The sequence below is a fragment of the Bufo bufo genome, chromosome 10 (genome assembly GCF_905171765.1).
Source record: "Bufo bufo chromosome 10, aBufBuf1.1, whole genome shotgun sequence".
Classification (NCBI taxonomy): domain Eukaryota; kingdom Metazoa; phylum Chordata; class Amphibia; order Anura; family Bufonidae; genus Bufo; species Bufo bufo.
The window spans coordinates 16,875,405-16,947,493 of NC_053398.1; the positions used below are offsets into that span (position 1 = coordinate 16,875,405).

The 72,089-nt window shown below is 44.7% G+C and overlaps 2 protein-coding genes across 2 annotated transcripts in view; one reads left to right on the forward strand and one right to left on the reverse strand.

The window, feature by feature from the left end:
- Positions 1-2,846: 2,846 nt before the first annotated feature.
- On the forward strand, positions 2,847-36,227 carry ELF5 (E74 like ETS transcription factor 5). The gene is made up of 7 exons (XM_040410693.1): positions 2,847-2,938; positions 17,717-17,834; positions 27,475-27,708; positions 28,888-28,941; positions 29,315-29,383; positions 32,500-32,695; positions 34,588-36,227. Exons 2-7 carry the CDS (start codon positions 17,720-17,722, stop codon positions 34,685-34,687), a joined length of 768 nt encoding a protein of 255 aa, XP_040266627.1. The 5' UTR covers positions 2,847-2,938; positions 17,717-17,719; the 3' UTR covers positions 34,688-36,227.
- Positions 36,228-46,666: 10,439 nt separating this feature from the next.
- The window catches only part of LOC120981171 (catalase-like), a 28,729-nt gene continuing 3,306 nt past the window's right edge, over positions 46,667-72,089 (reverse strand). Inside the window, exons 2-13 of the mRNA XM_040410692.1 lie at positions 69,746-69,917; positions 66,684-66,794; positions 65,693-65,823; positions 61,818-61,922; positions 58,964-59,089; positions 57,362-57,553; positions 54,155-54,307; positions 52,188-52,329; positions 48,785-48,915; positions 48,367-48,474; positions 47,317-47,403; positions 46,667-46,893 (exon numbers count right to left, since the gene is read on the reverse strand). Coding sequence (XP_040266626.1) covers positions 46,858-46,893; positions 47,317-47,403; positions 48,367-48,474; positions 48,785-48,915; positions 52,188-52,329; positions 54,155-54,307; positions 57,362-57,553; positions 58,964-59,089; positions 61,818-61,922; positions 65,693-65,823; positions 66,684-66,794; positions 69,746-69,917 — 1,494 coding nt within the window. The 3' untranslated portion in view covers positions 46,667-46,857. The remainder of the gene's footprint in view (positions 46,894-47,316; positions 47,404-48,366; positions 48,475-48,784; positions 48,916-52,187; positions 52,330-54,154; positions 54,308-57,361; positions 57,554-58,963; positions 59,090-61,817; positions 61,923-65,692; positions 65,824-66,683; positions 66,795-69,745; positions 69,918-72,089) is intronic.

Sequence of the window (72,089 nt, forward strand, 5' to 3'; positions counted from 1 at the left end):
AGCTGGCTGGCACTGTTATGGGGCATTGTAAATAGCACTGTTATGGGGGCACTGTAGCTGGCTGGCACTGTTATGAGGCATTGTAAATAGCACTGTTATGGAGGCATGGTAGCTGGCTGGCACTGTTGTGGGGCATTGTAAATAGCACTGTTATGGGGGCACTGTAGCTGGCTGGCACTGTTGTGGGGCATTGTAAATAGCACTGTTATGGGGGCACTGTAGCTGGCTGGCACTGTTATGGTGCATTGTAAATAGCACTGTTATGGGGGCACTGTAGCTGGCTGGCACTGTTATGGGGCATTGTAAATAGCACTGTTATAGGGGCACTGTAGCTGTCTGGCACTGTTATGGGGCATTGTAAATAGCACTGTTATGGGGCACTGTAGCTGGCTGGCACTGTTATGGGGCATTGTAAATAGCACTGTTATGGGGGGACTGTAGCTGTCTGGCACTGTTATGGGGCATTGTAAATAGCACTGTTATGGGGGCACTGTAGCTGGCTGGCACTGTTATGGGGGCACTGTAGCTGGCTGGCACTGTTATTGGGGCACTGTAGCTGACTGGCACTGTTATAGGGCATTGTAAATAGCACTGTTATGTGGCACTGTAGCTGGCTGGCACTGTTATGGGGCATTGTAAATAGCACTGTTATGGGGGCACTGTAGCTGGCTGGCACTGTTGTGGGGCATTGTAAATAGCACTGTTATGGGGGCACTGTAGCTGGCTGGCACTGTTATGGTGCATTGTAAATAGCACTGTTATGGGGGCACTGTAGCTGGCTGGCACTGTTATGGGGCATTGTAAATAGCACTGTTATGGGGGCACTGTAGCTGTCTGGCACTGTTATGGGGCATTGTAAATAGCACTGTTATGGGGCACTGTAGCTGGCTGGCACTGTTATGGGGCATTGTAAATAGCACTGTTATGGGGGCACTGTAGCTGTCTGGCACTGTTATGGGGCATTGTAAATATCACTGTTATGGGGGCACTGTAGCTGGCTGGCACTGTTATGGGGCATTGTAAATAGCACTGTTATGGGGGCACTGTAGCTGTCTGGCACTGTTATGGGGCATTGTAAATAGCACTGTTATGGGGGCACTGTAGCTGACTGGCACTGTTATGGGGCATTGTAAATAGCACTGTTATGGGGGCACTGTAGCTGTCTGGCACTGTTATGGGGCATTGTAAATAGCACTGTTATGGGGGCACTGTAGCTGTCTGGCACTGTTATGGGGCATTGTAAATAGCACTGTTATGGGGGCACTGTAGCTGGCTGGCACTGTTATGGGGCATTGTAAATAGCACTGTTATGGGGGCACTGCAGCTGGCTTGCACTGTTATGGGGCATTGTAAATAGCACTGTTATGGGGGCACTGTAGCTGGCTGGTACTGTTACGGTGCAATGTGAATAGCACTGTTATGATGTACTGAGGATCTGGAATTTTGGAAATAAATACTTATACCTGTTCTCCTTTCCCATGTCCACATTTCGGGAAGTTTGGTTTCATTGTCCGGAGGTGGGATGAGGGATGAGTTGATAATAAAATATATTGCAGTTTCCTGGTTGCGGCAGACAGATCCGCCCGCTCCACACCTCGCTGAGTTCGGATGATTGCACAATTAATAAGAGATTAGCATTTCTTGTAAGATTGCTAAAAATGCCCCTCAGGAGTGATAATTACAAAAACTGGCAGATGATCGGCGCCCTGTTCTCAGGAACTTATGCACAGATTTCGGCCTCATGCACACGGCCGTTGTGCGGTCCCCAATACAGGCAGCATCCATGCAGCGGGCCGGTCCCATTCAAATTGAATGGGTCCGTGGTCTGTCCGCACCGCAACTCTCTCCGTAGTGCTTCAGGTGTCCCGTTCCATGACTCCGTTCCGCATCTCCGGAATTGCAGACCCATTCAAGTGAATGGGTCCGCATCCGTGATGTGGGGTGCACGCGGCCGGTGCCTGTGGATTGCCGACCTGCCGTTTGCATAAATAATGAACTCCACGGGACTTCCAAAGAGTAAAGGTGCGTTTATTCACGTTTCGGTCCGCTCTATGGAACCTTTCTCAAGCGTCACTGCTTCCATAGAGCGGACCAAAACGTTGCTGTTATTTGGTGAATAAACGCACCTTTACTCTTTGGAAGTCCCGTGGAGTTCACAACCTGAGCAATCCTGAATGGCTGTCAATGAAAGGGTTTAAAAGGAGAGCTATCATGGAGGGCAGGAGGTCTCCTTTGTTATAACGGTCATAAATGATCATAATGATCCTATGTAAGATCAGGCCGGTCAGTGGGAAATGCCATTCATCGTGTGCAGCAGGGCTTTGCTGTGCCCTCTGGATAGAGTTAAAAATCTTCCAGTATGGATTCCATTGGTATAATGGCTTCCAATGCCCATGATTGAAAAGGGTTGTCCAGAATTAGAAAAACATGGCCGCTTTCTTCTGGAAACAGCGCCACACCTGTCCTCAGGTTGTGTGTGGAATTACAACTCAGGCCCATTCACTTCAATGGAGCCGAGCTGCAATACCAGACACAACCCATGGACAGGCGCTGTGTCTAGAAGAAAGAAGCCTTTTATTATTATTATTATTATTATTATTATTATTTTAGCGTTATTAACACCATCCTTTCCAGATTGCCAGTCTATGGCTATCAGGGAGTTGTAGTTTTACAAGATCTGGGTTTGGAACCACCACCTTAAAGGGATGGCTAGCAGTGGTCCATACAGGTAATGAGCCTGTGTTTTGCATTGAGTAGTATCTAGAGTAGTCATCATGTTCGTCACAGAATGGGTGTGTTCCTGAACCTGAAGAACCAACCTAACCTGTTCAGATGCCCACAGTCGGCGGAGTCTTCTTCACTTTCCACCAGAGGAGTCGACTCGCACACAGTTCGTGTTTTCTTCAGGCTGTCCGGAAACTTTACGAACCACCATAAGGTGAGCATCTGGGTCCTTAATCCTGACCCCACCAGTAGGGAATGTAGACACCCCCTAGTGGTCGATAAGGAGGGTGATTTCTGACTTTAAACCAAGCGTGATTGCTGGTTTTCAGCCACTGTACTCTCAGGTGTAGTGGTCCTAGTAAAAAGTCCGCCCGTGCTCACTTCTTCATATACTACATCTCACGAGTCAGTTTTACATACTGCGGGCTCAAGGTTTTCTGTCCCTTTAAGAAAATTTAGAATGGTTTCCTATCAAATTATATTATCGTTCTGGTTTTCATGTTAATAGTTAGGCCTCATGCACACGACCGTATCCGCTTTGTGGTCCGCAAACCGCGAATCCCGGGGCGATGGTGCCATTTTCGTTTTCCCTTCTATAGAAATGTCCTATGGCACAGACCTATGGATGTGGACAGAACACGCAGTGCCGTCCGCACTTTTTGCGGCCTCATTGAAATGAATGAGTCTGCTTCCGATCTGCGAAAAATTGGATCAAAAATACAATCGTGTGCATGAGGCCTTATAATAATGAATATATTAATTATAATGTTATATGTAATAATAGCTATGTATAGATAATATTCCATTTTGCATAGGTTTTATGTTGTTTTTTTTAGCCCTAAAGGGGTAGTCTGACCGTTTAGAATGAAAAAATTCGAATCTAAATATTAAGATATCAAAATAATACTACGAATAAATTATTGTAAGAAAAGCTATATTAATAATAACAACAGACGAGAAAACAGAGGGGATCCCTCTGTCAGCTCATTGGCGTAACAGAGAAGTGATCAGGGGGTGCCAATGAGTTTCCATGGCAGCCAGGGGCCTACAGATAGAAAACGGGAGGGAATCCCTGTATCACCCTATAGGCACTACAGGTAACTGATCGTAGGGAGCAAATGGGTTTCTATGGCAACCAGGGGCTTAGGCCTAGTTCACACGACCGTATGGCTTTTATTGTTTTTTGCGGTCCGTTTTTCACGGATCCGTTGTTCCGTTTTTGAGTTCCGTTGTGTTTCCGTTTCCTTTCTGTTTTTCCGTTCCGTTTTTCAGTATGCCATGTACAGTATACAGTAATTACATAGAAAAAATTTGGCTGGGCATAACATTTTCAATAGATGGTTCAGAAAAAACGGAACGGAAACGGAAGACATACGGATGCATTTCCGTATGTGTTCCGTTTTTTTTGCGGACCCATTGACTTGAATGGAGCCACGACCCGTGATTTACGGCCAAATATAGGACAAGCTCTATCTTTCAACGGAACGGAAAAACGGAAATACGGAAACGGAATGCATACGGAACACATTCCGTTTTTTTTGTGGAACCATTGAAATGAATGGTTCCGTATACGGACCGTATACGGAACACAAAAAAACGGCCCGTACACTCGCAAAAAAAACGTTTGTGTGAACTAGAAAAAGGGGCCTACAGATAGAAAAAGGGAGGGGATCCCTCTGTCACTACAGGTACCTGATCGTAGGGCGCCAATGAGTTTCCATGGCAGCCAGGGGCCTACAGATAGAAAAAGGGAGGGGATCCCTCTGTCACCCTATAGGCACTACAGGTAACTGATCGTACGGTGCAAATGGGTTTCCATGGCAACTAGTGTACAGATAGAAAAAGGGAGGGGATCCCTCTGTCACTACAGGTAACTGATCGTACGGTGCAAATGGGTTTCCATGGCATCCAGTGTACAGATAGAAAACGGGAGGGGATCCCTCTGTCACCCCATTGATGCAACAGAGAATCGATCGTGGGGTGCCAATGCTTTTCCATTGCAGCCAGGGGCCTAAAGATAGAAAAAGGGAGAGGATCCCTCTGACACCCCATTGATGCAACAGAGAAGTGACCGTGGGGTGGCAATCGGTTCCATGGCATCCAGGGGGTTAAAGTAGACGCCCAGGTCTGCCATCTGCCTATGCCTAAGAGGACCTAAACACTGACAGGCATAATACTCTACAATACAGAGGCGATCAAGTGAACACATAGACAAGAGCATTATCAGGACAAAAAAAAGTGTAAAATAAGTATTATAAAACATTCCAAACTATAAAAAAAAGTGTTCTCCTAAAATAGGGTACAAAAACATACACATAATTGATGTCACCTCAACATTGACAACCAGGACTATAAACCTAACGCATTCTTTATCCTACATGGTAAACTGCCCAAAAAATGGCGCAATAGTGTTGTTGTTTGTTTTAAATAGAACAATTTTTATCGTGCAAAAGTAGTAAAACATAAAAACTCTTTAATGTTGCTATCATCGTAATCATGCCGACCCCAAAAATAAAATTAACAAGTCATTTATACCATCTGGTGAACGGCATAATAACCCAAAAAAAAAAAAAAAAGACCCAAAAACAGATGAGTCCTTAATGGGTTGGAACATTTGCATATTTGTGATTTACCCATTAAAAACTGAAAACTATCATGTGGATGAGCCGAAAAAAACTCATTTTTCTGGCAGAATTCTCACGTCGTCTGCTGGATGTGTGCGCACCGCCTCCTCGCTCCTAAGGAGGCGGGGGCCGGTAGGAGCATGTTCCTGGCTGTCATTGCTCCCTCCATTAGTCTGGGTGCTGTCTGGTTTCCAAGATATTACCACACAAAGCTGTGAATTATGTTGTCACTTCCAAATCCAGATAATTACCGCGTGCGGGCGATTTCTGTCCAGAATATCACAGGAAGGTTGGACAGAAAACCTAAAAGCAGAAGCCTAGAAAGGATCAACTCCCCCATAGAGAAGAGTGGCTTCTTCTCTAACAGGGACCAGGTACCTCCATTCTTTGGATCGGCGGGGTCCAAGCAGTCGAGCCCCCTCCATTGGATATTGAGTCTAGTCCATAGACCATGGAGTCTTTTTTTTGCAAAAACGCCAAGACAGTTCTTATAGGAACCATTATAAACTTGCCATACACATTAGCATGGACGTACTGGCTAATGCCCAGGGGGCCACCCTCCGCACTGCCGCTGTCCAGGTACATAATGATCTGATGCGCTCAGAACGGATGCGGTAACAAGCCGGATCTGGCATCAAATACCACTGTAAGTCAATGGGTGCCGGATCCGTTATTTTTTTTGGTGTCTGAAAAACCGGATCTGGCACCATTGACTTACATGGTTTTTAGTGCTGGATCCAGCTCGTTCAGTTTCCCATGACGCACACAAAAACGCTGCTTGCAGCGGTTTTGAGTCCGGCATGGGAACATTACAAAACGGAACGGAATGTATTCTGGTGCGCTCCGTTCCAGTTTCTTCAGTTTTGTCCCCATTGACAATGAATGGGAAAAAAACTGAAGCCTTTTTTCTCCGGTATTGAGATCCTCTGCCGAATCTCAAAACCGGAAAGGCAAACACAGATGTGAAGATATCCTAACTGAAGTGTGAACGCAGCCTCACACATATATGGTACTAAAACTGTTACTAGTAAATCATCTCAACATGCATTGTGTAGATGTGCCAGGTTTGTGCTTATACACAGCAACAAATCTGAGCACCCAGAGCTGCAGTGTAAAGCATGGGAGAGAAATAAAATGCCTTTGTGTCAAATGATAGATAAATAAACAGATACATACATAGATGTGAAATATTTGCATTAATACATAGATAGATAAATAAATAGAAAAGATATACAGTACAGACCAAAAGTTTGGACACACCTTCTCATTCAAAGAGTTTTCTTTATTTTCATGACTATGAAAATTGTAGATTCACACTGAAGGCATCAAAACTATGAATTAACACATGTGGAATTATATACATAACAAACAAGTGTGAAACAACTGAAAATATGTCATATTCTAGGTTCTTCAAAGTAGCCACCTTTTGCTTTGATTACTGCTTTGCACACTCTTGGCATTCTCTTGATGAGCTTCAAGAGGTAGTCCCCTGAAATGGTCTTCCAACAGTCTTGAAGGAGTTCCCAGAGATGCTTAGCACTTGTTGGCCCTTTTGCCTTCACTCCGCGGTCCAGCTCACCCCAAACCATCTCGATTGGGTTCAGGTCCGGTGACTGTGGAGGCCAGGTCATCTGGCGCAGCACCCCATCACTCTCCTTCATGGTCAAATAGCCCTTACTTTCAAAGTTTTCCCAATTTTTCGGCTGACTGACTGACCTTCATTTCTTAAAGTAATGATGGCCACTCGATTTTCTTTACTTAGCTGCTTTTTTCTTGCCGTAATACAAATTCTAACAGTCTATTCAGTAGGACTATCAGCTGTGTATCCACCTGACTTCTCCTCAACACCACTGATGGTCCCAACCCCATTTATAAGGCAAGACATCCCACTTATTAAACCTGACAGGGTACACCTGTGAAGTGAAAACCAGGTAGATAGATAGATAGATAGATAGATAGATAGATAGATAGATAGATAGATAGATAGATAGATAGATAGATAGATAGATGATAGATAGATAATAGATAGATAGACAGATAAGAGATAGATAGATAGATAGATAGATAGATAGATAGATAGATAGATAGATAGATAGATAGATAGATAGAGATAGATAGATATGAGATAGATAGATAGATAGATAGATAGATAGATAGATAGATAGATAGATAGGAGATAGCTATAAGAGTTAGATAGATAGATAGATAGATAGATAGATAGATAGATAGATAGATAGATAGATAGGAGATAGATAGGAGATAGATAGATAGATAGATAGCTATAATAGATAGATAGATAGATAGATAGATAGATAGATAGATAGATAGATAGGAGATAGCTATAAGAGTTAGATAGATAGATAGATAGATAGATAGATAGATAGATAGATAGATAGATAGATAGATAGCTATAATAGATAGATAGATAGATAGATAGATAGATAGATAGATAGATAGATAGATAGATAGATAGATAGATAGATAGGAGATAGCTATAAGAGTTAGATAGATAGATAGATAGATAGATAGATATTAGATAGACAGACAGATATGAGATAGATAGATAGATAGATAGATAGATAGATATATAGATAGATAGAGATAGATGATAGATAGATAGATAGATAGATAGATAGATAGATAGATAGATAGATAGATAGATAGATAGATAGATATAAGAGATAGATAGATAGATAATAGATAGATAGATAGATAGATAATAGATAATAGATAGATAGATAGATAGATAATAGATAGATAGATAGATAGATAGATAGATAGATAATAGATAGCTATAAGAGATAGATATGACACGGGATCTCCATTCCTTTGTGACTTCTCTTCTGCAGATGTTTCCTGTCCTCTGAGATGGGACGCGCCGGTTGTCCCTTTAAGAAATGGACATTTCTGCCTTTCCCTGATATCAGGTCGGGTTCCCACAAGTTTCTGTATTATTTTGGCTAGGATGGCGCCCACAGTCCTGTACACACTGACACGAAGCACACCCTGCGCCATAGTGTTATCTCCGGAGCAGTGAGACCTCGTGCGGGGGCTCCTTACACCAGACCGCTGTGTTCTGCAGATGTTTTCTCTTCTCTTCTCTGGGTGAAGTGAAAGCGAGAACAATGCATTGCGTATTTTGCGGAACGGAACAGCTGGCTCCTAATAGAACAGTCCTATCCTTGTCCGTAATGCGGAAAATAATAGGATATGTTCTATTTCTTTGCAGAACGGACATACGGAAACGGAATGCACACGGAGTCACTTCAGTTTTTTTTTTGCAGAACCATTGAAATAAATGGTTCCGCATACGGTTCACAAAAAGCACGGAACGGAAAGAAAATAACGTAAAGAAAATACATTCATGTGCATAAGGTATTACAATAAGGCCCCTTTCACACGAGTGTGATTTCCGCGCCGGTGCAATGCGTGATGCGAACGCATTGCGCCCGCACTTAATCCGGACCCATTCTTTTCAATGGGTCTGTGTACATGAGCGTTGTTTTTCACGCATCACTTCTGCGTTGCGTGAAAAACACAGTATGTTCTATATTCTGCGTTTTTCACGCAGCCCTGGCCCCATAGAAGTGAATGGAGCTTCAGTGAAAAACGTGAAAACCGTATTGCATCCGGAAGCAAGTGCGGGTGCGATGTGTTTTTCACTGATGGTTGCTAAGAGATGTTGTTTGTAAACTTTCAATTTTTTATCACGCGCGTGAAAAACGCATCAATGCGCATTTCACCCGCGTGAAAAAACTCTAAAACTTAACGCAATCGCAGACAAAACTGACTGAACTTGCTTGCGAAATGGTGCAAGTTTTCCTGAACGCACCCTAATCCGGATCGTTTGTGTGAAAGGGGCCTAAGGCCTTATTCACACGTCCGTTGTTTCTTTCCTGATCTGTTCCGTTTTTTGCGGAACAGATCTGGACCAGATCTGGACCCATTCATTTTCAATGGGTCCTGAAAAAAAACAGACAGCTCAATGTCTGATTTTTTTTCAGGACCCATTAAAAAAATGAATGGGTCCAGATCTGGTCCAGATCTGTTCTGCAAAAAACGGAACAGATCAGGAAAGAAACAACGGACGTGTGAATGGACCCTAAGGGTTCATTCACATGATGGATTTGAAAATCCCCATCCAAAAATTTGCGAGGAATCCGATCTGATTTTAAAAGCAGGTTTTTTAAGGTGCATTTATACACATTTTTGATGCTTTTTTTTATACTTTTTTGGGGGAGAGGTATACTCTTCAATGAAAAACTGTGGCTCTATGAAAAAAAAAACAAAAAAAACGCACAGACACGTACCGCGTAGTTTTTTGCCGCTTCCCATTTATTTCAATGGTAGCATTTGGGGTGGGCTCATATCACGCTTTTTCCCGTCCTTTTAACGTATACAAAAAAAGTATACGTTAAACGGATGCCTCAGACTAATGCTAGACAGTGGCATCCGTTCACCATAGAGTTCCATTGTAAAAAAAAAAAAAACGTGATGTGAACCCAGCCTTAGCCCGGATTCCGCACCAAGAAAGGGCACGCCGCTTCTGTTTTCTGGTGCGATATGAACCATGCCTGACAAAAGAAGCTAATTCTGCTGCCCATTGAAATGAATGGGAGGCTGCTTGGAGTTGATTTTTTTTTTGAGGGGGGGGGCTGATTCTGACTCGTAAAACGCCCTCACTGTATAAATTCATGGCTAAGGGGCTCCCCCTAGTGGTGACTACTTGCAGAAAGATTTTTATCATTGAACTGTGTGAGGCTCTACACCTTTTGGGCACCGTGTGGCACCTACGGGTGTAGTTACACCCATGCTTAAAGGAACACAAACTAGAAATAATAAAAAGATCTTTCAGCACAGTGTTTGTTTAACAGAAACGGCGCCACTCTTGTCCATAGGCTGCGTCTGGTATTACAACACAGCCCCATTCAAGAGAATGGGGCTGAACCCAAAAGTGGGGCTGTTTCTGGAAGCCTCATACACCCCATTAAAGGGAGTCCCTTAGGGGCCCTTTCACACGAGCGAGTTTTTCGCGCGGGTGCAATGCGTGACGTGAACGTGTTTTTTTTTCACGCATCAGTTCTGCGTCGCGTGAAAAACACACGCAGCATGTTCTATATTCTGCGCTTTTCACACAGCCCTGGCCCCATAGAACTGAATGGGGCTTCAGTGAAAAACGTGAAAAACGTATTGCATCCGGAAGCAGGTGCGTTTTTCACTGATGGTTGCTAGGAGATGTTTGTTAACCTTACGTTTTTTATAACGCGCGTGAAAAACACATCAGAACGCATTGCACTCGAGCGGAAAAAACTGAACAACTGAACGCAATCGCAGATAAAACTGACTGGACTTGCTTGCAAAATGGTGCAAGTTTCACTGAACGACTCTGAACGCATCCGTCGCGCTCGTGTGAAAGGGGCCTTAGTGTCCCTAGAAACCTGGCCTATTGTGAACTATTTTGTACTCGACCTGCAATAGATTTTAAATTTGTTTGATAAAGGGGTCAATTACATCCAATTATTAAGCGTCTCAAACCTAAACCGGATGAAAAACCGCACAATCCGAAATGACCTTTTGCGTAGGCGTGAAAAGCAATGCTCTCTTTGAAAGCGTAACAAAGTATCAGGCATTGTTTACCTTTTACAACAATGTTCTGGGACTTTATTAGTATCCATAGCGGATAATATACTATTATGATTATAGATTTGGTTTTTAATGCAGTGCAGTACCTACCATAACCACCAGGGGTTACACTAGTCAACTGATATAGAAAGCAAAAAAAAATGTTAAATAGTTAAAAATGTTAATAGTTTCTGAATCTTGCATTTCACAATTGATTATATACAGCAAGTGCAGCTATCATTTGTATAGAGGATGAAACCATCCGTGTAAATGCAGCCTGCAACATAGGGACAGACATCTTGGCCAATAAGGTTCAGCAGAGTGCAGTGCCTTTGCAGATCAGTTGTTAAGTGCACCGAGGGCGGGCTCAAGCCATTCTGTGCACCCTTGCTCCTCCTGCTTCGGCTGTCAGCTCCTCCCTCTTCTTCGTGATTGGCAAGTCTAGGTTCCAGAACAGTCGCCTTGCCAATCAAGAAAGAGAAGGAGGGGTTGAAGCAGGAGGAGCAAGGGTGCACAGAGTACCCGCCGTCAGTGCACTTAACTGTCCGGTTGCATGTGGATTAGGCCGCATTCAAGCATATGTGGATTTTCACGTACTGCCGTCCTGCTGAGTGCACGAGCACATGGCGTCATTGGTTGCTATGACACTGTGCGCTTCGTGTCGCCGCCGCTGTGCAGTAATACACTGGTATAGATCATATGAGTGTATTACTGTGCAGCGGTGGCACGAAGCACACGGCGTCAAGGCAACCAATAAGGCCGTGTGCTCGTGCACTCAGCAGGACGAGTTTTCACGGACCGTGGTCCGTGAAAATCAACGTATGTGTGAATGCGGCCTTAAAATAACTTTTTTTTTCGTGAATGCACCAACGGATCGCTATGTGAACGGTATCATTATACTCAGCTGAGCAAGTCCTACAGAGAAGAAGGCATGGCGCCTGGTTTATCGGTCAATTTCCTTGTGACAGACTCCATTTAATATGAACACAACATTTTAAAGCTATGCTGTGCTTTATAAGTAATGTATGTACACAGTAACTCCCCCAGCAGAATAGTGAGTACAGCTCTGGAGTATAATACAGGTTACAGGGGTATAATACAGGATGTAACTCAGGATCAGTACAGGATAAGTAATGTATGTACATAGTGACTGCACCAGCAGAATAGTGAGTGCAGCTCTGGAGTATAATACAGGATGTAACTCAGGATCAGTACAGGATAAGTAATGTAATGTATGTACACAGTGACTGCACCAGCAGAATAGTGAGTGCAGCTCTGGAGTATAATACAGGATGTAACTCAGGATCAGTACAGGATAAGTAATGTATGTACACAGTGATTGCACCAGCAGAATAGTGAGTGCAGCTCTGGAGTATAATACAGGATGTAACTCAGGATCAGTACAGGATAAGTAATGTATGTACACAGTGACTGCACCAGCAGAATAGTGAGTGCAGCTCTGGTGTATAATACAGGATGTAACTCAGGATCAGTACAGGATCAGTAATGTGTGTATACAGTGACTGCACCAGCAGAATAGTGAGTGCAGCTCTGGAGTATAATACAGGATGTAACTCAGGATCAGTACAGGATAAGTAATGTATGTACACATTGACTGCACCAGCAGAATAGTGAGCGCAGCTCTGGAGTATAATACAGGATGTAACTCAGGATCAGTACAGGATAAGTAATGTAATGTATGTACACAGTGACTGCACCAGCAGAATAGTGAGTGCAGCTCTGGAGTATAATACAGATGTAACTCAGGATCAGTACAGGATAAGTAATGTATGTACACAGTGACTGCACCAGCAGAATAGTGAGTGCAGCTCTGGAGTATAATAAAGGATGTAACTCAGGATCTGTCCAGGATAAGTAATGTATGTGCACAGTGACTGCACCAGCAGAATAGTGAGTGCAGCTCTGGAGTATAATACAGGATGTAACTCAGGATCTGTCCAGGATAAGTAATGTATGTGCACAGTGACTGCACCAGCAGAATAGTGAGTGCAGCTCTGGAGTATAATACAGGATGTAACTCAGAATCAGTACAGGATAAGTAATGTATGTACACAGTGACTGCACCAGCAGAATAGTGAGTGCAGCACTGGAGTATAATACAGGATGTAACTCAGGATCAGTACAGGATAAGTAATGTATGTGCACAGTGACTGCACCAGCAGAATAGTGAGCGCAGCTCTGGAGTATAATACAGGATGTAACTCAGGATCAGTACAGGATAAGTAATGTATGTACACAGTGACTGCACCAGCAGAATAGTGAGTGCAGCTCTGGAGTATAATACAGGATGTAACTCAGGATCAGTACAGGATAAGTAATGTAATGTATGTACACAGTGACTCCTCCAGCAGAATAGTGAGTGCAGCTCTGGAGTATAATACAGGATGTAACTCAGGATCTGTACAGGATAAGTAATGTATGTACACAGTGACTGCACCAGCAGAATAGTGAGTGCAGCTCTGGTGTATAATACAGGATGTAACTCAGGATCAGTACAGGATAAGTAATGTATGTACACAGTGACTGCACCAGCAGGATAGTGAGTGCAGCTCTGGAGTATAATACAGGATGTAACTCAGGATCAGTACAGGATAAGTAATGTATGTACACAGTGACTGCACCAGCAGAATAGTGAGTGCAGCTCTGGAGTATAATACAGGATGTAACTCAGGATCAGTACAGGATAAGTAATGTATGTACACAGTGACTCCTCCAGCAGAATAGTGAGTGCAGCTCTGGAGTATAATACAGGATGTAACTCAGGATCTGTACAGGATAAGTAATGTATGTACACAGTGACTGCACCAGCAGAATAGTGAGTGCAGCTCTGGTGTATAATACAGGATGTAACTCAGGATCAGTACAGGATAAGTAATGTATGTACACAGTGACTGCACCAGCAGGATAGTGAGTGCAGCTCTGGAGTATAATACAGGATGTAACTCAGGATCAGTACAGGATAAGTAATGTATGTACACAGTGACTGCACCAGCAGAATAGTGAGTGCAGCTCTGGAGTATAATACAGGATGTAACTGAGGATCAGTACAGGATAAGTAATGTAATGTATGTATACAGTGACTGCACCAGCAGAATAGTGAGTGCAGCTCTGGAGTATAATACAGGATGTAACTCAGGATCAGTACAGGATAAGTAATGTATGTACACAGTGACTCACCTTTTTATATAAATTCTTTCACACAATTCTGTGTTGTCTGAATGTCAAACCTCCTCCTGACATTTCCCATAGAAGAGGATTTGCTTGATACAAAATACCGTATAAACACACCTGGATACATAAACCTGCAGACACCACAAGTAACAAATGTAAGGGATGGAATTACTATTGTGTGAGCCAAGTAACTGCACAAGCATTTACTAATCATATGAGGGACTGATCAGATTCATCAAAAAGAAAGGGGAGCTATGGGTGCGGGTCAATAGGAGACAGCGGGTTCTAAAACACTGAAGCACCTGAGCCACAATGTAACTTCTATACCAGGGTCCCCCAAACCTCAGTTACTATTTATAATAATGCTGCCCTCTTAATAATAGCGGAGTCTGTGGGTACCAAGAGACCTCCATTATGGTGCTGGGTTTTACCTTCCTGGACAAAAGGGCCTGGTGTTTGCTATCCACACCTTTTCCATATGCCTCAGGCCAATTCCTCCGGAGAGGGTAGTCATGCACAGATTTTTGCCACCCAGGGATAGGGACCACATGAGTTGCCTCTAATGGGAAATGTGTGATACTTAATTTCTCCTGTGGTGGCGCTGCAGAGAAATTGAACACTTGGTCTGAAGTCCTCCAGAGAATTCAGTCAATCGCTGTGATCACCGAATGCAAGGTGTGATTGACATATTGTTAAGGCCTACTGCGCACGAAAGTGTGCGCCCCATGGCCGCGCTGCGGCCGCAAAATGTGGGCCGCAATGCATGAACACCGTCCGTGGGGCAGTCGCAGCGGATTGCGGACCCATTCACTTTAATGGGTCTATGATCCGGCCGTTCCGCAAAAGGTAGGACATGTTCTATTTTTTGGCGGAACTGAAGTACGGGACGAAACCCCACGGAAGCACTCCGCGTGGTGCTTCCGTAGGGTTCCGTTCTGTGCTTCCGTCCCGCACCATTCCGCATCTCTGGATTTGCGGACCCATTGAAGTGAATGGGTCCGCCACTGTGATGCGGAATGCACAAGGAACGGTGCCCGTGTATTGCGGATCCTCAAATGCGGTCCGCAATACGGCAACGGGACACCTACGGTCGTGAGCAGGAGGCCTAAGTGTCTTTTTTTGCAAAAAGGGGGATTGTTCTTAAATATCAATTAGCAGAAGGAGAAGTGTTTGTACCTTTTATCATTGAGCACAGTACGGACAATAACAGATCCGCGTGCTTTGCCGGCTGTTATGCGGTAAACAGTCCTGACTTGTAAAATAGACAGCGTTCCTCTGTGCTTCTCGATAATCCTCCCAGGTCCTGGGACATTGTGACACTATTTTTAATCCAAATAGAAAAACATCTTCTCAGTGGGTGGATGCAATGTGTGCGGTGACACTGGGCGGGTGATGACACAAACCATGTTGATGTGAGGACAATACAATGTTTGTGTTCTACATGTTAATATCAATTGTTGGGGAGGATTAATTAAGAGTCACCTTACCCCAAATACACCCTTGTTTGCCGACTCCATCAGAATCTCACCCTAAGGACTAATTCACACGAAGCCCATGTGAAGCCCGTTGCCGTATTGCGGCCCTCATACAGCGGGTCCCGTAATACACGGAGTGCTTCCATGGTGTTTCTGTACGTGCCTCCGCACTGCAAGAAAGTAGCGCATGCACTACTTTTTTTGCGGTGCGGATCGCGGACCCCATTCAAGTGAATGGGTCCGCGATCCGCATGCAGCTGCCCCACCGGGTACGGAACCCTTAAGTCCGTGGGCACGAGCCCTAAACAAAATATCTTGTGAAAATATAAAGTAAGGCACTTATAGGGGAACTCCACCAAATGTTATTTTATTTACAGAGCTCTGGTGAATGAGGGCTGTATACTATAACTCGATTTACTTTTACACTGAAAATGATAACTTTTACGACTATCCATGTAAATATAAGGAAAAGACTTTCCTCTGGGCATAGACCTCACCTCTGAGAGACATGATATGTCTGTGCAGGTGACCATGGTCGAAGCAAAGGCCGCAAAAGAATGAAAGCAAAATATTAGTAAAGGTCTTGCCTTTATTATGGCCGCCGTAAATAGAGAAAAGCCTTGTTTTCACTAAAGTGATCTTAAAATTTAGCCTAAAATGGGTTGCCATGTGAAAAATTTATCTTTCATTTTAGTTATTGGTAGTAGTCACAGACCCCCGCCAATAGTATATTGATGATACCCATCTGCTAGACCAGCATAACGCAGATACTGGGACCAAGGATTAGAAAAGAGGTCCCAAAAACAGCACCGATCTTATCCATGGCTGTGAATGAGCTGTAGCACCTGACACAATCAATGGACAAATGTGGCGCTATTTCTAAAAACCAAGTAGGTCTTTTGTTTTTCTGAATCCCAGACCATATTAACTGCCTGAATAAAGTACGTTTAAAAACATTTAATCCAACGGTTAATTTGAATCCCAGACAACCCCTTTATAAGATTTCACAGAAGAGGTCATACAGTCACCTCTTTGTATTAAGCTTGGCTCAACCTTGGGAGATGGAAATGTAAGATAATATGTCTACATATTTACCTTTGGCGGGATGTTGTCAGTGTTGACTCTTCTGCACCTGTAGCCCATAACTTGCTGTCACTTCAGAGTTATGGACACCTTTGGATCCTTTTTTTTTTTTACTATGGGTCTACATATATTTTTGGCTTAAAAATCAAGCCAAAAAGGCCACAAAACCTTGTGTAAATACATCCTAACTAGGCTGGGTCTCCAACCAGAATTACCTACCTGGGATCATTATAATCCCATATAGAACCCTACTTAAAAGGAAGGCTCTGGTAAAATGTTTTTATCTGCCCAGGGTACCCCAAATATACCATATTTTTCACTTGTATACTTGTTTTTCATGTCATGTCATGTTTTCTTCCCGTGTTCTCACCATCACTGCATCCTGGCAGGATGTTTACATGAAGAACTTCCTGTTTTCATTGGCTTCCTGATGGGTTTTCTAAACAGTCCTAGCATTCTTTGCTCTGTCATGTTTCTCAGGGATTGCTACATTGTTCCCTCTGCTATTGTAATGTCCCCTACACCTGTCCTCTCCTTGTTAGCTAGGTGTAGTAAGCCCTGTGAAATATTACATAGCAAAGCTCTGTTAGAAAAGTTACAGAACTCAACAAGAAGCTGAAGAAAACAGGAAGTTCTGTATGTAAACATCCTGCCAGGATGCAGTGATGCTGAGAACAGGGAAAGCAAAATGTCCACATATTAAATAGGTACATGAGGAAAAATATGCAGTGTTTGAGTTACTCTGGGCAGATTTAAAAAATTATTATAAAGCTAGAGAACCCTTTTAAAGTTAATCAAGATTTCAAGCTTAGGCTCCAGAACTTTGTGAGCTGCATAACAGTCTGCAGTAAGCTCCTTAGCTCCCCCTGGTGGTGGCTGCAGACAAGTAAAGAGTATTTAAAGTGTGACATTTGTGCATTCCTAATCATTTGATTTAGACACTGATCTTTCATAAAAATGAAACTTCCACATTAACTTGTTGTTTGCACGTAATAGGTAATGATAGACTCTTCTACACACAACCTTGTTATGCCCGCGTATCATGAAGCCCATTTTTCATGGACAGACTTATTCTGCACTGACCTGTACCCTACATACAGAGACCCATCACCAGGTAAGGTGCCTTGTTTATATCTCATTTCAATCATAATCATATATGAAAAACTCGTAAAGATGTCCTCCTTACTATATGATATCATAAGAGGGAACAGAGCAGCTTTTATAAAGTATCTTCTGAACATCAAAGATGGGGGCCAGGGCTGGACTTGTCCACCATGGTACAAGAAGATCCTCCAGTTAGTCAAGGATTGGTCACGTACTGGGACCTAAAGGTCTAGCAGAAGACAACCCCACGTGGAGGTGACTTTGGAGCCAATCAATTGCCTCTAGGGTCTATTACTTAATAATCACAAATAACCTACTAGATCTTATTGAGATGGATACTGAGGTGGAGCTTGAAATCCCATTCCCACACTGATGGGAACGAACCAAGGGATATCTCTTACTGGATAATGAAAACCTTGGACAACTTTATTTGGGCACCAAATCATAAATGACTGGCCTAGAAGCAAAATTAAAGATGTTTGTCTACTTTTTATAACCCCTTTTTGTTAGACGGTTCCTCCAAAAAATAATCACAGTTTGGCCCACAAAAGGATCCCCCAGCAACCATCTGTAATCTGCTGGTGATCCAGCAGCAACAGTTCAATTTCAGTGCACTGCCTCCACAGGGGAAATGGAGTATTACAGATTGTACCCATTGAAATCAATAGGTTTCCTCGTTATGTTTGGCCGTGATGGGTCCTTCAGAGAGGGAGACACTCTATGTAGCATCTGCTCTGGCTGATATATGTCAAGGACCCTGTTCATTTGAAAACTGGTTTTATAAACTGGACAATCCAAGTCACCAGAGACTGGGTCAGTAGAGCTGTGGGCTTTGGACTGAAACACCCAACCATGGGACATCTGGGACTGCTGTTTAAACCCCCAGTACAAGGATATAAACTCCTAGTGGAAAACCGGAACTAGTGCACTAACTCAGTGAATACTGTAAATACTAACTCAAAGCCAATGGCCACAGGTGATCAGGACTTGATGCCTTCGACTAGATGACTGAACATATGAGATTGCTCCATTGAACGACTTGGAAGAATGACTGTAAGGCAATGGACACAGCCAACTGGGGCTCCAAGTCACTGACCAGCTGGGACTAGATCACTAACCCCTGGACAAACGCCATTGCTTCATGAATCAATTTAACAAGTGGAATATGAATTTTAACCCAATGGACACAATAAACCACTGGACAGCTGGGACTAGTATACTTACCTGTAGACATCAGAGACTGATATAGTAAACCTCTTACCACCAGAAAAAGGTTATGTTTGCCAATTTTCACAACCACCTGGTGCTCTAGACCACTGGACAACCCTTAGACTTCAGGCATTGATACACTTAACCTATGAACCGCCGAACACCAGGGACAGAGGCTCTACGCTCTATAGACACAATCAAATGGGCAGCACATCCTGGACACCAAGGATTAAGATACAAACCCCCAAACACCAGAGACTAGTACAGTCACTGAAAACCAAGAATAGGATAATGGACACCATCAACTGGGACTCACTGGACATGTAGGGTGACACTAGAAGCCATTGTACTAAGCCACATCGTGGGAACTGGTAGTCTTTGAAGATGTTTCGACTGGTGGATTTATTAGTCTTACTTCAATTTTACTGTCATTTTGTAGATTTCCTTTTGGATTAATATCTTTTTGTTAGGATGAAATAATTTTATATTGTGACTGTAATTAGGTTTATATTAATGTCTTTTCTAGGGACATTTAGATAAAATGTAAAGACTAGTGTTGATCGCGAATATTTTATTTGCAAATTTTTATCGCGAATATAGTGCTATATCTTCACAATCGCGAATGTTCTAGATTTTTTTTTTTTAACAGTAACCTCACTCCTTCTTGCTTGTGGGCCAATAAGAAGGCTGCAATATCTTTGTCGGAGCTTAGCAACATCCCTAGCAACCAATAGGAAAGTTTCCTACCGCTTACTATATAAGAACCTCCCCAGCAGCCATTTTATGCTGTTTTTTGCAGTTGTAAGAGAGAGCAGTGACATTGCTGTGCTCTGTGCTTTCATCTGGATCCTTATTCAATTACATTAGTTAGTTAGTTAGTTAGTTAGTTAGTTACGGTAGTTAGTTAGTTACGGTAGTTAGTTAGCTCATATCTATAATACAGATAGTTAGTGGGAGATAGTCAGTGTGGGTTAGATAGTGATATAGTGTAGCTGGTTCCAGTGCAGGGTGTTAGGTAGTGTGATAGGAATTACTGTACTGCGCATTTTCTCCAGTCTCAGGAAACTTCTAGCAGCTTGAAAAATGCACCAAAAGTGACCCCCGCCTGTACTGCGTGCGCAATACGCGCATATTACATTGCCGATTTTCGCAATCAGGAAAATAATGACTGGAGATCACGATTTCTAGAATTTTTGAATTTATGGAGAATATTATGCCAAAAATTCGCGAAATATCGCAAAAACGAATATTGCATATGCTGCTCATCACTAGTAATGACATTATCTTTATGTTTGTGCACATTGATTTTGGTCAATCCACATGAGACATTTCTATATTTCACTGTATACTGGGTGTATTCCCATGTCCTGTTTGTAATTTATTTTAGCCAGGGAGGCTTTATTGGGCACATTCCCCTGGACCTCCACTATGTTCCCTCCCGGTAGATGCAAGGGAGCCTTCAGCAATCTCCCCCACCATTCACCTTGTAGGCCACAAGCAATTTTTAGGCTGCGGCCTTCCACACACCCACTCCTAGAAGTGGCTGCAAGACAACATCAGTTGGAATCTTGGTCCATCAAATGGACTCAGATACAAAATATATCACACATCACTCCTAGTACTGGTCTTCTCCTGCTACAGGGCCCTATAGTTCTGCCATCTTGCTTTTTGCATTGTTTTTTGGCCACTTGAAGTATAAGGAATGATCTTTAGGAAGTTTCTTCACAAGCTCTTCTCCAACTTGCATCAAAGACTTCCAGACATTACTGTGCCAGTCTTTGAGGGCATGTCTCATCAGAACCTACCTTGTTATTTCTAGGTTATTTGCATACTGTACCATCAGATAGGGTTTAATTATATGTTCTGTGAAGACTGGCGCATTCTTTGAGATCCATGTGGTGATTTGGCAGCTTGCAGCATCTTATAAGCTTCGGATCTTGGCCTACAGCCCAGGTCAGGTTCATTAGTCAGGTAGCCAGTTCTTAAAACATGAAATCTATGACAAAGCTTGCCAGTAAGGACCAACTGGTCGCTGTCCCACTCATGGCTCATTAGTGGTAATAACTATCATTCCTCCGCCATGATTAGGAGTTGCTGTTAATTAGTATACAGTGTGTTGTCAATAGGACGAATCCCGCTTTGATGATTAAAGTCTAGTAGGCGTCATTCCTTCTTAATGTAGCTACATACGCCGCACTTCGCGGTTCAGCTTGTTAATGTGGATGGAAAATAATTGCAGGGTTTTCATTTTTCACCTATTAACATCAAATCATAGAATAATGATTTAATTAGGGCATCACTGGAGGCTAAATGTAAAGAAAATTAAGACTTTTCAGTATATCTTGCGAGAAGAAGCCTTTAGAAAAATGACCTTCATCAGGACCAACCTTTAAGGTGAACGACCCTATGCAGTTGCAACCCCCCACTTTACTGAAGGGGGTAGCAAGGATGGTCTAGTACCTGAGGCTTGTGATCACTTTGAATTGTAATATTGAAGGGGTATTCCAGTAGTCACTTTATAAGGGATAACTATAAGATCGGTGGGGGTCAAACCGCTGGGACCCCCATAAATCACGTGCCCCCCTGTATGAATGGAGTGGCAGTCGACCATGCACGCTGTCACTCCATTCATCTCTATTAGACTTCTAAAGATGGCGTTTGGCGTTCTCCAACTGGAAGATGGAGCCGCAGCACACATGCTTGACCACCTCTCCATTCGAACTGAGTGGTCGTACCCCCACCGCTCTAACAGTTATCCCCTTAACGTATTGTTACTAAAATATCCCTTTAAATAGTTTTTCTAGGAGTACATTATTGATGTTCTGTCCTCAGGATGGGTCATCAATATCTGATTGGTGGGGGTCCAATCATATATCAGCCAATCCGGTGAGCGCTGCGACCTCTTCCTAGGCCATTGACGGCACGTTCATTGGTCACATGGTCTAGGCGCAGCCAAGTCCCTTGTAAGAGAGTTGCAATACCAAGCACAGCCACTATACAATGGACGGCGCTGTGCTCAATATGATCACCCGAGCACCGGCTTCTTCAAACCGCATGTCCATGTTGCCGTTAGCAACCAATCACAGTGCAGCTTTCTTTTCATATTCTGCGCTGTGATTGGGTGCTATGGGCAAAAGGGGCAGTTTACACTAATCTGCCCAATTGTATAGCATAGTAGTTAGGTTACTTTAAAGGCTATGTATACCTTCTTGGGCAATATTTTATGATTGCATTTTATGCATTTTGGACAAAAAATCTTTTTTTTATCCAATTGGTCTTTATTTAACATGTTGAGCTGTTCTTTCACAAAGGGTTAACATTTTTCTAGCTGTGTGAATTTTTTTTATCTTTCACTGGTCATCTAATAAACCTTATCTCTAAATTACTAAAAGGTCATAAACACTTATTTAGGCCACATTCTTATTAGTAAGATAGGAATTGAGCTACAATGAGTGTTTATAAGGTCAGAGATCAGAGATAAGGAGCCGTCAGCTGAGCTGGCTGACAGAACAGAGAGAAAATTCAGATCCTGCTACTAGAGAAACTCAAGTCTGCACAAAGACAGTGGTTCAAAAATAAAATTTTAATAAAGACCAACTAAAAGTGATTTTTAGCTCAAAATGAGTACAATTCAATAATAAAAAAAAAATTGCCCCCCAAAGTTGTACATAGCCTTTAAGTATGGAACTGTTACTTGTTTACTGTATTGTGTATGGAGGATATTGTGTGGCCAGCAAAGCTTCTGCTCCTCTGCCCATAGATTATGCACCCGCACTTCCTTCAGCTCATTAAGGGTCAGCGTGTGTCCTAATCTTCACTAGCCAAGAGCTGTCAACCTCTGGGTATTTTAGGCACTTTTCCCAGTAGGATGGTCCCTAAGCAATAGGTGTTCTAAGTTCGTGAAAAGGTTTCCATTCTCTTATCTTCCCGTGTACCGACTTCTGTCTGTTTACCGCATTATGATCCTCCGCTGCCTGACATGACATGTCTGTTATCTGTACTACTTCTACTCTGCCTGCCCTGACCTTGGACTCGTTCCCGCTTTGCATGGACTCCAATAGCCCTGACCTCTACTTGTTACTGACTACTATTCTGCCTGACTCCTCAGGGCCCTACACCTGTGCCTCTGTCCCCAGTGGGTCAGCTGTGAAACACATAGAGACTACTCTAGGACGTACAAACCTGGTGGTTCCCCTGCAGTGAAGTCCAGATCCATGTATAGGGCGGGGTTAAAGAGTGAATACCAGGGAACTGCCAGGATAAAGCCCTTAGGATTAGCCCTATGTCAGTTCTGTTGGTCAACACAGTGGTTCCACAACTACTACTGTACTTTGAGTTTTACAGCATTTTTTAAAGAAAAGTAATTTTTTTCATTGTCATTTTTAATATAAAATTAGCCAAAAAGAATGCAAAGGTCTTATGTGTGAGCAGGTGTTATCAAATTAGCTCTTTTGGAGAAGCAAATAACTACAAAATAACCAGGAAAAATACATGCTCTCCCCATATTTCAGTGCAGCCCCATTGCTTGAGCAGCCCTATGCAGAAGCCCACTTTGGATTATTATTATTTTTAATGAATTGAAAACAGTCATTCACTGTTACAGTCAGTAAATGAAAATGTCTTTTTTTGACTGACGGAAAACTTCTCCATCTGCCAGAAGTATATGAGATAATCCTCTCTAGTGATAGTCAATATCACCATTACTGTAGTTCATAACGGGTATCGCTAGAGAAGAGGTCTGTATATTTTATACTAAAGATCCAGTATGGACAGGGCAGACAATGTAAAATGTAAAGTCTATTCATGTTAGTTTGTATGTAGTACTGCCTGTCAGCATGTTCCCTACTGGATCACCACATGGATGAGATCACAGCCAGCTAAAGGGAGAGCTGCTTTAACCTGCTCTCTCTCAGGCTGTATAGCAACTAGAGATACGAGACAAGTCTTGTTTTAAGGCTGACATTCTCAGAATTTTAAACAACATTGGTGATACCTGCAGATCTCATTCCCGACTTAATTAAAAAAAAAAATCAATTTCTGGCTGTATGTCAACTAGCACTGCAATCCCGGTCTTGTTTAAAAACTTAGAATGTCAGCCTTAAAACAAGACCTTAATACAGTTTGAGACAGAGCCATAAGGAGCAAGTAGGTGTCTCATACCTCCTTGGCTACGGTACAAATTAAATAGGGCAAAGACCTCCTGGGGGTAATACCAGCTAGGTTGGTGGTATACTGACCAGGTGGTAACTCTGTGTGGCACTGCTACTATTATTTTTACAGTGTCTGGTGGTGACAATGAGGTCTATTATCCAATTGCATTGATCTTGAGAAGAAACTATTGTTAAACATCCATCCAATCTCTGTGAGAGAGTTTCTGCAGCACTTTACGTTATGGATGTGTCATGTCTTGGTCATTGGGCTGAGCAGTCTTATGCGCTGATGTTCTCTGTTACCAGGAAATTAGTAGATAATATTCTCTTCCCATTACTAACACATCTCTAATTGCTAGTCTGTCATTAGCATCATAGCTCTTCTGCATTAATCATCTTACTGCCTGGACTTGCAGATATATTTCGGGGTTTTCCCTTATAGCAAATAGGCAAATGAGCAAGGCAGGCCCAAGCAAGCAAATACCAAGGTAACATTGACACCTTTCCACTAAACATCTGGCTGCGGACTTCCTAAGGGTACATTCAGATTGTGCAGTTGTGCTGCGGCAGCGCACCACAGGTGCGACGTCAGCCAGGGGCCCCTTTAATATGTTAATAAAAGTTTGTCGTGACGCCAGTTACATTTCAGCAATGAGAGACTGGGTCCCCGTAAGTAGGTGGTGTTGGTGGTACCCAGGTGTACGAATGCCAGAGTGGTGTAAGGGTTACCTATAATGTCCCTTTAGGTGTGGCTCTGCACGTGTCACGGTGCTCCTACCTGGATATCCTGGAACCCCAGACTTTTATTAACGTTGAAAACGGCTTTACTTGGATAAACTTGCATTAGGAAATAATCTTCCAGCTTTATCTTGGTTACCAACAGGTTTTGGCTTAAGTTTTGGCAGGCAAACACATTCGGCTCTGCTACATCTGTCTCTCTTTCTTTGACTCTGCTGTGCTATCAGAATAAATAGAACATTTTCCTTTCTGCTAAACTTAGCTTGGTAGTCTGACTCTGTCTTTATCTCTTTATCTCTGTCTTAGTATCTTTAGATTTATCTTTCTTTTCGTGTCTGTATCTTTATTCAGCGAATCTTCACTTTCCACTCTGGAGGCATTCAGCTCTGCTGGCTGGAATACAGCCTTCCCCTTGCAGGGGGTACACTCAACTAACTCTAACTAACACCTCCATCTCTAGAGAGTGCTAGAATGGATAGAAGGTTCCACTCTAGGAAAACTCGCTCTGCCATCTGCTGGTAGATCAGGTACATTACACTTAAACAGTTGCATTACAGGGAAAAGAATATGCATATTATACAGGACCTGGCAAAAAATATATAACATGACATTGGTTCAACCATAGGTGATAGTAGGGGGCACAAAGAGGTGGTAATACCACTCTGGAGTATTACACAGTTTTTGCCAAGACCCATTTAATCTGTTTTTCACCATGAATTGCAATGGTTTTCTGGTTCCTGGCTGCATAATTCTAACAAAAAAATGGAAAAACTGTGCGTCCAATAAGGGTCAAAATCAAGTGTTTTTAGGGGCCGGACTGGAATTTATTGTCTCGGGACGCCAGTTCCCGTTCTGGTGGACTCGAGTTGCAGTGCAGAGGTGCTGCATCGGGACCGGTGGCCTCCTTATGTCCCTGATTAGCCAAGCCCTAAACAAATCTTAAAATTAAAAAAAAAACTAAGCAACCTTGCAAATCGTCTTCAGTAAAAAATAAATACAGTTTTGTGCATACAGCTGCTATTCCAAACTATGTGTTTCCATGGTAACAGGAGGTCACTTTAACCCCTTTCCCCCTGTATGTAATTTGGCCGTTAGTGACCAAGTAATTAATTTTTTATTTTTTCATTACCACCTTCCGAAAGCTATAACCTTTTTAATTTTTCTGTCAATGCAGCCGTATGAGGGCTTGCTTTTTTGTGGGACAAGTTGTAGTTTTTAATGGCACAGTTTTGGGGTACATATAACTTACTGGTTTATTAACTTTTTCTTGGAGTGGAATGGGAAAGTTTTCATGTTATAAATTTTCATCTTACATTTTTCAGCATAAATAACACAACTTTACTCTCTGGGTCAATACCAAATACATAGAGTTTTTTTGTAAGTTTTACTACTTTTGCACCATAAAAACTATTTTTTTGTGTGATGACTTGCAGGTATGATTTTGGGATACATAACACTTCTCGATTGCTTTCCATTCAGTTTTTTGCTGGCAAAAAACAGCAATCCTGACCTTTTTTATGGTGTTCTCCATACAGGATAAAATTACATGATAATTGCGTAGTGTTGGTCATTACAGGTGTGGAGATACCAAATATGTGGAGGGGATTTTATTTTAGCAATTTTTTCTATTCAAAATAAAAAAAATTCTATGGAAAAAGGTGTATATTTTTACTCATTTAATAAAACTTTTAAAAACTTTTTTAACCATTTATTACTCCCACAAGGGGACTTTAAGAAGCAATCTTTTGATTGCTTCTATAATTCTCTGTATTGCTTATGCACTGCAGAGAATTATAATGTCATTGCTCTTCTGACAGTCACCAGCAGGCTACACCAGAGAGGCACAGCCTGCTGGGATCGACTGCAGGCAGGGCTGGGGCTTTCATTAGATCCCAGCCTGCCGAGCACAGACATTGGCACCCTGTGATCACATTAGTGGGGTGCCGATGGGAGACACATGGAGTCCACCGTAGCTGCTTAAATGCTGTGGTCACTATTGACCGCAGCATCTAAAGTGTTAAATGGCCCGGATTGGCACTTCTGCCGATTCGGGCAGTTAGAGCAGGCGCCCAGCTCTCATGTGAGAGCCAAGCCCCCGCCGCTCTTCACTGCATGGGAGACCCATGCAGCAGCAGCACTTAATCTAGGCCTCCGTAAAAAGGCCATTAATGACTGCCATAAAAACATGTATTGTCGGTCATTAGGGGTTAAGAAACTATCCACAACCACTTCTCTCAGTCAGTACCACAGAAGAAAACTTCTTGGAGCTGCTAATGGAAGAGGTTTTCTGGGACTTAGCTCAGGGTAGGTCATCAATATCAGATCAGTGGTGGTCCTACAGCCAGCACACTCACCGATCAGCTGTTATGGGCACTATACAGTAGATGGAGGGGGGTGTCAGACCCGACTCACCAATCTGATAGTGATGACGTATCATGTGGATAGGCCATGAATATTTAAGTCTTGGTAACTGTCTCCTTTCTTGGTAACTGTATAGATATTTATTATAGAGTCTGATCACTGTTTTCACGTCCTGTATCTCGTTCTCATCAGATGTCCCTTCCCAGTGGTCGTCTCTACCCCCAGAACATTGGACCAAGTACCAGGTGTGTGAATGGCTTCAGTACTGCTGTGACAACCACAAGCTGGACGCCACCTGTATACCCTTCGCCCAGTTCAATGTGACCGGCCTGGAGCTCTGCAACATGAGCAAAGAAGACTTCACAGATTCGGCAGGAGCCTGCGGTCATTTTCTCTACAGTCTTCTGCAAGAAACTCGAACACATGGTAAGAAGGAACTTACACAGAGCAAAGGAGGCCCCCAAAGAAAAAATAAAAATAGGGCCCCGTCTGGAATTCTCATTCCACCACCACTGTCCTATTTGGGGGGCTGGAGGTCAGCACTTCTACCACCCCTCTCATTTAGGAGATGAGGGTTAGCATGACCATTAACGTTAAAGGGCTATCCCCATCTCAACATTTATAGCAAATGTACAGAAAGTTCCATACATGTCTGATGGATCTGGGTTTCACTTTTGGGACCAGAACCTCTCGAGAACGGGAACCCCGTCTTATGACCACTGGGAATAGAGAGGTGTTTTCTCTCCATTCACTTCTATGGGAGTTCCATAAATAGCACAGACTGTGGGAAACCAAGTCATGCCCACTTTCTGGAAAAGTTGAGAGAGTTATGGCAAATACCCAAATTTTAACTAAAAAATGTGTTACTTTTGTATGCCATTGATAAATTTCCCCCATAGAGTTAAATGAGAACAATCTGGCTTAATGCAGCCACCACTAGGGGGAGCCTCTGTCACGGACGTTCCCGTGACAGGTGCCAGGAGATAAGCGATACTGGCAACACGTGGTTTGATCTGACTGGCATCAATTCGTGTCTGTGTTATTTCTAGTAATGGTCACACCCTTTGCCTAAGGTGTTGCTAATGCGGTCATTTAACCTTCCCTATTTATTGTGGCTTCTCCCACCATGCTGTACAGTTTATAGCTTCAGTCTTGTTGTGGATTGCTGGTGTTTGGATCTCGGCAGAGTTCCTGTGCTTTCATAGCCATTTGAAGTTAAGAGTCTCCTTCCCCTGTTGTTTATTGTTGGGGTTTTCTTGTTTTGTTCTCTTGTCCTGGCATTAGTACCAGGATACTACAGGGTGAGTTAGGACTTTAGGTTCCTGTGTATGAACCCACCTGCCTCTGGGCTCAGTTCATACTTGCAGTCAGTCAGGACTTTGATTAGGGTTTCTCTAGGAGGTGACCGGCTCCTTTTCCTAGTTACCAGGCCTTTTCCCCTCACCCCTTTCCCCCCCTACGTTCGGTGTGGGTTTCCCTCCCAAAACGAATCGTGACAGCCGCCTGTGCTGAATGTATTATGTGGCATAGTTGCATCGAAGCTCAACCTTCAAACCTATATGACCTGCTTAACATATCTTCTCTGTTTATTTCCCTCCCCCCCAGGCATTCCATTACTTACCGGTGCAGAGGAAGTGCCGCCTCCACAAAGCGCTGACCGTAAGTGACACAACTTGTTTGGGGTTCTTAGGAATACATTTTAGTCTTTTCTACTCTAAGCTGAGAAAAACTGGTATGACTTGTATTTTTAATTTTTTTTTGTTTGCTTAAAGAGGAACTGCCACCAGTCTAGATAGGTTTTGAAAGTCCTTAGAATTCCTCTGTCAATACCCCTGGAAATGTATGTATAAACTGACAACTGGACGTTACCATCCCCCTCGTCAGTAGAATGTGTTCCTAATAGGGGAATGTTAACATTAGTTTGTCAATTTATTAATACATTTCCCAGAGGAAGGACAGAGGAATCTCCCAATGCATGGCTGATGTATTGCACCCATAAAAGCTTTATTCACATATTCCTTATATTTTACAGGTAATGATAAAGTATTCTTAAAATCAGAACCGGTGAAACGAAACCGAGCCACCAACCAGCATCGACATGGTAAGACCGAGCGCTCACCTCTGCCAAATGTCCCCACCAAAAAGTAACATACCTGTCCAGTCTTTGATAGTGATGACCTATCCTTAGGGTGACTCCTGACGCCCCCACCGATCAGCTGAATAAGGGGGCCTGCGGTGCTCCGACATTCGCCTTGTCCCCGTTATTATCCGGCATATGGCTGTGCCTAGTATAGCGAATGATGTGGATCTCATCAAAGTGCCATCAGTCAGCTGAACGGTGGGGGGTGACAGGAGTCAGACCCCCACCAATCTGATAACAATAGACCATCAATGTTAATGGTGTCTTCCAGGGGAATCCATTTTCATTTTAAAACAAGGGGCAGAATAGGTTAAAAGTAAAAAATAATACTCACCCCTCACCGATCCCCCCACCGCTGCCATTCCACAGCACTGGTCCGGTCCATTTTGCTGGTCAGCTGAGGGGGGGGGGATTCGGGGTTACAGCTGCAGCCAGGCATGCTCAACCTACGGCCCTCCAGCTGTTGTAAAACTACAACTCCCACCATGCCCTTATGTAGGCTGTCCAGGCATGCTGGGAGTTGTAGTTTTGCAACAGCTGGAGGGCCGCAGGGTGCGCATCCCTAGGCTAAGCCATTTCCTATGTGTTCAGGCCAGGAGAAGGAAGCCGAGAACAGCAGGGATCAGTGAGGTTGGAAATTATATATATATATATATATATATATTTTTTTTTTTTAACCCATTCCGTCCCTGTGACTTTTTTTATTTTAATAAATTATCTCCAGAAAATCATTTTAATGACATTAATAAAAAGAACACCAGACCTCTAGCTTTATTAAATGAGTTTTCCGGAACTTTTATACTGATGACCTATCCTCTGGATAGGGATCGGTGGGGGTCTTACACCCGGGACCCCCGCCGATCAGTTGTTTGAGAAAGCACCGGCATTCGCAGTAGCGCCGGGTCCTTTTACAGCTTTGCCTAGGTCATGTGACGTCACGTTCATCGGTCACATGTCCTGAGCGCGGCTAGTGAATGGGGCTGAGATGCAATACCAAGCACATCCGCTATAGAATGTACGGCGCTGCGCTTTGTGAGCTGAGGAAGGCTGAGGCGCTACTGTGAGTGCCGATGCCTTCTCAAACAGCTGATCGGTGGGGGTCCCGGGTGTCAGACCCCCACCAATCAGATACTGATGACCTATCCAGAGGATAGGTCATCAGTATAAGGCCTCTTTCACACGGGCGATGTGCGTGTGCGTTGCGTGAAAATCGCAGCATGCTCTATTTTGTGCGTTTTTCACGCAATGCAGACCCCATAGAAGTGAATGGGGCTGCGTAAAAATCGCAAGCAAGTGCGGATGCGGGCGATTTTCACGCACGGTTGCTAGGAGACGATCAGGATGGGGACCCGATCTTTATTATTTTCCTTTATGACATGGTTATAAGGGAAAATAATAGCATTCTTAATACAGAATGCATAGTAAAATAGGGCTGGAGGGGTTAAAAAAATAAATAAAAATTATTTAACTAACCTCATCCACTTGTTCGCGCAGCCCGGCTTCTCTTTTGTCTTCTTCTTTGCTGTGCAGGAGGAAAAGGACCTGTGGAGACGTCACTGCGCTCATCACATGGCCCGTCACATGATCCATCACATGATCCATCACCATGGTGATGGATCGTGTGACGGACCATGTGATGAGCACAGTGACGTCACCACAGGTCCTTTTCCTCCTGCACAGCAAAGAAGAAGAAAGAAGAGAAGCCGGGCTCTGCGCGAACAAGTGGATTAAGGTGAGTTAAATTATTATTTTTATTTTTTAACCCCTCCAGCCCTATTATACTATGCATTCTGTATTAAGAATGATATTATTTTCCCTTATAACCATGTTATAAGGGGAAATAATAAAATCTACACAACACCTAACCCAAACCCGAACTTCTGTGAAGAAGTCCGGGTTCGAGTTTGGGTACCAAACATGCAGATTTTTCTCACGCATTAAAATGTTTTGCACTCATGCGGAAAAAATCGCGCATTTTCCCGCGACGCACCTGCATCCTATCCGGCCTGACGCAAATCCCTGACGCCCATGTGAAAGAGGCCTAAAAGTCTCAGAAAACCCCTTGAATTTCAGTTGAAATCCTTGGAGGAGAAGGTAGCTACTATCTGATCTCACTCGTGAACTACACTTCCCAGTCTTATGATAAAACTTTATTACCCTATGGGCTATAGACACAGGTGAAGGATATGCTCTGTATAAGGCCTCCTGCACAGGAACGTGTGCGCCCCGTGGCCGTTCTGCGGCCTGCAAATTGCGGGCCCCAATGCACGAACACCGACCGAGGGGCAGCCGCAGTGGATCGTGGACCCATTCACTTTAATGGGTCCGCGATCCACCCGTTCCGCACATGGATCATGTTCTATCTTTTTGGAGAACGGAAGTACGGGAAGAGACCCGACGGAAGCACTCCGTAGTGCTTCCGTAGGCTTCAGTTCCGTGCTTCTGTTCTGCACCATTCCGCATCTCCGGATTTGCGGACCCATTGAAGTGAATGGGTCTGCATCCATGATGCGGAATGCCCACGGAACGGCGCCCGTGTACTGCGGATCCGGAAATGCTGTCCGCAATACGGCAATGGGCAGCACATGTTTGTGTGCAGAAGGCCTAACACATCAATATACTGACACTTGGTCACCGGTATCGATGATAATTCACACTCTACTGGCAGAGAGGTGTAGCCCATCAAAGTCAATGTAAAACTGAGAAACTTCTGTGTGTGAATGCTGCTGATAACCAATATGGTTGCATTGCATTAGGGGTAGAACGCTAAATTGATAGGGTAATTTCATGCGCTTGTGTGCATGCGCCATTAGGGCGGCTCAGTGGTTTCTACTGTTCCTTTGCATCTGGGCCAGGTTGGCCAGCATCCCCATAGAGCAGGCATGCCCAACCAGCGGCCCTCCAGCTGTTGTAAAACTAGCAACTGCCCTGCTGTAGGCTGATAGCTGTAGACTGTTCGGGCATGCTGGGAGTTGTAGTTTTGCAACAGCTGGAGGGCCGCAGGTTGAGCATGCCTGCCACAGAGGTTGTACTTTACGTGTTTGCCTTCTTCAGGTGGCTTTTCTTCTATGTTCCAGGCGTGCACAATTCTCATTTGTGGGAATTCCTCCGTGATCTTCTCCTGTCACCTGAGCAAAATGACGGCATCTTAGACTGGGAGGATCAGGAGCAGGGAATATTCCGCGTGGTGAAGTCCGAGGCCCTGGCACGCATGTGGGGCCAGAGGAAGCGCAATGACAGGATGAATTACGAAAAGCTCAGTAGGGCTTTGAGGTGGGTACTGGCTATACGGAGTAGTCCGTAGGTTTATAAAGAGCATAGATGTGTAATGTTTACGGACCCCCAGTCATCTGACCGCCCCTTCCCATACTATGCATTTTGGCATAATATAAACTATTTTGCCATCGAAAATCATGATCATCCACTAAATTCTGTTGCATTTTGTATCGACTCAAAGGAGAAGCTCTCCGCCGGCTTTAGGGGTGTGCGACCTCTGCATCCACAGCGTCCCCTGATGAAAGGGGCACCTCAAATTGACATTCAAAGCTGCTGACCCCCAAAAGTCTTAATATTAATAATATAGCAGCATGATTTGGATACTGTATAGCACTGGTATTATTTCATCACTGTACGGTGGTATTATGTGTTCCTGGTACTGTACAGTATATTATTTTTGCAGTAGATAGCGGTCTCTGCGCTGTATCGTACTGTTATTTACACATCTGTATGGAAGTGTTATTTGGTCAACGTATGGCACCGTTATTTGGGAACCATACTGTGTGGTTCTAATAAGTACGGTATAGGTTCACCATATGACAGTACATAATATGGGTGGGTCCCAAATAAAGTTCTCATTGGCCGTGGTACAAAAGTGCTGCTTGCCCCCTGCACACACACAACCTCTCTTGGAAGCCCATCATTTTCAACAGCATTGCTGGCAATGTTCCCTATAAACCTCTGTATCCCCGGTTGGCTTGATGTCTGTGTGCCTGGTGGTCTAGGGCAGTGAAGGGGGTTAATATCTGTACACCTGGTGGCAGTAAAGGTTTTAGCGTCAGCATCCCTCCTGGTAATCTAGGGAAGTGAATGGGTTAATGACAATATAGCTCTGGCCTAGAGCAGTGAAGGGGTTAATACCAGAATCCTCGGTGATCTAGGGCAGTGATGGCTTTAAAAGAGATGTCTAGCTGATGCATTTTTTTTTTTTTCAAAGATCAGAATGGCATAACGAAAGAAAAAAAAAAAAGTGATACCACATCCCCTGCAGCTCCTGGTCCCCCGTAGCTCTCTGTTTCCGGATCCCTTTTAACACACAGGAAATGTCCACCCAGCCGATAACTGGCTGAGGTAGGTCACCGCTGCCGCCATGGATTGGCTGAGTGGGCATTCCCTGCTTGTCAAGAGGGACCAGGAAGCAGAGACCAGTGGGAACCCACCATGCATCACTTTTATTTTTCTTTTGTTATGCTATGTTGACCATTCAAAAAAAAAAAAAAGGAAGCCTCTTTAAACCCTTCACTGTCCTAGACCACCAGGGACTCTGAGCATTTTTTATTTACTATGCCATTATGACCTTTTTTTTAAAAAAAAAAAAAATCTTTTTGACCACCGAAAGGGAGTATGTCTGGTGGTGTATGGTAGTGAAGCGGATGATGTTAGTATATCTGGTGGTCTAGCGCAGTGAAGGGGTTAAGGTCAGTATTCCTGGCTCTGTGGTGAAGTTAGGGAATTAATTCCAGTATCCATGGTGGTCTAGGGCAGTAAAGAGATTAGTGTTACATATCTGGGGTCCAGTGGTTACTCACCTCCTCAGACTCGATCATCACCTCCATGGCTGTAAATGGTTACTTCCCCGCAGTGATCTGAGGGCACGGGTGGCACTGAATGGCAGTTCTCTCTTTGATCAGGTAGAGCGATTCAAGAGTGCTCTGCCCAAAAGCCAGCATTTGGTGATGGAAGCCTGTGGACCCCCCATTATAGCTATGTCATCCAACTCTTGTCTACCATCTGACAAAATGTATTTAGTAAACTTCCTTCAGATAGATTCTAACTCTCCGGCCGCCCCTCTCCAGGCACATGACCACCCTCTGTAGACATTGTCTTTCTACGTTAGACGAGATACTACAAAATCCCCCATCTTTGATACCCCTTTAATGTCTTCACAGGCACTACTACAAGACGGGGATCCTGGAGCGAGTAGATCGGCGACTGGTCTACAAGTTTGGCAAAACCGCTTATGGGTGGCACCGTCCCGTTACGCATTGAGTGACCCCTCCAATGGCTGCTCCGGGGCAATTCTCGTAGATTCCATGAATCAAATTTCAACTTTACTGTCAGAGGATGAATATTCTCTCTGTGCAGAACTTGAACTCATCACAGAATCTGAATCATGAAGCAAGTTAATCAGTATTAGCCCAAATAATCCCCCTGGATTATAAAGGTACTGAAAATAGGGGACCCACATGGGGGCCACAGGTTGTGTCGGGTATGTCAGGTAACTGAATAGGGCTGAGCTGCAATACCAGACACAACCCAAGCACGGCTGTGGCGCTGTTTCTATAAGAAAGCAGCAATGTTTCCATCACCCCCTTGTGAGTGCCTACAGGAGCCGACACTGGAGGCCAGGGGGCAATGTTGGCTCAATAGCGCCCCCGCGTCAAATATGTTCTGAGAAATGTCTCCTGTTCATCGCCTCCTGATATCACGTCCATCCGTCTTTGTGCAACTCAGTCCCTTGCCGCAATATTAAAAAAAGGCCACTATACAAGGTATGGCGCTGTTCGTACAGCTGATTAGTGGGGTGTCAGGAGTCAGCCCCCCCATCAATCAGATATTGACTAGGATGACCTATCCTGAGGTCATCAATATTTGCATCCCGGATAACCCCTTTAAGCTTGACCTCTTGCTCCTCCTACCTGATTTATATTAATTGTTGTCTTTCCGATACCTCTAAATATTTCAATTCTATATCAATTTAAAGGGGCTGCCCTGGATTTTACTACTGATGGCCTGTCCTGAGGATATATGTGGTCGTGGGGGTCCGACACCTGCCAGCTCTGCCGATCAGCCGTTCTGCAGTAGCTCGATTACACAGCGCCATCCTCTGTGTAGTGGACGGAGCTGGTAACTGCACCGCTGCAGTAACCAGCTCCTTACACTACAAAATGGACAGGGCTGTTTAGTTCTGGAGCCGACTTCCAGCACCGGGGCCAACCCGAAACAGCTGATCGATAGGGGTGCGGGGTGTCAGCATCCTGTCAATCAGATATTGATGGCCTACCCTGGACAATGCCTATAAGATCCACCCTGTTCCACCAAGCCACGCCCTCAAATTGCATAGAAAAACTCATTTTAATGCAAATCTGCATAAGCCCCGCCTCTGCAGGGCCCTGTCCACGAGACAGTATTGCAATGAATATGTTATTCCTGCTTCTATACAGACAATGTGCAAATGGTTGTATGTAAAAATGTGAATATATACGTGTCAATAATATTTTTATGCCAAACCAAATAAATATATATTTAACATCCAGGAGTTGAATTCTTGGCTTCGCACTTTGGGTTTCATGCTCTACGCGGCAGAAAAATTCACATACTTCTCACAGCTGTGGGACTGCTACAGTTGTATCCAGTGTGGACAATCCCCCGTGAACACATCAGTGTGCAAATCCCATTCCCGTGCTGAGTGTTTGCTGCAATGTGTTAGTAAATGTATCAGCCTAGAGTCCAGACCATTGTCGACTGGATACAACGGTACCAAACCCTCAACAGCGAGTAGGACTAGGTCAACACTATTTTCAGCTTCTGGATGTAAGCAAGACTGGTCCCATTATCAGGGCCGTCTTTAATATTGATTGGACCATGGGCAAGAATTTACTTGGGCCCCCTGGATCCCGCCTTCCCACACCTTAGCAGGCAATCACGCCCTCCACCACAACACACACACAAAAAATCCACACATCTGGTAGAGTCCAGTGAATGACTGTAAATCCTTCCAGTTCTGAAGACTCCAGCGGCTCAGGATCAGTGCTCTGGGCAGCTGGGCTAAGGCTGGAGGTGGGCACCGCTCTGCAGGAAGGAGACCAGGGCTCGGCTCACCCTAGTGTTACAGTGCACCCCAGCACCCCACAGTATGCAGTATAGCACCCTATAGTATACAGCACCACACAGTATGCAGTATAGCACCCCACACTATACAGTACCCCACAGTATATAGTAGAGCAGTATAGCAGCCCACAGTATACAGCACCTCACTGTATACAGCACCCCAAACTATACACGATACAGCCCCCCACACTATACAGTACAGCAGTATAGCACTCCACACTATACCGAACCCACAGAATACAGTATACAGACCCCCACAGTATACAGTACAGCAGTATAGCCCCCCACACTATACAGCCCCCCCCCACTATACAGGCCCCCCCACTATACAGGCCCCCCCACACTATACAGGCCCCCCCACACTATACAGACCCCCCACAGTATACAGCCCCCCCACAGTATACAGGCCCCCACAGTATACAGCCCCCCCACAGTATACAGGCCCCCACACAGTATACAGCCCACCACAGTATACAGGCCCCCACACAGTATACAGCCCCCCCACAGTATACAGCCCACCACACAGTATACAGGCCCCCACACAGTATACAGGCCCCCACACAGTATACAGCCCCCACAGTATACAGGCCCCCACACAGTATACAGCCCCCACAGTATACAGGCCCCCACACAGTATACAGGCCCCCACACAGTATACAGGCCCCCACAGTATACAGGCCCCCACACAGTATACAGCCCACCACACAGTATACAGTCCCACACAGTATACAGCCCCCACAGTATACAGGCCCCCACACAGTATACATCCCCCACAGTATACAGGCCCCCACACAGTATACATCCCCCTACAGTATACAGGCCCCCACACAGTATACAGCCCCCCCACAGTATACAGGCCCCCACACAGTATACAGGCCCCCACACAGTATACATCCCCCCACAGTATAGAGCCCCCCACACAGTATACAGCCCCCCCCCCCCACACAGTATACAGCCCCCCACAGTATACAGCACCCCACTATACAGTAGTTTACAGTATATTAACATAACAGCCCCTGTCACCTTTTTCTGATGTAATCTTCACACAAAAAAGCTCCACAGTTAACTTCTGCAACACTCCTGATAGGACCTGTGATGACCTCATAGCCATGTGACCAGTAATTGCTAGGTTACTGGTCACATGGTGATGATGTCATTAAGGTCCTAGATCACAACTTTAACACAGTACGATCATGATGCCTGGACTCAGTGTTGGCAGGCATGGCATGGTAGCACCCCCTGTGTAGCTGACAGCCTGACACAAGAGGCAGCTGCCTTGGGCCCCCCAGGAGCAACTGGGCCCGGGGCAGCTGCCCCTTTTGCCCCTTGGCAACGACAGCCCTGGACGTCACCACAGGTCCTTTTCCTGCACACAGAAGAGATGCGGGCTGCGCGAGCAAGTGGATTAAGGTGAGTTAAATTTTATTTTATTTTTTTTAACCCCTCCAGCGCTATTTTACTATGCATTCTGTATTCAGAATGCTATTATTTTCCCGTATAACCATGTTATAAGGGAAAATAATACAATCTACAGAACAGCGATGCCAAGCCCGAACTTCTGTGAAGAAGTTCGGGTTTGGGTACCAAACATGCCGATTTTTCTCACGCGCGTGCAAAACGCATTACAATGGAAAAATCGCGCATGTTCCCGCAACGCACCCGCACCTTTTCCCGCAACGCCCGTGTGAACTCAGCCTAATAATGATTCGTGGCCACTAGAGATGTTCTTTGGCAGTAATGTAAATACTTTTTTTCTGAAAAGGCAGTGTTTACATTAAAAAGCTTGCAGAGACATGCTACAGACACCAGAACTACTACGTTTAGCTGCTGTGGTTCTGGTGACTATAGTGTCCCTTAATATAGAAAAAAAAAAAAGAATCAGCACAAAAGTATCAAATAAAATGGCTGCATCACTATTCTAAAAATTAACCACTTCACATCCGGGCCATTTATTCCCTTCCTGACCAGGCCTAATTTTGCAAATCTGACATGGGTCATGTTATGTGGTAATAACTTTGGAACGCTTTTACTTATCCAAGCCATTCTGAGACTGTTTTCTCGTGACACATTGTACTTAATGACAGTGGTAAATTTGAGTCTATATATTTCACCTTTATTTATAAAATAATCCAAAATTTACCAAACATTTCGAAAAATTCACAAAATTTCAATTTCTCTGCTTTTAAAACAGAAAGTGTTACCTCACAAAATATTTATTACTTAACATTCCCCATATAACTACTTTATGTTGGCATCATTTTGGAAATGTCATTTTATTTTTTTAGGACGTTAGAAGGTAGAAGCAAATCTTAAAATGTTTAAGAAAATTTCCAAAACCCACTTTTTAAGGACCAGTTCAGGTCTGAAATCACTTTGTCGGGCTTACATAGTGGATACCCCCCCATAAATGACCCCATTGTAGAAACTGCACTTCTCAAGTTACTCAAAACTGATTTTACTAACTTTGTTAACCCTTTAGGTGTTCCACAAGAATTAAAGGAAAATGGAGATCAAATTTCAAAATTTAACTTTTTGGGCAGATTTTCCATTTGAATCCATTTTTTTCTTTAACACATCGAGGGTTAACAGCCAAATGAAACTCAATATTTATTGCCCTGATTCTGCGGTTTACAGAAACACCCCATATGTGGTCGTAAACTGATGTACGGGCACACGGCAGGGCGCAGAAGAAAAGGAGCGCCATATGGTTTTTGGAAGGCAGATTTTGCTGAACTGGTTTTTAGATGCCATGTCCCATTTGAAATCCCCCTGATTCACCCTTACAGTAGAAACTCACAAAAAGTGACCCTTATTTTGGAAACTAGGGTATAAGGTGCCAGTTTTATTGGTACTATTTTGGGGTACATAGAATTTTTCATTTTATTTATTGAGGCAAGGTAACCAAAAAATGGCTGTTTTGGCACTTTTTATTTTTTTACAACATTTATCTGACAGGGTAGATCATGTGCTATTTTTATAGACTAAGTAGTTACGGACGCAATTATATCAAATATGTCTAGTTTCTTTGTTTGTTTCAGTTTTACATAATAAAGCATTTAAAAAAAAAATTATGTTTTTGTGTCTCCATTTTCTGAACACTATATTTTTTTTATTTTTCTGCCGATCGTCTGGTGCAGGGGCTCGTTTTTGCAGGAAGAGTTGATGTTTTTATTGGTACCATATTTGGGTACATATGATTTTTTGATCATTCATTATTTCACTTTATGGGGCAAGGTGACCAAAAAATTAGTTGCTTTAGCACAGTTTTTATTTATTTATTCTTAGAGCGTTCACCTGAGAGGTTAGGTCATGTGACATTTTTATAGATCAGATCGTTACGGATGTGGAAATACCTAATATGTATACTTTTTCTTATCTATTTAAGGTTTACACAATAATAGCATTTTTGAAACAAAAAAAAAATATGATGTTTTAGTGACTCCATAGTCTGAGAGCCATAGCTTTTTTATTTTTTGACCGATTGTCTTAGTTAGGATCTCATTTTTTGCAGGATGAGGTGATAGTTTGATTACTACTATTTTTGGGGGCATACACCTTTTTGATCGCTTGGTGTTGCACTTCATATGATGTTAGATGACAAAAAAAAATTTTGGGCCAGTTTTTTTTTTTTATGGTGTTCACCTGAGATGTGATGTGATATTTTTAAAAGGCTGGTTTTTACGGATGCGACGATACCTAATATTATATTATTTACAATTGGCCACTAGGACCATCAGTGTCCCTGGATTGACACGTGTTAATAATTCTAAAAAATAGCTTTCATTACTTGTCCTTAAAATAACTTTCTTAGAACTCTATTTTAACCCTATAGTTAAAATTATCAGCATAGCCTGCCTGCCTGTTAGTAATTATCACAGTATTGTCTATGATTATCGAGTCCGTCCACTAGGTGGCTCTGTGCATCTGCAGTAACTTATTTCATACGTCCTTTATTATTCAGGCGTTTCTCTACTTGTATACTGCACGCTGTTCTTCCCACAGCGTGTAGGCTCCTGTGCCACCTTCCTGGACTAGGCTCTTATACTAGTATCTCTCTCAGACATAAATACAGGCCAGGCTACCGCTGGCTAAAACACTAACTTCACTAGCTGCCCCCCGACATGTTTCGCCAACCAGGTGTCTTCAGGGGTATGGGCAGAGGTGTTCACCTGAAGGGTTAGGTCATGTGATATTTTTATATAGCTGGTTGTTACAGATGCGGCCATACATAATATATATACTTTTAAAATTTATTTCACTTTAACACAATGATAGCATTTTTAAAACAAAAAAATGATGTTTTAATGTCTCCATGAGAGCTATAGTTTTTTGTAGGGGCAATTTTTTTTTGGGATGAGGTGATGGTTTTATTGGTCCCATTTAGTGGGACATAGGCCTTTTTGATCACTTGGAGTTGCACTTTTTGTGATGTAAGGTGACAAAAATGGCTTTTTTGGACACAGTTTTTATTTTATTTTTTTATGGTGTTTATCAGACGGGGTGGAACATGTGATATATTTATAGAGCCTGTCGTTACGGACGCGGCAATACCAAATATGTCTACTTTATTTTTTTTTTTCAATTTTTAACATTTTTTTTATTTCTTAATTGTTTATTTATTTATTTTTTAACACTTTATTGTTTCATTTTTTTATTTTACACTTTTCGTCCCCCATAAGGTTATACAAGACCTCTGGGGGACATTTACCTGCCATTTTTTTTTTTTCACCATTGATTTATCCTGTAACTGGTGCTGACATAGCAGCCCCAGGAAATACAGCAGAACACAGCGCTGTACAGCCTCAGTGCAGGACTGATCGTGGTCTGTGGAAGACCCGACAGCTCCTGCACTCTCCCGGCCCCGGCAGTCACATGACCACCGGGCCGGGACAGGAAGCACTATGCTGAGTAGAGCGCTGTGTATGCAGCGATTTAGAAGGCAGGGACACCTGGGAACTGTCCCTGCCTTCTTATTGGGTTGCCCTGCTGTCACTGACAGCGGACCATCCGCTCCGCACCATTTTTCAGCCATTTCTCGTCTCTGCAGTTTGACAAGCAAAATCTTAGTTTACTACTTTTCCATCATCCTCCCATCTTCTGGACAAATCATCCTACCACCCCCAATACTGTGCCGCTGTGCTCCCCAATACTATACTGCAGAAACAGATAAACCCCCTGATAACAGTAGTACCATGCAGATAGTGCCCTTCAATAACTATTGGCACACAGTGCCCTAAAATAACTGCGCCCAGCAAATAGTGCCCCTGACACTAATAGTGTAAACATAATGTCCCCCAAAAATAATTGTGGTAAGCGGATACTGTGCCAAGTAATAGTGCTTCCAAAAGTCCCACCAATAGGAATAATTCTCTGCTAGAGCACACATGGTAGTAATAGTGCTCCTACAGTGCCCCCAACATGTCCCCACTGAGCCCCAGAAGTAATAGTGCTCCTACAGTGCCCATACCAGTAATCATGTTCCCCATAGACCCCCAGTAGTAATAAAGCCCATCATAAGGCCCCCAGTAGTAATAATTCTCCCCTTATAATGTGCCAGTGCAAAAAATACCCCCTTTTTATTCCCCCAGTTGAGCTAAAGTCCCCATAGTGCCCCATAATGTGCCAGTATAAAATACCCCTATAGGGTCCATTCACACGTCCGCAAAAGGGTCCGCACCCGTTCCGCAATTTTGCGGAACGGGTGCGGACCCATTCATTCTCTATGGGCCCGGACGTGAACTTCCGGGTTTCGGCCCCGAACTTCGGGTCCGCAGCTCCGCAAAATATTGAACATGTCCTATTCTTGTCTGCAGCTGCGGACAAGAATAGGCATTTCTATAGGGGTGCCGGCCGGGTGTGTTGCGGATCCGCAATTTGCGGGTCCGCAACACACCACGGACGTGTGAATGGAGCCATATAGTGCCCCCATAGTGCTCCTCTCCCCCCTTCTTCCTAGTGCCCCCATAATGTACCAGTATAAAATGCCCCATATATAGTGCCCCAGTAGATGCCCTCAGTGTCCCCCATAATTTGCAAGTATAAAATATCCCTTCTTAGTGCCCCCCATAGATGAGCCCATAGTACTCCTCTCCCCCCTTCCCCATAGTACCCACCATAATGTGCCCCAGTATAAAATGCCCCTATACAGGTGATCGTGGTAGGTAATGATTGATCCCCCCCCCCCTTTGTCTATATATGCCCAATTTGTCTTAGTATTGAATGCACCTCCTGACGAAGCCTACGTGGCGAAACACGTGGCGAGGTTGAGGCACTTGAGGATGTCACCAATGAACAGCAACAACCTGGGTATGTAAGGTGAGACTCTGTGTGGGGTGGACGGGCGGCATTAGTCATTGTTACAGCAGCCATCAGTTCTATTATACACCCGCTGTCCTATCATCCACCAGTGTTCACATGAGGGACACTTGGACAGATTGGATGTTAGGTTATATATTGTGGGGATGGGTGTTGGTTCCTCCAACTACTCCACTGTCATTGGTCCCTCCAGAATTGTTGTCATTTCAGCTGTTCGTGGTGCAGCCTACCTCGGGTGCGATTCTCCACATTGTTGAGCCCCATGAGGCTCAGTCCTTCATGTCCTGTCCCTTTTGACTTTACCTGTATTGATTGTGCTACTTTTTTGAATAAAAGACATATTTTTTATCAAGAACATCCTCGCTTTTTTGGTGTCTGTTCCCATTCACTGACAAAAAGCAGAGATCTTAAAATCAGTTGAAACAAAGATAGAAAGTGGCAGATTTATTTTCCATATTGCAATGGTTCAGCTTTATTTAAGGGTGGGAATCCCCTTTAAGAGAACTAAATCTGGGTTTGAGACTTTAAAGGGGTGTGCCTATCTGGACAACCACTGTCAACGGAGTCAGTGTTAGGGGATTCGGCGCTTCCTGCTTCCTGTCACATTGTCCTAGCGTTTGCCTCTAGCTTCCACCAGGGGGAGCTCAATGCACATAGATTTTTACAGTTCCCATTGAGTTCTGTAGTAGCTGTTTATATCCACAGTGAAGACAGCCATTGGTCCTTAGAGCTGGCACAGAGGGTACAGTGAGATGACAAGTTTAGCTCTGCTGCATCATTCATTTTTTACCAGTTGTGAGGCTGGACAGTATAGAAAAAAGCCGTGGCCTCTCTGGTGGCCTGGACAGTGTGCTCATAGACTGATGCTTTTTCCTATAGTGTGCAAGCACGGCCACCACTGCTGGATTGCAGGGTGGTCGTAACCATGGAAACGAGCAGTGTATAACGTGATGGAAAAATGAATCCAGCCAGCAAAGGAGGCAATATGGAGACAATCACAGTACATTAGTAAGTGCCTAGTATTAACTTTCTCTGCATGATAAATGCTACTTGCTGAAGTGAGACGACCCCTTTAACCACTAGCCGCACACGTAACGCCGAAAGGCGTCCGAGCGGCGGCAGTCTCAGGCTCAATGACGCCTATTGGTGTCATCTTGTGAGAGCCGAGATTTCGCGACGCGCAGCTGAGGAGTTGATCTCCAGCCTGCCAGCGGCGATCATTCACTGGCAGGCTGGAGATGCGATTTTTTTTAACCCCTAACAGGTATATTAGACGCGGTTTAGATAACAACGTCTAATATACCTGCTACCTGCTCCTCTGGTGGTCCCCTTTGTTTGGATCGACCACCAGAGGACACAGGCAGCTCTGTAAGTAGCACCAAACACCACTACACTACACTACACCCCCCCCCCTGTAACTTATTAACCCCTTATTAACCCCTGATCACCCCATATAGACTCCCGGATCACCCCCCTGTAAGGCTCCATTCAGACGTCCGTATGTGTTTTGCGGATCCGCACATTGCCAGAACTATATAGAAAATGTCTTTTCTTGTCCGCAATTGCGGACAAGAATAGGACATGTTCTATAGGCTCTACAAAAAACGCAGTGTTTGCCCGATCAGGCCTGATCTTGTGCGCACACTTGCGTTCAGTCCACCCCACCGCAGTGACAGAAATTTATTTTTTTCTGATCACTGCAAAAACACCGTAAAATTGCTGCGGCGCTATAAAAAGATCACTTTTGAGGGGCATGGCGAGTTCATAGAAGATTTTTTGTTTTGGCACGTTAGCGGAATTTGATTTTTTTTTTTTTTTTTTTTTTTTTTTTTTTTCTTACAAAGTCTCATATTCCACTAACTTGTGACAAAAAATAAAATCTCACATGAACTCCCCATACCCCTCACGGAATCCAAATGCGTAAAAATGCCCTGTGAAATCCTAAATGTACTCATTGGAATTTGGGCCCCTTTGCGCATCTTGGCTGCAAAAAAGTGTCACACATGTGGTATCGCCGTACTCAGGAGAAGTTGGGGAATGTGGTTTGGGGTGTCATTTTACATATACCCATGCTGGGTGAGAGAAATATCTCTGTAAATGACAACTTTTTACATTTTTTTATACAAAGTTGTCAATTTACAGAGATATTCCTCTCACCCAGCATGGGTATATGTAAAAATACACCCCAAAACACATTCCCCAACTTCTCCTGAGTACGGCGATACCACATGTGTGACACTTTTTTGCAGCCTAGGTGCGTAAAGGGGCCGAAAGTCCAACGAGTACCTTTAGGCTTTACAGGGTTGCACACAATTTAGCCCCCCCAAAATGCCAGAACAGTAAATACACCCCACAAATGACCCCATTTCAGAAAGTAGACACCCCAAGGTATTCACTGAGGGGCATAGTGAGTCAGTGGGAGATTTATTTATTTTTTCGCCAGAAGTTAGCAGAAATGGAAACTTTATTTATTTATTTTTTTCCTCAGAAAGTGTCATTTTCTGCTAACTCGTGAAAAAAAATTAAATCCTACATGAACTCACCATGCCGCTCCGCGAATACTTTGGGGTGTCTTCTTTCTAAAATGGGGTCATTTGGGGGGTATTTATACTATCCTCGATTTTATAGCACCTCAGGAAACATGACAGGTGCTCGGAAAGTCTGAGCTGCTTCAAAATGCGGAAATTCACATTTTTGTACCATAGTTTGTAAACGCTATAACTTTTGCGCAAACCAATAAATATACACTTATTGGATTTATTTTTTTATCAAAGACATATAGCACAATAAATTCTGACACAAACTTGTATAGAAATGTAATTATATTTGGACAATTTTACCCGAAAAAGTTAAAAATACACTTTTTTTGAGAAAATTGCGGCCTATTTCGATTAATATCAGAGAAACTAAAAATCTCAGCAGCAATCAAATACCACCGAAAGAAAGCTGTATTTGTGAGAAGAAAAGGAGGTAAAATTCATTTGGGTGCCAAGTTGCATGACCGAGCAATAAACCGTTAAAGTTGTGGAGCGCCGATTTGTAAAAAAGGGCCTGGTCACTAGGGGGGTATAAACCTGTGGTCCCTAAGTGGTTAAGGAGGGTCTCTCCCCTCTCCTGACGTGTCTGTTTTAGTAACTACCTGCATTCTGCATGTAATAACTATTCTGGAGCATCTATACTCATGACTCTGTGCTGTGCATTCCTCTATTATTCCTGCTAGAAGTTTATGAATTCATTGCTAGCAATTTGCTATAAAGGTCCAGCTGGGTGTTTTCAGTTGGGGGGTGTGTCCCTGCAGACACTGGCAGCACTGATTGGATAATGACACCCCTCCCCCTAACTGGTAACGCCCAGGTCGACCTTCATTGGAAACCGCTAGTAATTTATTCAGAAATGTATAGATGGAATAATAGAGGTTGGGTAATAGATGCTCCAGAATTGTTATTACATGGAGAATGCAAGGAGTTACTAAAGCAGACATGTCAGGAGAGGGGTATTCTGGTTAAGATGAGTTATTCCCAGTTTGACCCTCACCGATCATGAGAACGGGGGTCTTATGTCCGCCATGTAGATGGAGCGGCAGGTCGAGCATGCACACTGCAGGTCATGGGACTGATCTAGATAGCTAAGCGCACACTCAACATGTCGCTCCACTCATATGGGGGCGTAGGATTCTTGTCCTCGTGATTGGCGGAGGGTCCCAGCGGTCGGACCCCCGCGATCTAACAGTTGGGTCAGAGATTAACTGGAATACCCTTTTACTGGTGATATTGGGGCTCAGACAAAATTACTCATATAAAAAGAAGCATAAAAAATATTCCATCCTGTAAAAAGAAAATATTTATATATAAAACGTTTCCTTCCAAGTAAATCCAGTAAAACAAGCTGAGGCCGCGTCACGTCTGGTGAGATGATCTGTGGTTCCAATATTTCCATAGGTACGGCAAGGGTTAAATTTGTCGGGTCTGATTTATCTTCTATCTGAGATCACCTTCACAGTCCCCACTGTCCATTCAGGACGAACATCGAGTGTAACTATGCAGCGGTTCCTAAAGAAGGGATAGAAAAACACTTTAGCGCAGGACTAATTCATTTTTTTTTTTTACTTTATTAAAGGAGCTCTCTACCCTGGACAATCCGTTTATTTTTTGCTAGGAAGGTCTCCTGGCTAAAGGTTAATCATAGAGTGTCCTTCTGCTGGAGATCCGAGCAACTGGCAGTATGTGAGAAACATACGAGCACATGTTTAATTTCCCTACAGCGCACCTACAGGGCAAATGGAGCATTACACCCTGCTCATTGAAATCAATGGGCTGTTCATGTAATGCAATGAGACGCTGGGTCCTCCAGACAGGGATGCTCTCTTTTGCTTTCTGCTATTAACAGTGGAGATTTTGGGGGGCTCAGGACAGGATTACAGCCATCGTCTCAGTGTACATTGGGGGCTGATATTGTGTATTATGAGCTGCTACCTCCTTTCCACCAGCCTTGTTGTGCTTGTCCAGCAGAGTTTGGATACGGGCACCATAGTCCGGGTCCACAGCTCGGAAATTTTTCACCTTAAAGAAAAAAAATGTAATAATAACATTTAATTCATGGTGCAGGGTCGGCACTGAGAGAGATGAGCGAAAGGAAATCCTAATAAATTCAAAAGCGCACTGAGATGGAGCAGGACTGCTCAGTCACAGCTCATCTGTATCATTCTGATACAGAGCACCAAATCCCCTGCATAGAGTTTAAAAGGGTTGTGCAATAAATACATAAAATACAATTAAAAAAAAAAGTAAAAATAAATAATTTTTTAAAATAAAATAATAAATAATAATAAAAATAATATAACTATAAATATTCATAATAGAATAAAAAATAATAAATACATAAATAAATAAAATAACAATAAATTAAAAAGTATAAATAAATAAAAAATATTATAAAATAATAAAATACATAAATAAATAAAATAACAATAAATTAAAAAGTATAAATAAATAAAAAATATTATAAAATAATAAAATAAATAAAAATAATATAACAAAAATATATTTTTTATTTAAAAAAACAGCCATACTCACCCCTTTTCTCCTCGGCTGATTGCTCCAGTCCTAACGTGACATCATGTGTACACCAAGTCACCATGCATCCAATCACTGTCCTTAGCAGTTTTTTCGGGATGTAACTACTGAGGCCAGTAATTGGTGTGCATAGAACAGCCAGGAAGGGGTATGTGACTTTTTTTTTTAGGACATTTACTGCTGTCCCCCCCCCAGTATCTATTTATATCAGACAATCCCTTTAATAGAACATTTCTTGCAGTCTGTAGCCACCACTAGGTGGAGCTTACGAGCTTACTGCATATTATTTTTCTTATTGAGTTCAATGTCTACACGGTATGCCGTGAGCTCCCTCTAGTGGTGGACCGGCACAACACAGAGTTACTGGATATGAGAAATGTGCACTAGGATACAGGAATGTGCTAAAATAGACATGTCAGGGTCTCATCGAGTTCTGTCATGGACACTTACTGCTCTTTCTTGGATGAAGATCTGTGCATCCTTCAGGCTTAGGGCGATGTTTTCGCACACTCTCTGGCGTTCGTCTTCTTTCAGCGTTTTATTGTAGAAAATTCTTGCCTGAGAACGAACGTTGATGATGTCACTAAGGATGGCGACATGTTCCCTTCACCCATATTTACATAAAAGTTTGTAGGTGGCAAAGCATTCTGGGACTATGGGAGTCATTCACCGCAGTGGGTGGCAGACCTGAGTTCAAAAAAGATCTCAACCCTGTCCTTTTAGCATGAATAGATGTCTTTCTCTCGCCCCCATGCTTTACACTGCAGCTCATTTCACATTCAGATAGACCTAGAATCCATCCGTTCTATACATTAATGACTTATTATTTTACCACCCACATGATAGTACCCCTCAATGACTCCCTCACCTGAGACACATTGTCGTCATCACAGCTATCATGGCGGGTGATGTCTCCAGAGGTGGGGAAGGCACTTTCATTGCACTTGCGATCATCTCGAGGAGAACTGAAGCTGTTTGGGTAATAATTTGGGACAGTACCTACAGAAAAAGATTTCGGGGATTTACAGCATTCATTGCACAGATGGTATAAAGTCTAGCAATATCTGCCATGACATAAAACATTCATTGTATGATGCAGGATACAGAAGCAATGATCTGATTGGTTGGTATGTAAGCAAGAATGTTCCCATTCGCTGACAGCAAGCATTGGTCTTGCAAATGGTAAAGGAATCGAACCAGAAAGCACATTGGAAAGTTGTAGAATTGTTAAAGGGGGTATTCCCATCTGATACATTGATGCCATCAATCTCGGATAGGCGCGGGTCCCACCTCCAGAACGGAACCGCTGAAGTGAACAGAGAGCAGCTGCGCGTGTGCGGCCACCCTTCGTCCACCGCTATGGTAGTTCCGAAAGATGCCGAGCGCTCACTCGGCTATTAACGTCAGACCCGTAGCGTTGAATAAAGAGGAAGCCATGCTTGGGCAGTGCGCTCGCTCAGCTACTTTCACAGCCCCAGTGGAGAGAACGCTGGGCACGCGCAGTATGCCCGTTCTCTAGATAGTAGAGGTGGCATCCTCCCCTGTCTGACATTGATGGCATAATCTAGCAATGTCAATGCCCATCAATGTTTCAGATGGGTCAACCCCTTTAATTACATAGCAATGAAAGGGGTTATCCAACTCTAAATATGCCCGGCACCCGCGTCAATCCAGATCCCAGCACGGCCGCCACTGCGTCTACCGGTTGCTCTGATCAAAACATCTCGCGACGGGGGGGAGGGGGTGCAGCGAATAGCAGGCCGCGACAGTGACCAGCCTCCTTGCATCATGGATGACATCACCCGCGATGCTAGGGAGGCTGGTCACCGTCGCGGCCTGCTATTGGCTGCACCGTCATCACTGGATGTTTTGTCGCGAGATGCAGCGGCGGCCGTGCAGGGATCCGGAGTGACGAGGATGCCGGGGAGCGGGGTAAGTATGCTCTATGCTCAACCTGCGGCCCTCCAGCTGTTGTAAAACTACAACTCCCACCATGCCCTGCTGTAGGCTGTCCAGGCGTGCTGGGAGTTGTAGTTTTGCAACAGCTGGAGGGCCGCAGAGGAATGGGGGTGGATTTTTAGAATTGGATAACCCCTTTAAACTTTATTGCATAAAACTGGAAAATCCCTTTAAGAATCTTCTGTTATAATCATACAGAGCCGGAAACTGCCAAAGGCTGATCCTGATGTGTGGAGAGCAGATGACAGCAGCAGCGGGGGAGGGGGGGGGGGCAGCATGTGACAATCATGAATCAAAGAACAGGAGAAATCTGCTGACTCTTACATAACACGAGGAGGAAGGTCATGGAGACAAAAGCTAAGATTGTCGTGAGTCCAGACAAGGGGTCATGAAAGAGCATATACTGCCAGGGGGGCTAGATGTTAACGAGCCCCCCCCTCCCCTGTATTGTTTAGGGTGTTTAGATACAAGGCTAGGACAGCAAACTGAATCTATACCATGGAGGAAGGTAAGTCTGCGCGCGACCAAGGGTCCATTCACACGACCGTATCCGTTTTGCCGCGGATCCACAAAATACAGATGCGGTCTGTGTGCATCCCACACTTTTTTGCGGCCCCATTGGGAAAAAAAGAAGAAGCTGCAAACAGACAAAAATAGGACATGTTCTATCATTCGAGGCTCGGCCTCACGGATGCGGACGGCCCATAGATGACATTTGTGTACGGTCTGCCTACTTTTTGCGGCCCCATAGAAATGAATGGGTCTGCATGCAATAGCCAAAAATGCGGATCGGATGAATACGGTTGTGTGAATAAATAAACCCTAAGCCCTATATCACAAATCCTACCCCTGTAGGTCTGTATCTATGGATGTCTCAGCGTAAGCTTCACTAAAAGGATGTATAGCACAAGTCAAAAACAACAGCCCTGCCCTAATTTACTGAGTGTTACTTTTCACAGCCATAGAAAAGGTAGGCGAGTTATCAAGTAACTGGCCTACCTTGTAATAAGGAAATGGGGTACTAATGTATGGTTACAACCGAAGAAAATTGAAATGACTGCTATACACCTTTCTACCACTAGGTGGCATGCAGAGTATTATGATGAGCTTCAGAAAGATTTGGTCATGGAAATGTTTCACAGCACACCTTGTGGCCAAGCACAGTACTGCAGATAGAATGTTTTTTTCGGGAAACACTATCATTACTTATCTATTAGGACAAACCCTTGTCAGCAGGCACGTCCCTGACAATGACATGTCCCTAACATCTGATTGCTAGGGGAGCAGTACCCTCAAAGCGTAGTATAAAGCTTCTAAAGTCTAGTGTAATACATGTACGTGGCCCCAAGGCGTTGCATATCATGTATGTAGCATATGGCCTGCAGGGATGGCTAACCTCCGGCACGCCAGCAGTGGTGAAACTACGACTCCCAGGATACTCCATTCATTTCTATGCAGTTCTGAGAATAGCCAAGCAAGTGTTCATCTTGGGAGTCGTAGTTTTACTACAGCTGGAGTGCCGGAGGTTAGCCATCACATCCCTAAGATGAGGGTATTACTATTCCCTCTGCATCGGCTAGCTACACAACTGGACACAGATCCATGCCATACACCTTTCTACCACTAGGTGGCGAGCAGAGAATTATTGGAGAAACCTATGTATGATTTGGTTATAAAAAGGTTAACAGCACTGCTTGTGGCCAAACTTAGTACTGCAGTTAGAATAGTTTATGGGGAAATATTACCATTACTTATCTATTTAGACAACCCCTTGTCAGCAGGCACACATCTGATTCTGGCATATCAGATAGTAAGGGCACAGTAGCCTCAAAGCATAGACTATGGGGCAGCGTGGTGGCTCAGTGGTTAGCACTGGTGCCTTGTAGCATTGGGATCCCAGGTCAGCTTGATGCGAATGTCTGTAAAGCGCTGCAGAATATAGTAGTGCATAAAAAATAAAAAATAAAGCCTCTAAGGCAGGCATCCTCAAACTGCGGCCCTCCAGCTGTTGCTAAACTACAACTCCCACAATGCCCTGCTGTAGGCTGATACCTGTAGGCTGTTCGGGCATGATGGGAGTTGTAGTTTTGCAACAGCTGGAGGGCCGCAGTTTGAGGATGCCTGCTCTAAGGCCTAGTGTAATACACGTATAGTATCCCAAGGCATGTCATGTAGGTGACTTATGGCATATGCCCTAAGGTGAGGGTACCATTATTCCCTCTGCACCCGCCGCATGGCTACACAACTGGACATAAAACCGTGCACCATATTTGTCTGAGATCCCCCCATAGCCCCGGCAGAAACCCCCTTACATGGAGCACTGAAGAGGCACATAGGACCATTCTGCTGATAGTTGGAGACATGTGCAAACTTCCTGGGGCAGTTGACAGGTAGATGCAAATAATTAGCTCCAAGGCGATGTCTGTGTGTATCTGGGTAGGAGAAGAGACGTCCCTGTGAGAGGATACAAGACATTGTTACAGACCAGGTAGTGCAGAATTCAAGGTATTAGTGGCGCAGGATGCCAACGGCTGCCATAGATGCACACTTGCCAGTTGCCGCCAGGGCTGGATCCAGATACAATGGGGCAACACGTATGGTATTGCATTACACTAGGTCTCCAAAAGCCCGCCCCAATGTTACCAGCCAATAATGCCAGTGACATATTCTAAAAGTCAGCTAGGTACGGTAGCATTGTACACAGAGTATATTGGGCTTCAAACAGTTGAGAGGTGGCCGAACATTCTCCCAAAATAGGGGCACCTCTTACCACACTGTTCAGCCTGTATGCCAATGATATGTACTAAAAACTAGTACGAAATTTGATGTTTTGCCACTAGATGGCGACATAACACCACCTCCTACTATCATCTGCCCTGATACTGGATCCAGTGGCTGCATCACTGTCCGTCATAGTCACTAGTGTTGAGCGAAGTAGACTTCGATCTGAATTTCAGGGAAAACGTTGATACGCCAAATTTCCTCATGCTTCGTGGTAAGGAATCATTTTTTCCTGAAATGGCCTTAAAAAAAATACTCACCTTATCCATTTGAGCGTGAAGAGGCCGCCGCGGCCATCTTGCTTCAAGATCCAGCGCGAAATCTCATGTGCAGTGACGTATGACATCGCCATGCCAGCCAGCGTGATGACGTGATCACGCACTGCGTGAGACTTCCTGCTGGATCTTCAAGCAAGATGGCCCCCGGCGGCCTCTTGGCGCTCAAATGGATAAGGTGTTTTTTTAATGATTAACCCCTAAAAGGCCTTAAAGGGGTTCTCCGGGCTTTTACTATTGAGGACTCAGGATAGGTCATCATCAATATCAGATCGGCGGGAGTCCGACACCCGGCACCCCCGCCAATCAGCTGTATGAGGAGACGGTGTCCGCAGCGTGCGCGAGCTGTCTGCCTTCTCTCTTCCTGTCCGCTGCTGCTGTCTGCTGCGGCACGTGCGCAGAGTGGATGCCGTCTCCTCATAAAGCTGATCAGCGGGGGGGCCGGATCTGATATCATGAGAACAGGTCATCAATAGTAAAAGCCTGGGCAACTCCTTTAATATTAATCTCAGATGCCGCGATCAGTGATGAACGCAGCATCTGAGGGGTTTAATGATGGGGGGGGGGGGGGCAGCACGATCACCGTTCCCCGTCATTGCACCCGCTAGTTGCAAAGAAATGCAAAGTAATTCGTCACAAAGCTTATTTTTTTGTAAAATTCGGCAAAGCAGCCGAATCTAATTAAGAACTTTGCTCATCTCTAATAGTCGCCTGACAAGTGGATGGAACGTGTCTGGGTTTACTAGAACTTCCCAGTGCATAGTATAATAAACTATAACATAATAAAAGCCTGTGTGCTCTGGAGCAGATTTTGGCATGGTATACGATCGGCTGCTCCCACCGAGGCACAGTAGTTACTTTCACACTAGCGGCAAGGAACTTGGTCGTGCTTTTATTCCGCTGCCATTATAGTGAAGCGGTAGTCCGGGGGCACGCGTGCACTAGCGGAAGCACGGATCCGACAGGCTGTCCCCCCCCCCCGAAACAGCCGGCCGGAGTTCCTTGCCGCTAGTGTGAAACTACAGGGGTGCAGAGGCAGCAGTTGCACCGATCCCTGGTGGCTAAGGGGGGTCCAAAACCCTTCAGGCCACATGAGAAGTCACCAGCATTTTAAATGGCACGTGGTGGGGCCCCTGTTCCAGATTTTGCACTGGGGCCCAGGTACTACAGTGAGCTGATCTGATTTGCAGCAAATCACGGCTTAGTTTAGTGAATATTCCCACCTGCAGCATTTTATCCGGGCTGGCCTCAATCCCCGGTGGCATGTTGCTGGGGTCAAATGCAATCTGTTCCACTTGGGCAAAGTAATTTTCAGGATTCCTGTTGAGCACCAGCTTACCCACGGGGATCAGGGGGTAATCCTTATGACACCAGACCTTGGTAACAAAAAAAAACAAATATGGTAAATCCTACATTTCCATATCATTCTAGCCATGCCCCCTGTACCTATCTGATCATCTCACAATTTTCTATCCATAGGAACAGGATCAATGCCCAAGACGGCTGTTTCTTCCTTAATTAGCATAGCTGCCAACAGTTCAGAATTTGCAGGGAGACCCCGGGCAAATTCGGCCCTCCTGGGGCAAAAATGGTTAGGGCATATGTAAACCTCCCCAAAAGTGGATGCTCCTGGGCAGGGCTTACATATCCCAAATGTATCAACTACCATGTTATATATAAGTAAGAAATAGCCCCATATCTCTCTGAGCTGTAATACCAGCTTAAACCCTCCTGAAATTACTGGGTTCAAAGTTATTTAACCCCTTAGAGGCACACGGCATCTGGGAGGTTAGCCAGAGGCGGGGGGGGGGGGGGGGGCTTCTCTCTGTCCTCCAATCGGCACCTTTGTGGCGGAATCACGGGATGCCGATTGGCTGCTATGGCAGCTTCGGACCTTCTGAAGGCTGCCAGGCCTGCCATAGTACGCTTCCTGTTAAGCACTGTCAATCAAGAAGGAGAGGGAGGGGCTGGCAGAGGGAAGAGGAGAAGTAGGGGCTTGGGCCCGCCCTCAGTGCACTTAACTGCTCATTTGCATATGGATTAAAAAATACCCAGAATGAAGCAACGGATGGGTCATTGAAAGGCATTGTTGCATTCAGCTGAGCTAGCCCTAGAAGGCATTGTGCCTGGTGCAACACTGAATTTCCAGACTTTAAATGGTGGAGACCCCAAGGCGGTTGCCGTCATTGCCCATGGCATCATCCAGCCCTGAAGGGCAATGGAGGTATGTGAACTGTATTGAAGCAAGGTTATGTTAAGGACAACCACGGGGCAGATCTCGCTAGTGACACACAACAGAGGCCAGCCTCCCGAAGTGCCCAGTGAGGCTGGTCTGTGACCTGATCTCCTCCGTGCCCCCTTGAAGTCTTCATTCGAGGGGAGGTCTATAGCACAGGAAGTGCCCGAGTTTAATAAGTCAGGGGGGGGGGGGGCTTTTTAGTGCCGACTCCCAGAGACGTTCTTGTGGGGACCACCCAATAGGCTATAGTTCTGGTTCCCATCAGAGGGGTGAAGCACAAGTGAAAAAGGAACCTGATGGCGAAATTCTAAGCTCATTGAAAGATGAGAATCCGCAGGGATTAAGATCAATCCTTCATTTGGCTGGATACCATGCAGGTTCCTGACAGCAGAAAACGACTGGTGGTTTCATAACCAGAAATCCTACAAGACAAAACCTTCACACGACGCAGCGATATCAGAAAGATCTAACTAGGGCGGAATCTAATTACCAATTACAATAAGACTGACACACTGGGAGGACACATTCACATCTGGACTCTCCGGCTTTGGGATATCATGAATGTTGTAACCTGATAGACAGCGCACAGTCATTTAAAGGGATGCTGTACAGCCCCTGGCCTCAGCGCTTCACTGCGCATGCGCCTGCGCGGGATCTTGTCAAAATAAGAGATGACATGTGGGTGGCGAAAGCCTGACTTCCAGCCTCCTTGACTTACGGTAATTTACATATGACAAGAACAAGAATCAAAATGCATTTTCTGCAGATTTACAAGTTACTCAAAAGAATTAAGAGTGGCTTCTGGACCACCGCAACCTGATCTGTGGGCAGCACCAAATACCAGATCTCAGGTTCCCTTTAAATATTTCATACTGTTGTACTACGTGGTGGCACTGTATAGAAGTCAGAGCTACACACGAGCCGTCAGATGAGGGGATTCAATGGAAACAGACTGATTTTTAACCCTTGTATCTCAGAAACGGCTGAACTTTAATAAAAGGCTGATTTTGAATAAAGTCTAATTGAAAAAATGCAATCATTAAAAAGAAAAATAGTGACATTTTAGGTTTGTTTTTTGCTGACCCGGCCTTGTTGTGCATGATAGTCCAAGATGGGAATACCCCCTTAAGAATCTTCATACTAATCTGGAGGATTCAGAATTGATCTTACGGCTGATATCCAGTTCCCAGTCTGACCAGTCTGTGTTTACACAGGTGGGCATTACACAATCTTATTATAAAGCCATAGCTCCTCGCACTGTGTACAAGCCTCTAACCTCACCACCGTAGATGGCAGTATTAGGCTACTTTCACACCTGCGGCAGAGTGATCTGGCAAGACGGAACTGCCTCCCGAATCAGGCAATCTGCATGCAAACGGACAGCATTTGTAGACGGATCCGGATGTGGATCCGTCTCACAAATGCATTGCAAGAACGGATCCGTCTGTCCGTTTGTCATACGGACAAACGGATACGTTTATAATTTTTTAAACATTTTTAAAGGTCTGCGCTTGCGGAAGGACGGATCCGGCATTGCGCTATTTTTTATGCCGGATCCGGCACTAATACATTTCAATGTAAATTAATGCTGGATCCAGCATTTTGGACGGCGATAAAACCATAGCATGCTGCGGTATTATCTCCGTCCTGGAAAGTCAAAAAGACGGAACTAAAGACGTCCTGATGCGTCCTGAACGGATTGCTCTCCATTCAGAATGCATGGGGATGAAACTGATCAGTTCTTTTCCGGTATTGAGCCCCTAGGACGGAACTCAGCGCCGGAAAAGAAAAACGCAAGTGTGGAAGTCCCCTTACTATCGACCATTATTATAATTCAGTTTTCAGTTTGATAGAAATATCATATTCGGAAACAATGCATTCGATCCTTAAAGGGCATGTCTAGTTTTGGTCACCATGTCAGAGGTCCATGTCTCGGTCTAAACCATTATAGGGCATCTATAGGTCAAAAATACAAAGCTTTCTGATCAGCTGTTTCTTCCTTACTTTTCGGGGAGCTGAGTGACAACCGACATAACCGCTATGACAGCCTTTACAGAAGTTGTCACCCAACGTTTTCTGGCTCCTTCATTCCAATCTGCTGCAGTACTAGTTCTCCTGCCCCCATGTTACTGCTTTACTAGGCAGATCTGTCTGAACGAGCAGACTTTTTTTAGCCGCTGGCGTCCCTTACCTTGGTGACGTCGAAGGGATTGATGGGACAGATCTCGGCCTGCTCTAATGTCATGACCTGGATGTATAAGGTCCACGATGGGAATTCCTTTTTAGCAATGGCTTGGAATAGGTCCCGAATTGCGTAATCGGGGTCTTTGGCCGCCAGCTTGTCTGCTTCTTCTACTGTCAGATTCTTGATACCTTGATCAGTCTGCAGGAAATAAAATACTGCATCTTAATTATAAAATTTCAAAAATGGCGCCCCAGTAATAGTGCCATACGGTTGCCCACATATCAGTGCTATACAGTGCCACTAATGCCATGCACTACAACCGTATGATACTGTAGAGTGTCACACAAAGCCGGAGTACACTGTATGTCACCATACAGGGCTCAAATAATACCGCTAGTGTCGAGCGAATCGACGTAGACTTCGATCCGAATTTCAGGGAAAATGAGATTCGCTGCGAAGCCAGATTTCCTCGTGCTTCATGGTAACAAATCGATTTTCCCTGAGTGGCGCCATCTTGATTGAAAATCTAGCACAAAATCCTGTATGCGTTGACTGTGCCGGCCAACGTGATGATGTCATCATGAGCAGATTTTGCGCTAGATCTTCAATCAACATGGCGGCAGCAGGCTCTTCGCGAACAAACGGAGGAGGTAAGAATTATTATTTTTAATTTTTTTTATTTTACACTGTATTATTGCTGTCAGATGCCGCGATCAGCTGTAAGCGCGGCATCTAAGGGGAACAGTGACTGGGGGGGGGTGGCGCAATTGCCGCTCCCTGTCATTGCACCCACTACTTACAAAGAAATGCGCTTTGTGACAAAGTAATTCGTCACAAAGCAAATTTTTGGGTAAAATTCGGCAAAGCAGCCAAATCTAATTTTCAAAAACTTCGCTTGTCACTAAATGCCGCCATACAGTGACCAAGTAACAGCTCCATACAGAAAGTAATAATAGTTGTGTACATTGCCTAAATAATACTGCTATAGAGGTGCCAGTCTTGTACCAGGGCAGAAGTATGGTATTCCAAGTCAGTGCCAGGAGTTTTGGACTGTCATCTTGGAGACCTGTTTGTCATGGGGTTAAAGTGCCCCAGGAAAGAGGCCACCCCAGTATATAAATGAATAACTGATCTATTGCAAATCTGTTTTAAAGGGCATCTGTGTTGGTCCCATGTTCATATGTGCCCGCATTGCTGAGAATTTTTTTATTTTAATATATGCAAATTAGCATCTAGGAGCAATGGGGGCGTTACCATTACACCTAAAGGCTCTGCTCTCTCTGCAACTGCCGCGCCCTCTTCACTTTGATTGACAGGGCCAGGTAGTGTAAACATGATCACGCCTGTCCCTGTCAATCAAAGTGCAGAGGGCAGCAGTTGCAGAGAGAGCAGAGCCTCTAGGTGTAATTGTAACGCCCCCGTTGCTCCTAGAGGCTCATTTAATGTTATATATTAAAACTTCATTTTTCTCAGCAATGCGGACACATATGAACATGGGACCAACACAGACGCCTTCAGCTGCCAAGCGCACATGTAACAGGTCAGCCAGTGTCATAGGTACAAAACTGCTGACAGATGCCCTTTAAATCGCTCACACAGGAAACCTACCTTAAGATGGAATTTACAATACACGGCATTTCCTTTGGGATTCACCAGTTTGAAGGTGTGAGATCCGTAGCCGTTCATAAACCTGTATCCATCGGGAATGCCACGATCACTAAACAAAAAAGTCACCTTAATAACGAGAAGGAAAGAAGATTAGGTTGCAAATATCTGTTTTGTATATGACCTATGTGTCTCCATGGTTACAGACTACAAACAAATCTTGTGTAGTCTGATCCTGCAGTCATGTGTAAATTGCTTCTTTCCCTCCTTCTACTGCCTGTAGGTGACTAAGAAGAAGAGTCAGGGGGAAGAGGAATAACACGTGACTGCAGGATCAGACTACACAGGGTCTGTTTGTAGTCTGTTACCATGGAGACAGATAGATCTGCATAAGAGCTGTATACCACTCAGTGCATTTGTGACCTTTTCAAAGTCTAATACCAAAATAACTGATGTATTGGAGAGATATAGGGGGTGGTGACCCAATAAGGCCTCTTTCACACTACAGTATTTTGCGTTCAGTATACTGGACGTTTTTTGAGTTCAGTATACGGAACAGATACTGAACCATTCATTTCAATGGTTCAGCAAAAAATACTGAAGTGTCTCCGTGTGCATTCCGTTTCAGTATTTCAGTATTTCCGTGCCGTGGAAAGATAGAACATGTCCTATGTTTGTCCGCAAATCACGGTCCGTGGCTCCATTAAAGTCAATGGGTCCGCAAAAAAACGGAATGCATACGGAAGGCATCCGTATGTCATCCGTATGTCATCCGTTTTTTGCGGATCCGTCATTAACAAATGCTAGGCCCAGCCCACTGTGGCCATGTGTTTCTTGTTGCCAAACTTTGGCTGAGCACAAATACAGGTGGCTTCCGTTTTTGATCCGTGAAAAACGGACCGTATACGGGAACCATACGGAAACCATACTGAAAGGTTTTTGCGGACATACTGAACGGAAACGGAGACACAACGGAACCCAAAAACGGGACAACGGATCCGTGAAAAACGGAACGCAAAACACTGAAATGGACATACTGTAGTGTGAAAGAGGCCTAACAGGGTATCGAGCCTCTGGAGTAAATGATATGTTGAAGCTGGGTGTGACAAGTGGCACTCTGCCAGCCTTATACATGTGGTGGCAAGTGCCGGTCCTGGCGGTGTAATATTAGCTGGAGAAATACACTATTATAAGACTGATGGATACTCGTAGTACCGGACAGTATCGTCTGATGACAGGACGTCCTCTTGCTCGGACCCTCTGCAATCATTTTTTATTTGTGGAAAATCCGGCGACAAGGGCGCAATTCTCCTTCAGAGCTACCGTAGGGCAAATGAAGCATTGAACATATCAATGAGCTCTGCCTATGATGCGGGACATGCAAAGTCCTCCAGGGTGAGAGGTGCGGGGTCTGAATGAGGAACTTACCTCCTCCCTCCAACATTTACAACCCTCACGCACATGAACGTATTTTTTGTCCGTGTCCATTCATTTCAATGGAGCCGCAAAAAAAACGGAAATGACTCCGTGTTTATTCCGTATCCATATGTCCGCAAGTCCATTGTGCAAAAAAATAGAACATGTCCTATTCTTGTCCCTTTTGCAGACAAGGATAGGCATTGTTACAGTGGATCAGCAAAAAAACGGATGTAACACGGATGTCATCTTTTTTTTGTGGATCCGTGTTTTGCAAACCGCAAAATGCAAACGGTCATGTGCACGAGCACTTATTTGAAAACTTCCCTAATATCACTTATCTAGTACTCCATTTTTTTCTTTAGGTATCTCTAATTTAATTAACTATTATTAACCCCTTAATGACCAGGCCTGAATCCAGGTTTTTATACAGGTAAGATTTTAAAGGGACACATTTGCGGCAGAAAGGACAAGCCCCCCGAGCTGCGATAGGGAGAGAGCTGCAGCAGAAAAGACACCCCCCCCCCTGAGCTGTGATAGGGAGAGAGCTGCAGCAGAAAAGACACACCCCCTAAGCTGTGATAGGTTGAGAGCTGCAGCAGAATAGACACAACCCCTGAGCTGTGATAGGGAGGGAGCTGCATCAGAAAAGACACACCCCCTGAGCTGTGATAGGGAGGGAGCTGCATCAGAAAAGACACACCCCCTGAGCTGTGATAGGGAGAGAGCTGGAGCAGAATAGACACAACCCCTGAGCTGTGATAGGGAGGGAGCTGCAGCAGAAAAGACACACCCCCTGAGCTGTGATAGGGAGGGAGCTGCATCAGAAAAGACACACCCCCTGAGCTGTGATAGGGAGAGAGCTGCATCTGAAAAGACACACCCCCTGAGCTGTGATAGGGAGAGAGCTGGAGCAGAATAGACACAACCCCTGAGCTGTGATAGGGAGGGAGCTGCAGCAGAAAAGACACACCCCCTGAGCTGTGATAGGGAGGGAGCTGCATCAGAAAAGACACACCCCCTGAGCTGTGATAGGGAGAGAGCTGCAGCAGAAAAGACACAATCCCTGAGCTGTGATAGGGAGAGAGCTGGAGCAAAAAAGACACACCCCCTGAGCTGTGATAGGTTGAGAGCTGCAGCAGAAAGGAGACTCCCACTGAGCTGCTAGCTTGAAATAAATCTAGAAGAGCAATTGGAGCAATGAATGGGGAGATCTTTGGATCCATGTGAGGTGCAGGGCTGGTTCTAGCTTTGTTAGAAATAGATTGTCATGCACTATATGATAATATAGTCAGTCATACGATAACCCCTTTAAATCCGAGATAACCCCTTTAATCAAACATCCAAACTCTGCTCATGTGCCCCCTCCCTCTATTATTTCAGTAAATGGTTGGTATTACTTTTCCAATATTCCAATCACTTGTCGGATATGATACCGCACCTGATGCAGTGACTCCGGTCTCAGGCTCCAGAAGTCCCACACCATATCAGGGTCCTTCAGATGTGTCTGCGGGTTCCTTTTCTGGCTGTGGATGAAGGACGGAAACTGCACACAGAACAGATTATAAGTACAGGTTATACCAGGATACCTGATGACATTGGTCATGCCAGGACTCTCCGCTGGGCAATGGTTCCAGTATAAGATTGGCTTCCATTTCAGATGCAGTGCTACAGGTGCCAACCTTTGCAATCTACAGAAGGGCACATATACCAAGAGGCAGGCCGTGCAGATGCTTGGGGCCCTTAAAGAGAGGAGGCCTAGACCTTTATATACAATATACACTGCTCAAAAAAATAAAGGGAACACTTAAACAACACAATGTAACTCCAAGTCAATCACACTTCTGTGAAATCAAACTGTCCACTTAGGAAGCAACACTGAGTGACAATCAATTTCACATGCTGTTGTGCAAATGGGATAGACAACAGGTGGAAATTATAGGCAATTAGCAAGACACCCCCAATAAAGGAGTGGTTCTGCAGGTGGTGATCACAGACAACTTCTCAGTTCCTATGCTTCCTGGCTGATGTTTTGGTCACTTTTGAATGCTGGCGGTGCTTTCACTCTAGTGGTAGCAAGAGACGGAGTCTACAACCCACACAAGTGGCTCAGGTAGTGCAGCTTATCCAGGATGGCACATGAATGTGAGCTGTGGCAAGAAGGTTTGCTGTGTCTGTCAGCGTAGTGTCCAGAGCATGGAGGCGCTACCAGGAGACAGGCCAGTACATCAGGAGACGTGGAGGAGGCCGTAGGAGGGCAACAACCCAGCAGCAGGACCGCTACCTCCGCCTTTGTGCAAGGAGGAACAGGAGGAGCACTGCCAGAGCCCTGCAAAATGACCTCCAGCAGGCCACAAATGTGCATGTGTCTGCTCAAACAGTCAGAAACAGACTCCATGAGGGTGATATGAGGGCCCGACGTCCACAGGTGGGTGTTGTGCTTACAGCCCAACACCGTGCAGGACGTTTGGCATTTGCCAGAGAACACCAAGATTGGCAAATTCGCCACTGGCGCCCTGTGCTCTTCACAGATGAAAGCAGGTTCACACTGAGCACATGTGACAGACGTGACAGAGTCTTGAGACGCCGTGGAGAACGTTCTGCTGCCTGCAACATCCTCCAGCATGACCGGTTTGGCATTGGGTCAGTAATGGTGTGGGGTGGCATTTCTTTGGAGGGCCGCACAGCTCTCCATGTGCTCGCCAGAGGTAGCCTGACTGCCATTAGGTACCGAGATGAGATCCTCAGACCCCTTGTGCGACCATATGCTGGTGCGGTTGGCCCTGGGTTCCTCCTAATGCAAAACAATGCTAGACCTCATGTGGCTGAAGTGTGTCAGCAGTTCCTGCAAGACGAAGGCATTGATGCTATGGACTGGCCCGTCCGTTCCCCAGACCTGAATCCAATTGAGCACATCTGGGACATCACGTCTCGCTTTATCCACCAACGTCACGTTGCACCACAGACTGTCCAGGAGTTGGCAGATGCTTTAGTCCAGGTCTGGGAGGAGATTTTTTATTTTTGTGTGATTTTGTTGTCAGCACCTTCAACTATGTAAAGAACAAAGTATTTCAGAAAAATATTTAATTAATTCAGATCTAGGATGTGTTATTTTTGTGTTACCTTTATTTTTTTGAGCAGTGTATATATATATATAGGCCACCAACACTTAAAGAATGTACATACTGAACAGCATAACAAAAACACATCACCTATACAAATATTTACAAAGTACCAAATGTTAGAAAAATATCAAAGCTTCAATTAGTCTCAAAGAAATAAAGGAGGGACCTATTCTATACATACAATGAAATATATTATAAAAATATGGCAATTATTTAGCCAAGCTGAATTCAGGCTAAACAAACTATTATTACTGCATGAATAAATAGACAATTCAGTAATAAGACCACATAATAAATAGTACTGTATGTGTAACAGTGGCATTACCAGTCCTACGCCCTGCTTCTATCTGTGATTGCTAATATAATGTTATCTTATGCATTTATTTCCAGGTCCCTAGACACTGTGCATTTATAATAATGTTATATAATTGTTCATGTAATGTGCCTGGTTCACCAGCAGGTGGCAGCAACTATGGCAGAGCTACACTTAGAGAGAATGGAACTCACCATTCCATTCTCCCCTCCTTTCTTGGTCAGAAGTGGGCCCGTCCTGTTTGCTACCAGAAGGAGGTAAGGAGTTCTGGTTGAGACTCCATGTTTTTGTGTGCGACATGGGAAACTGAACATGCCAGGTCCGGCACTAAAATCATTGTAAGTCAATGGTTCCAGATCCGGGGGTTTTTTGGACACGAAAAAAATGAACCCGGCGTCCATTGACTTACAGTGGTGTTAGTGCTGGATGTTCAGTTTCCCATTCCGCACACAAAAACGCTGCTTGCAGCGGTTTTGTGTCCGGCATTGGGAACGCAACGCATTCTGGTGAACTCCATTCCGGTTTGTTCAGCTTTGTCCCCATTGACAATGAATGGGGACAAAACTGAAGCGTTTTCCTCCGTTTTTTAGATCCTCTGCCGGATCTCAAAACCGGACAGCACAAGGCAGATGTGAAAGGATTTATTTATATCATTTTACTCATTTATACAGCGCTGACATATTCCGTATTCCGGCATGTTCATTTTTGATATAATACAACCGGATCCGTTCTGATCGGATGCAGCTGGTTGGATAATCTTCTGCCGGATCTGAAAACCGTACAGCAAAAACACAGAGGTGAAAGTCGCCTAAACAGCAGATAATACAGTAGCCACGGTTAACAAGCCCTGACACGGGTTTCGCTGCGGCTTCTATCCCTTGAAAGAATCCACAGCTAAACACATCAGGGGTGTGGGGGCCCATTTACTGCGTCTAGGCGGATTATTATTATTTAGTATGTATCTTATAGCAATAATGATAGTTTGTGTGGCCTGGATACAGTGTATCACCGTCTGCATAGTGCGGGTTCCTCCTTTCATTGTCTGAGATGTGCCGCCTTTTATTAATTGAAGCGTTGATATTTTCATAACATTTGGTACTTTGTGAATATTTGTACACGTGATGTGCAAGAGTCACGATGACAAGGGCTTGCAGGGTAAAACAAATACCGTCATGGAGGGGGGTCATTTTGCTATGGGGTCCCCTCTCTTGTACACCACTGAGTCCACAACTTTGTATTGCATTACAGTGTTACATCGTTCACAAGAGTCCCGAATTTGTGGGGACTGTCCCCAAGCCTTAAATAGGAGGGACTTATGTAAGCCTCACCCAGAACTGGCGGGCCCGGGCAGGTTTCGGCGTTCCCACCCAAACGCTTGAGTTTACCAGCTTGGTAAGTATGCCTTTACAATGGAATAGATGGACGCTGTTGTGTGACCCGCTAGGCCCACCAGTGGAAGTGATTCTGAGGGCCCACCCCTCTGTGTATATAGGACCATTATTGTCAGAGCTTGGGCCCCTGGAGGATCCTCTGGTACTCTGGTGGGCCAGTCCGACCATGGTTATGTCTAGTGCCGGAGTGGGGCATGACCCTCTTCAGGTACCTCCCGCTCAGGCCCTGCAATAGGCATAACCCAATGAATCCGGTATTACGAGATTTGAAGGAAGGCGCCACTCTTGCTACAGGCTGTGCCTGGTATTGCAGCTTAATGGCAATGTCTAGGAAGAAGTGCCCCGCCCCCCTCTTTCATATTTGTTGCCATCCTTTTATATGTTTCAAAAAATTTATAGTAATTGATATTGGACTCGAGGGGAAAAAAAAAGTTCATATGACTTTAAGACTTTCGCAATGGGAGTCAAGAGCTTGAAGGCAATTTACCAGAATGGGATCCCGAATAAAGAATATCGGGATGTTGTTACCGACCAGGTCCCAAATTCCTTCGTCCGTGTAGAACTTTACTGCAAATCCTCGTGGGTCGCGGACGGTGTCGGCGGATCCTGCTTCTCCGGCTTTTGCATGCAAAGAGAACAGGACATTGTGTTATGAACAAATAAAAAACTCACACAGGGTAACTTTATTCATTTAAAGAGCTCCTGTGAGCAGGATCAACCCTACGAAACCAGGTGCAGTATCTGTTAGGGTTGGTCCTCCTTATTGGTAGCATTACCTTTGTTATGCAGATCGGTTGCTTCATTCTGGAGAAAAAGTACTTTTCATCCACGTGCAAATTAGCAGCTAAGTGCACTGTGGGCGGGACCAAACCACTTGCTCCTACTGCTTCCTTTTCTTGACTGACGGGGCTAGGTCAGCTGACCATCTATCGACCTGGCCCTGTCAATCAAGAAGGAGAGCGAGGGGCTGGCAGAGGAAGCAGGAAGAGCAAGGTTTGTACCTATGACACTGGCCGACCTGTTACATGTGCACTTGGCAGCTGAAGGCATCATATGCGCATAAATAGCTGAGAATAATTATGTTTTGATATATGCAAATGAGCCTCTGGGAGCAATGGGGGCGTTGCCTTTACTCCTAAAGTCTCTTTTTCGCTCTGCAACTGCCACACCCCCTGTACTTTGATTGACAGGGTCAGGCAGTGTAAACGTGATCATTCCTGCCTGGTCCTGTCAATCAAAATGCAAAGGTGCAGCAGTTGCAGAGAGAGCAGAGCCTCTAGGTGTAATGGTAACGCCCCCGTTGCTCCTAGAGGCTCATTTGCATATAATAAAACATCATTTTTCTCAGCAATGCGGGCACATATGAACATGGGACCAACACAGATGCCTTCAGCTGCCAAGTGCACATGTAACCGTTCAGCCAGTGTCATAGGTACAAAACTGCTGACAGATGCCCTTTAACATTAAGATCTTCTTACCTACAGTAGAAAACCTGATAGCGATATCCGTTTTCTTCCCAATGCGCTCAAACACTTTGGCCTTCGTGTACTGGGTGATGTCATGGGTGACTTCAAAATATCCAAATGCTCCTGCAGTGAAAAGAAGACGCCAAGTAGTGATATTTGACAAGCTCAGCTTAAGGCTACATGCGCATGAACATAAGAGCTCTGTGCCCGTGCTGTGGACCGCAAATTGCGATCCGCCATGCACGGGTACAGACCGCAATGGTCTATACAGAATGGGGTCTGCGATCCGCATCCGACGGTTCCGCACCGCAAAAAAAAGTAGTGCATGCGCAACTTTTTTGCAGTGTGGAGGCACGGGCGGAAACACTACGGAAGAAGAACTCCGTAGTGCTTCCGTGGGGTTCCGATCCGTGCCTCCGTTCCGCATCTCCGTGATTGCGGACTCATTTAAGTGAATGGGTCCGCAATCCGTGATGCGGAATGCACACGTCCGGTGCCCATGTATTGCGTACCCGCTGTATACAGGCCGCAATACGGCCATGGGGGGCACACGGTCGTGTGCATGTAGCCTAAAGGGGTTTTCACACAAAAAAAAATTATCTACGCGTCATACTAGCACGTGAATCTAAACACTTTTGTAACTTCATGTAATTAGCGTAAAAAACATTTTTATACCGCGTCAGTAAATAGAAGATTATAAAAAAAATTGATTCCGTAGCGGCTGATACCAGTGGCGTAACTAGAAATCACAGGGCCCCACAGCAAATTTTTGAACGAGCCCCCCACCCCCACTCCTGTGCAACCCCCAGTCCTGCGACTAATGAAGATCGCTCTCTCAGACGAGGCCCAGCAGCCGCTCCGTCCGTTTCCTACACATATAGGCCCCATTCAGTTCAGTGGGGCCGCACAAGATGCAGACAGTACTCCGCATCCGCTGTCCGCATCCGTTGCTTCATTCATTGGCCCCGAAATAAAAATAGAACATGTCCGTTTGGGCGGCAAGAATAGGCATTTCCATAATGAGTGGCACGATCTGTTCTGCAAATTTCGACATCCGTTCTTTGTGGATCTGAAATTTGCAGACAGCAAAGACACGGTCGTGTGCATGTAGCCTTACACTGTATGTCCTTGTATAATACCATTTAGGGGGTCCTGACAATAAACTCTTTAGTCGTCCTCCTCCTAGGTGGGCCCCTTCTGAGCTCGGGCCCCCAAAGCAGCCGCTTCCCCTATAGCTACGTCCCTGGCTGATACATTTTATTGGAAGTTTTCTGGATGACTCCGCTCTCTTCCCCAGGCATGTTATAACACGGTATCTGAAGACTCACATATTTATTTAGTGGCTGACCGAAAACAGAAAAGAAACATGTGAGCCTTCAGGTTCTGAGGAAGAGGCCGGAGTCGTCCCGAAAGCTTGCAGTTTTCTCATCGTCTTTTAGGTTAGCCATGGTATCAACCACTAAGGAATCTCATGTTCATATCTTGCATGTAATTAAAAATTTAGTATAGCTACGGAGTTATTCAATAATCTGAATAGCACCACCTCTTCCTCAGCTCTCTGTCCATCTTGCTGAAGTGGTCGCACATGCTCAGTTCCATCCTTCAGCTTCCACCAGCTGTATCTTCTGTTAGAAGCTGTGAAAGTTACACGGAGAGGGCTGCAGCGGAAAGGACCCCCCCCCCCCCCAAGCTGTGATAGGGAGAGGGCTGCAGCAAAAAGGACCCCCCCGCACTGTGATAGGGAGAGGGCTGCAGCAAAAAGGACTTGCCCCCTGAGAAAGGACACCCTCCGGAGCTGCCATTTAGAGCAATGAATGTTCTAGCTTTGTGAAAAAGAGATTGTCATGTACTACCTGATTTTTACTGTTTTACATTAATCATCAGATAACCCCTTTAGGCCAGCCACCTAGCTGTCAGCTGAATAGTTCTAGTGGTCCAAACACCAGCTGGGACCTCGGTGGCACTTACTAACTTTAAAGGGATCGTCTCACTTCAGCAGATAGCATTTATCATGTAGAGAAAGTTAATACAAGGCACTTACTAATGTATTGTGCTTGTCCATATTTTCTCCTTTGCTGGATGGATTCATTTTTCCATCCCATTAAAAACACAGCTCATATCCAGGGGTTACGACCACCCTGTAATCCAACAATGGTGGTCGTGCTTGCACACCAGCCAACAGAGAGACCAATGCCTTTTCTTATAATGTGTGAGCACGATCACCGCTGCTGGATTACAGGGTGGTCGTAACCCCTGGATATGAGAAGTGTATAATGGGATGGGAAAATGAATCCAGCCAGCAGAGGAGACAATATGGACAAGCACAATACATTAGTAAGTGCCTTGTATTAACTTTCTCTACATGATGAATAATGCCATCTGCTAAAGTGAGACAACCCCTTTAAAGTTTAATATTGAGAAACAGCTTGTCGTTAAAGGGTAGGGAGCAGTGTCCGATAAGGTCAAATAAAGGAGGTCGCGACAGAAGTCCGAGAAACAAACAAAAAAGCTGACTAGTGAGGCAGGATCACAAATCACAGGCAGCTGTGGCCAGCAGCTTCCTGTTTAAATAGCGCATCCACAGGAAGCATGTGACGCCAGCACGAAGCCTGATTGGTCTGGCGTCCTTGCACCCTGATAGGTTGACCAGCCCCACTGTCAGCCGGACTGGTTGCTGTAGCAACACAGGAACACCAGTGGTGCCGCCATATTATGGCCAGGCTCACCCAGGGAACCCAGACGGGTGAGTACATGACAAAGCTCCGAAGTGCATGTCCATTGGTAGCGCTGTGCTCAGTACTCCCCATGTCTTCCCCCTCTCACAGCATGGACTGAAAGAGAAGCTGCAGCTGCATCTCCCTCCTCTCCTCCCTATCTCTCATTTAATGTTTTACACTAGAAGGATATTTCAGTGACTGAGGAGGTTTGTGACATCTACAAAGAGCCTGCAGGCAATAAAAGGGGAACTACAGGATGCTGGAGGTCACGGATGGGTTCGCAATATTACAAATGTCCACCTCTAGACATGTGCAATCCTCTAAGAGGCACGTGGAGCGCCTGGCTGTTTTACTCACCTGCTCCTTTAGCATGCACTACTCTTTCAGGGATCCTTTCCCTGTCAAAATGGGCCATCTCATCGATAAATACGGTGTCCTGGACCAGCAGTGGCCCCCGAGGGCCCACAGTTAAGATATTAAGCTTGTCTCCTGTTGGAACGCCTGCAGCGGTGGTGAGGACACAAGGATCCTGAAGGCAAACACATTGAAGTTGGATGAGATTCTAATATCTGTTTTTTTAATGATAATGAACATCTGGACACCACAAGATTTACTGGCTCTACACAGTTCTGTGACATTTTTGCGAGTGTCCCATTTGCTGACAGCAAGCAGAGGTCTTGAAAATAGTGAGAAGCCTGAATACAAAGTATATTATCAGGATGCAGAACTGATCCACCTACATGCCATGTAACTGGTAACTGTAGACTTCAGCTTCTGATAGGCCCTGTCACCCTCCACCAGTTTTACCAATGTAGCCCCCTCCCCAGTATTCACATCCCTCCCTAGGTGATTATTTGCTATATATTGATGTCAGAGCTCTGCTTTTCATTTTTTTTACTGAATTACAAATTCCCTGCAGCCACCACTAGGGGGAGCTTACTGTATACAGGGTTATTCTCGTCACATCCAACTCAATAATAAATATGTATGCAGTAAGCGCACAAGCTCCCCCTAGTGGTGGCTAGAGGCAGCTACTATTTCATCAATTAACGCTGGTTATACAGGGGATTTGGAGCACAGTATGATGCCCATTATGTGCCCCCCCCCCCCCACACACACAATAGGATACCCCATTAAGTGACTCCCACACAGTATAATACCCCAATAAGTAACCCCCACAGTGTGATGCCCCATTACATGAATCCTACATAGTGTGATGCCCCATTAAGTAACCCCTACACAGTATGATGCCCCAATAAGTGACCCCCACAGTATGATGCCCCAGTAAGTGACCCCCACAGTATGATGCCCTGTTAAATGCCCTCCCCCTGCATATTATGACGCCCCATTAAGTGGCCCCCACACAGTAGGATGCCCCATTAAGTGGCCCCCACACAGTATGATGCCCTGTTAAGTGCCCCCCCCCGCATATTATGACGCCCCATTAAGTGACCCCCACAAAGTATGATACCCCATTAAGTGACCCCCACAAAGTATGATACCCCATTATGTGACCCCCGCAAAGTATGATACCCCATTATGTGACCCCTACACAGTATGATGCCCTGTTAAGTGCCCCCCCCCCCGCATATTATGACGCCCCATTAAGTGACCCCCACAAAGTATGATGCCCCATTAAGTGGCCCCCACACAGTATGATGCCCTGTTAAGTGCTCCCCGCATATTATGACACCCAATTAAGTGACCCACACAGAGTATGATGCCCTATTAAGTGACCCCCACAGTATTATGCCCTATTAAGTGACCCCCACATAGTATAATACCCCATTAAGTGACCCCCACAAAGTATGATACCCCATTATGTGACCCCCACAAAGTATGATACCCCATTATGTGACCCCTACACAGTATGATGCTCTGTTAAGTGCCCCCCGCATATTATGACGCCCCATTAAGTGACCCCCACAAATTATGATGCCCCATTAAGTGACCCCCAGAAAGTATGATGCCCTGTTAAGTGCCCCCCGCACATTATGATGCCCCATTAAGTGGCCCCCACACAGTATGATGCCCTGTTAAGTGCCTCCCCCCACACATTATGATGCCCCATTAAGTGGCCCCCACAGAGTTTGAGCCCTCTGCACGCTAGGATGTGCCGTTAAGTGACCCCACACACAGTATGAATATGGTATACATGGCATACCCCCTTTTTTTTCAGAGCAAATACACTTGAACAGTAGCAGGTTTGCACTGATAAATCTCCCCCCTAAGCCCATAACAAACTCAGCTCTGCTACACCCATACTTCACTACAGACTAGATAGTAGTGGTTATTTCTATATCAACCGTCCCATGCATTTGTCTTCCAGTTCTGCTGTTTGCCTCCTTAGATAAATAAGCTACAGTGACTTTGCAGTAATGGTCTTAAAGGAGCCATGCAGTATTAGAAATACATGGCTGGAAAACAGCGCCAAACGTGTCCACTGGTTGTTTGAGGTATTGCAGTTCAGTCCCATTCACTTCAATGGAGCTGAGCTGCAATACCCCATTGACTTTAGTGGAGACAGATGTCCATAGGTTTGCAGCATAGAAAAGCTGTGTTGTAAATGTTGTCCTCTAAGGGCGATTCCACACAAGCATCTCCGGTGCATTAGATACGCTCAGTGTGAAAGCAGTATTTCCCGGACTGAACGCTGCTCCTATGACACGAACTCACAGGAACACACAGCATTATAAATCAT

Coding starts and splice junctions, on each gene's coding strand:
- ELF5 (XM_040410693.1), top strand. CDS start 17,720: ATGATAGACTCTTCTACACACAACCTTGTTATGCCCGCGTATCATGAA. Junction 17,835..27,474: donor ATACAGAGACCCATCACCAG/GTAAGGTGCCTT, acceptor CGTTCTCATCAG/ATGTCCCTTCCCAGTGGTCG. Junction 27,709..28,887: donor GCAAGAAACTCGAACACATG/GTAAGAAGGAAC, acceptor CCTCCCCCCCAG/GCATTCCATTACTTACCGGT.